Here is a 72,089-nt window from a genome sequence, read left to right as displayed (position 1 = left end):
CATCATCATTACCATTGCGTTAATAATATAATCTGCAGTATGATCATTGCTCTAACAATGTAACAGATAGCTTTAAGATGGCCTTAAGATGTTTATGCATACGGTTATCATATTAACCTTGTATTCCAGATGCAGTTATAACTATTTTATACATATTGCATATCTGTGCTTGTTTTGAGTTGATGTTCGGTTCATTAAGGGTCTTAAGCTTCACTGGCGTGACTGTTCAGGTGATACATGTTGAGGGAAACTAGAACATTGCAATACATGCTTACAAAACACTTATATCAGGTCATTTTTATATTAAGCTTTTAGTAGAGGTTCTTGATTAAAACATTTATTTAGTAGATGACATATACATAGTTTCAGTTCGGTTTTTACATATATGAGAGTGGCTTCTGTCTCGGTCTCTGTCTGGTTAGAGGTCAGGAGCTAGTCGGCGAGGTGAAATAGGGTGCAATTGTGGTTAGCACAATTGCACCCTATTGACATATACATAGCACAATTGCACCCTATTGACATATACATAGCACAATTGACATATACATAGTTTCAGTTTGGTTATTACATATATGAGAGTGGCTTCTGTCTCGGTCTCTGTCTGGTTAGAGGTCAGGAGCTAGTCGGCGAGGTGAAATAGGGTGCAATTGTGGTTAGCACACAGACACACACACACTCAGTTAGAGAGAATCATTTATAGGTGAAAGTTTAATCATGTTTTGCTTGGGGTTGCAAAAAGAGCAGTTTGTCGCAGAACTGCTGAGGTGTCAAGATGACAAGCGAGCATCCGGCAGTAACAGGAAATACCGGCCATGAAGATAGAAGACAATGTTCTTTTTAACTGTGTTAAAAGTCATTGTGGTTTTGATTTGACGTATGTATATATTCTGTCTGTGACGTATGAAGGGGCATCATTAATTCAAACCCTGATGCTATAAAAATCTGTTTATGCTTTGATTAAGTCGAAGATCAATCCCTGTCTGTGTACAGAGTGGTCTTCCCACGTGTGTATTCATTAAAATCAATTGTTTGACCAAGATCTTCTGGACCATGGTTGTTTGTACTCTCCTTCCTCAATATTTGAACCTTAACAATCTTTAGCAGTCTGCAAAGGCTTTGTGTGCATTCCAGAGTGTTCTGGCATTCACACCCACATCCTGGGAGCATGGGAGAGGGCATACCTTGTCTTATTGTTTTATGGTAGGATAAACGTAGCTATGTCAGTTTTAGGCTAAGTGCCTTCTGTTTGGATGAACTGCTGGACTTCCAAACCAGCAGGTTTAGGGAAGTCATTTATGGGGTCACACACTGACCCCCCCCTCCCCCCCCCCCCCCCCCCCACACACACACACACACAAGGTATTCTTTGTCCACATGTATACCTATTAAACATCATATGTTAATGAACCTATGCATATTCATGTAACCACAATAAAAGGAGTGTTATGGGGAACCTGGCTGAGAGTCCGACGGAGGCCAAGTGGGCAGAACGACATCTGGCTCCGGTCCGGTCTCCCTCATGCATGAGTAACACAAAGAACTTTGCCTACTTGTGTCTTGCTTTTGGTTAGACATCAAATATGATATCTTGAAAACTGAGGACTGTTAGCAAAAAGACAGACAGACAGCATGCACATTGTTGCTGTCACATTTAATGTCAAATATTAAAAAATATCATGGAGGTTAATAATTTTTATTTTATTGAATTTTTAGATTTAATGCATTCATTGTGAAATATGAGAAAGCAAACTTGAACAGTCTGTAAGTTAGTTTGGAACTGCTAATAAATTGTCATAAGCAGAAGATTTTAAAGACAAAACAAATCACAAAAACAATTATTTTTACACTTATTGTCAATTAAGATGAGACAAATATACATCAGAATCAAGTACCAATGAGTGAAAATTACTTGCTATAACAGTAATTTTGTTTAATATATTTCCCATGAAACCTTGTCACATAAGTACAATTAAATTTAATGGAATTTAATCAAATGACATTTACTGGATTGTTGTACATTCATTTATACTGAGCATATTTTCCTTAATGATTTTTTATTTGAATAAATAAGCTAGTTTTTATACATTTCAGTTGTATTTCACCCAGATGTACTGCTTCTCATTCATTGAGGGCAAAGAATTGCTTTTTTATGAATAATTGCTTTTATGGTATTGGTATAATATTTGGTAGTAGATGTGGGACACTGTGGTAGTAATATGGTCAGATGCAGGACTAGAAGTGTGAAAGACCAGTACTGGCACTGGGAGGGGCTGCTGCGTTAGTGGAAGACACAGATATTGGACTTCAAGGGATAGCAGTGGTTGTAGGAGAAGATGTACTTGATGTGGGTGAGCAATTGCAGTTAGAGGAGAGGTCTGAGTACAAGTGAGTGGCAGTGGTGTGAAGAGGACATTGTGTTTGAGGAAATGGTTCACTTCCCAGGGTTCTGTGGAGTTCTGTTAAGGTCTGTGTCTGCAGGTATTTAGGGCCATCGGCCACATTCTCGCCCCAGTGTGCACTTGCCAGCCAGCTGTTCTGCCTGTGACTGTAGCAGCAGAATGCTGACCAGAGCACTGAAGGAATATTGATCTTGTTATTGAGACTATTGTTGCTGGGCAGTGCTCCAGTAACTACAAAGCCTTCTATTTTTTCATTGTTGTTAAGGCAATATTCATTCAAAACACATTTGACACAGTTTTCCATTCTATTCCAGCTTCCCTGGTTGAAATGACCTATTTGTGGAACAATGTTAGTCAGTGTAAAAGTCGACCTTTTTTCAATAAGAGTGGATCCGTATGAGTTTGGGAATAAATGTCCTCTGTCAAACCCTTGGTTGTTTTTGAAATCTTCATTTCCAGCCTGGTAGTTGTAGATGATGTTTTTGTTTGATTTTCTCATAATGCCTTTGTCTCGTATGTTTTCAAGCTGTCAAAATGTAAAAAGGATAAAATAGTGATGAATGTATGGTTACTGATAAATAAATTAACTGCGCAGTTAATATTTTTTCATTTAAAGAAAAGAAAAGAGGACTTAAACCTCGGATAATTTCTGGCTGATAATGATTGTTTTCATTTACTGAGCAAACTTGGATTGACACAATTTAAGCTAATTTTAGCCAAACTCATTTAATGTAGGATTAAGGACGTCTTTAGGAAAATACATTGAACAATTCTGAATACCACAATGTAATGGAAAATATCTGTAGATTCCTGATTAGCTACAATTATAGCATGTAAGTAGGACTACACTCTCATAATATTTTATTTTAGTCTAAAATTAATTGTTAGTTTTACTGGTAACTATTATGTGTTATTGCTACTGATACCTGTGGTTCGATCATCCATTTATTCTTGGGCCTCTTGCCTCCAGCTCCCCCTCTGTACTTTGCAGCAGAAAAAACTGGAATCTTGTTCTGGGTGTCGTACAGCGTCACAAATGTTCTGGTGTTATTTAAAGTCTGGCGAATCAGTTTGTATCTGTTTTGGTCCAGGATGATCCCTCCCTCCAAAATTCCTGGGATGTGTGGTGGAGTTTGCTGAAGAAAAAACTCATTACAGTCTTCCACTGATGCCACCACTTTAGTTTCAGTGGGAAAGATGGACAGAAGGAGGAGAGCAGCAAGGGGCAGGAGATGCTTCGGTAATGACATCGCCAAACACTTGATCATCTGTTCAGAGGAAAATAACAAAACAATTCTAAAATATTACTCTTAAAGGGAAACAATTATTTTCCTTTAGCTGCTCCATTTAGGGGTTGCCAGTGCAGATCGTCTTTTTTCATCTCACCCTATCCTCCGTTGCAGCAACTCTCTGTTTGCCCTGGCCTCATTAACATTTTATAAGCCTTTCCAGTCATGCTGCCTCCTTCTCCATCCACTCCACCTTGCCTTCATCGTCTTCTTCATCTTGCTTGTAGACTGTTTACCTTCACTAGCTCTGCTCCTTGTATCTTCACTGTTGCACCCATGTCCCTGTCATTCACAGACACGTATTCTGTTTTATTTCTACTGAATTTCATCCCTCATGCATATCCCGCACCACTCTCACATAGTTCCCTGCCACTCCTGACTTCCTCCACAGTTTTTATCATAACTCTCTGTAAGCTGCAGTGTTAATATGGTTACAAAATACATGGTTATTAACTATTAATCGGAATAAATAAATAAACGAAAACAAAAAAAGATAACAAGTTGGGCCCATAGAGAGTTTATAGAGTGCCTCTTGGCAAATCTAATGTATTTGGAACAACAGTCTTTTCAGATCAGATGGTTTTGCTTACTAAAGCTGAAGAACAAGACAGGCTCAAAATAAATTGTCCCTTGCTATAACGCGCTTCACCTTTCTCGGCTTCGCTGTTTTGCAGAGTTTTTGTGTGCAAATTTGCACGCTTTTTTCTTTTTACAACGCATTGTGTTCCGCGTCCTAATTGGCTGTAGACCATTGTTAATCAATCTCCTCCTTGCTGTGTCTCCTGCACAGTACAGAATGCGTTCAGCTTGTCAAATTTACATAAATCTTCGATCTCTAGCAGTGTGACTCTGACGTGCTGTGCTGTATACTTGTAAGTTTTCTCCCAAACAAACACAACAATGTCGACCAAGCGATTTGCACCGTCAAAGGCACCTGCAGTAGCACCCAAAAGGCAGAGGAAGATGCTAACCATCGCACAAAAAGCTGGACTTCTGGACATGCTAAAGGAAGGTAGAAGTTATGACTTAGCATTTTATGTCAAGCAACTTTGTTACTGTAATAACACATTTTTATAAAATCAAAATCAAAAGAAATAGTATATGGTTGATTAACTAAACTTGTTATTTTAATGTCAATATATATAAAAGATATTTTTCAAAAATATATCAAAATATCTCAATACAAGAAAAAAGAAAAAGTGGTTCCTGGTGGAGAGCATATAAAACTACGTTAGTATAGTCTGACAATAAAAACACAGAGGTGGAAACCTGAATGTGGCATGAGGAGGTACGGGTGTCTTGACAGAAGACAGCACACATTTAGCAGCGATTTCCTTTCTGTTTTTTGCCTGGTTCCAAACATGAGAGTAGGTCTGTAAGTAACCTGCTTAAACATCCATATGTTTTCATTTCTAAACCGCAGCACTTTTATAGATAATTTTATGTAGAATTTTATAGATTTTCTGCTCATGTTCAAATCTTTCTGCAAATTAAATGGTGACCCAAAATCCAAACAAATGAAAACAGATGTAGATCATAAAAATACACTTGGAGAGTTGATTAGGAACAAGACAAAGATGAGAACAAACAGTAAAAAGTAAGAAAACTGAATTTCAAAGCAAAGCAGAAAGTAACTTAGGGAAAAATACTCAAAAGAGACCAGATGAAACAGTGACATCAGAGATGTGGGAACAGACAGAGAAATTACAGAGTGAACTAAGCATGTGAGAAACTCAAAACAGAAACTGTGTCAGAATAAAGAACAAGAGGTCAAATACACTGAAACTATTTTTATGCATGTGTTATGTAATGTACATTTAGGTCATATGTCTGCTTATTAAAGCTGATGGACACGACATATGAAAAATACAGTAAAACTATAGCTCGACATGCTAGAATCAGAATAAAAACATGAACCAAAACTGTAAATGGGACACAACAGAAATCTTTTTTTTACAAACCAGTTACATCACAAGGAGTCAAATTTAAAACCAAAACTTTGAGACCATAACAATAACAAAAAAGAGAGATAGAAAGTGTTGAGGACTCAGGGTCCATGACACAAACTGAGACGATTAACTTTAGAGACATAAATACCCTTAGACCATGCCAGTTCCACGCTTAATTGTAGAAATATATAATGCAAAGTGAAAATGAAAACTGTCTTTCTTTGTAATTTCTTTTTGATTTCATTTTGATTTCCAATCACCCAAACAAAGAAAGTACAAAGATGTTTTTGTAAAAAAAAAAAAAAAAAAAAGTAATTTTTGTATCCATGTGTATCACAGTGGAGGTGCTGAGTAGATTTTATCAGAACTCGACGACAGATTTCCACATGCATCATTTCCCACAGTAAAACTGACCACAGCTCAAGCTGCAGTTCTTTTAAAACAAAACAAGCTCATGAAAAGCAACAACTTTGGAGAAGAGTTATTTTACTGTAAATTAAATAAAAATCTTATCAAAATGTAAAAAAACAAAAATGAAAACACACACGCACACAAATAAACACAAAAATATTACAAGGACTGGTCCGCAAGGCAGACTTTAAACTAAAGGTTATATTGCAAGCATAAACATTATGCTTTTTTGTAAGTGCTACAGTCTTCTGGATGGACTTTTGTTATACCATTAATTGTTATGAACATGACTTAATTAAGTGTACATTCAAAATGTTAAACCTTCAGCTTCTGCATGGCCTATTTAAAGTACTCCAAAACAATTTCCAACAGAAGAAACAAAATAAAAAGAAACAAGGAAACATTATGTTTCTCAGTTCAAGCTAAACCTTTTTTGATTTGACCACTTTTACACCAGTCAAAATGTGTGTAGCCATAAATGGATTATGGTAATATTGTCACATTTCGGGGTCATTTTGATCCAGTATCTTGAGTTTCCTGTGATTTTGGTTTCTGTTTGTATTTTTAGCCCCTCTGTCCTGTGCTTACCCTGGTCCCACGTGTCTTTGTTCCCTCTGTTGTCATGTCCGTGTTGTCGTAGTGTCTACTTGTGGGTCTGAGTCTGTAAAATTCAGTGTACTTACGGTTTTACTTTGATAGTCTTCGGTCTGTGTGCGTGATGTTCTGTTTGCTCTCCCCCATCTAGTCTGTGTGATTAGTGTCAGCCGTGTTTCCCAGGTGTCTGCTCTTTGCCCTGTTCCTCTTCTGTATTTAGTGTCTGCGTGTGTCCCTGCTCGTTGTCACGTTGTCCCTCATACTTGCCTGTGTGCTCTGTTTTCGTCCACAGTTTCTAGCTGTCCCAGTTTCAGTTTTGTTTTGTCTTTTGCCAGCAATAAAGCTGTGGTTTTTGAGTTCTGCCTCTGTGAGTCTGCATATTGGATCCTTTTCCTTCCTGCCTGCACATAGTCATGACAAATATGAATGGTTTATATCCCACATGTGTATAATTACAATGGCTATAATACTTGTAGAACACTAATTATTGTTAAAATTATGTTTGTTTTCCCTTAGACATAATTAAGGTTTATTTTAAAGATTATAAACATTATAAATAATAAAAAAAAAAAAATTTCAGCAAGATGATAACTCAGCTGGTCATCTAGGTTTGCTTACGAGCACACCTCCAAAGTATAATTTTAGCTTAAGCAATTAAAAAGAGACGGCTGGTGTTGTTTGTGTATAAGTTATTTATAGCTGCCTGTTAATGTGGAGCTTGACGAATCCTCAGGCATCAGTTTTTTTCAGTATGTGGGTATAGACCATAAAGGGTGTGATGGAGTGTGTTCAAGTTCTACGTGTTTTTACGCAAAGCCTACACAAGAGAGTCCAAAGCAATTGAGATGCTTCCAGATATATTTACACACAGGATTAGATTTTGGGGAGGGGGCTGGGTTTAAAAATATGCAAGGGACTCACCAGAGAGTGGATGTTCTAGTCCATTCTGATTGAGATTAAATAGATTCCCTTGACCGGTCCCTGTTTCCTGAACCGTTTCCCTGAAGTCTGGCAGGGTGGTGTGGAGAGAGATCGTGAGCCTGAGTGTCTGAAGAGTGGAGTGTGTTTTTCCCTTCCTTCTCTTGCTCCTGCACTTAATATAGCTCAACATGGTGTTTTTGTAAATAAAACTTGTGACTGTTATTCTGAATTTTAGATTTAGCAGTTATACAAAGAACACCAGAAATTTCAGAGTTATTTAGATTTGTTTATTAGTACGTATGAGTCATTACTCACTTTTGTTAATGATTGGGCACACAACACTTGAGGGTAGAGTTATAAAACAGGCTTCATTCTGGTCTTGACAACCCGTGAGAGCTACTCAAAAACAATAAAACAAAACATCAAAATGCACTCTTGTACTTAGTGTCAATCAATCAAAAGTCCTTAAATACAGAAAATAAAACATTTAAAATACACAAACCTCGTGAGCTGACATCCAAGAGGGGCCTTTATGGCCTTCTTTCTCACTTATTTCTTCTTTTTGAACGATATTTTCTCCACGAGCTGCGGCATGCAGACACCATGTGTGCCAGCATAAAGTGGCCGGGTGGAGATCCAACCTGCAAACAACTGAACCCTCTATACTTCACCACCAGAGGGTGCAGAAGAGCAAAATCTGGACATACAGCTCAACAAAACATAAAATGCTAAGTCATAAGTGGTGTGTTACTGTATAAAAGAGCTTCACAGCTGACAAGATGTTTCGTGAGACTTTTTTGACAAAGGTTTAGATTTAAAAAAGAAGGAAAAAAAACTTGGCTAGAAAAGCCACGGGCATTAATGAGGTCAAGCTGCCAGTGAAAAATGTCTACTTTTACTCCCTTTTTTTAGTTGTGTTCTTTCTTTTAGGTTAAGTAAATTCATTTTTAGTTCTTTTTTCAGAGTAAGTTACACATTATTTATACAGCTGGATCCACAGCATGCATAAAAAATATGAACAGACTGATGACTCTTAAAATGGCATAATTAGAAACGGGTTAAGGAAATATTTTTCACATAGAAAGGTTCTTTTTGGGTTTCGTACAATATTACTGAGGAATTTATAGACAGGTGTGTAAATAAGAGCTTTATGTTCACTGAAGTGATTCAAGTTGTAAAATGTGTTGGTTGCAAATTACATGATAGTTTCTGAAGGCTGTGTGTAATGATTCTCTTCAGTATTATTGCATAAAATCCATGCAATCCATATAATGTACTATGACTGTTTTATCAAAACAACTATAATACTTATGCTTATCTCAAGGTACAATGCTTGGCTCTTTTACTCCACGAGCAAAGCACCGAGCGCCCAACCGACCCGATGTTTCCATCAACATGACAACGTGCTTGTTATGGCCCTGGCCATAATCTGTTTTGTTGGCTGTTTCTTTGTCTGTGTCTTTAAGTCTTTGTAGGTCCCTGAGTGGATGAGCTGACGGCTGCTGATTGGTCCCCGGGTCATGTGGTCTCATTCACAGGTGTACACACGGGTGATCACACCCACAAACTACACCCCTTTTGGCTCCTACCTCAAAGCACACTGTGTTCTGTTGATCTTATGTGCTGCACAATAATGTTTAAATGTAAATGCTTTACTAGTCCCTAAGGACCCCAAAGCGCTTCACACTACATTCAGTCATTCACCCATTCACACACACACATTCACACATGTTTAACATTTAGTATTTACTGTCATATTCCCATATATCATTGTGATGTTGTTTATTCTATTACTCTTGTTCTCTTCTGCTTGTTTTCTTTTTTCTTTCTCAACAGGTGATCCAGGTGATCGATATATGCATTTTTTTTTCTTCTTTTTTTTTCTGCTCATTCTGTTGGTTTTTGTTTTTTGCCCTTCTCCCCCGTCCCTCTTCTCAGTTGTTTCTCTTTCCCTCTTTCTTTCTCCCCTTCTTCCCCCAGTCAAGTCTGTCCCGTATTCAGCAAGTGAATATAAAATAAACAATAAAAGGTGAATCAAATGGACCATAAGTCATGTTTGAATTTATGCTTTTCTGAATAGTTTCTGGGATGCTTAGAACTCGAATTGCACTGCTGGAAATTGTTTATTTTGATGCACATGCTGTTTTGTGCCTCAAAAAACAGCATGTTTATGGGGGGTTAGAAATGACTGAAAGATTAATAGGCTCTGTTTTGAGTTTTGTTCAAAAAAGAATGACTTCATATAGGGAAAAATATATATCACATGTACAGGACACCTTAAACTAGTTTTTTAATTAAGCAGCAAGGCAGAACAAAGTCAGGGCTGCATCAAGACACGAGGACTAAACCCCAATTCAACCAGACCCAGAACTGATCCGGAATTAAAACAGGACTACAACAGTTCAAAATCAGGACTACTGAGGACTTAACCAAGACAGAACCAGAATCAGAACTAGATGATAGTAGCACTAAAAATCATCAAAGACCTGCACTACACTTGTTTTTTAATTCTACCAAAGTACACTATTTAGACTGAGAAAAGTTTATATACTTATTTAGCCTTGTTGTGCAAACAAGCCTGCATAATTTAATAAATATGGAATTTGAAAAATAGCAAACCTAAAAAGAAACACTAGGTACGAGATACATGAGTACCTATGATACGGTGATACTTTTGGTAAACAACCATTTGACTAACATGTGTGTCTCACCTGCTCTTGTTCCATCTCTATTCCTCCCTCTCCCTCTTTGTGCTGACAATCAAGCCAAACACCAACATCATCAAATATACAGTTGAAACCAGATATTTACATACTCTTCAGATAAATTTTTTTAATTTAATTTAAACTTTTAATTGTAACAAATCAGACTAAATGTTTATTTTTTTAGATTGATAAGTATAAAAACATATTTGTTAACTTTAAGAGCAAAGAGAGAAACTATCTGTATTTCTTAATTGTTTTTTTGTTTTTTGTTTTTTGTTTTTTTGCCTGTCCCGTTTGGCTCTTTTGCCATCAGAATTATTGTCTAAAGGCGAGGAAAGATGCCCAACGGATTTACTTTACCAAATTGACCATCACAGCCTTGCCGTAATGGTCTATTTGATTCACCTTTTATTGTTTATTTTATTTTATTTTTTTTTTATTTTCACTTGCTAGATACAGGACAGACTTGAATGAGGAAAAGAAAAGGGAGAAAGGAAGAGGGGGAAAAAACACCGGAGAAGAGGGATGGGGACAAAGGGCAAAAAAAAACAAAACAAAAACCAACTAAATAAGCAGACCTAAAAAAAAGAATACATATATCAATCATCTGGATCACCTGTTGAGAAAGAAAACAAGCAGAAGAAAACGAGAGCAATACAATAAAAAACATCATGATGATATATGGAAATATAACAGTAAATACTAAATATTAAACAACAACAACAACAACAATCTTTATTTATAGAGCACATTTAAAAGCCTTGGGCATACCAAAGTGCTTTACATAAAACAATAAAAGGTTCAAACATTGATAACGGATAAAAAAAAATAAAAAATAACGAGTTATGTTCATAGATAAAAGCTACCAATAAGAATGACTACAGCACATGGGTAATAGCAAGATAAAAGCTGTACCACCATAATAAAAGACACCAATAGAAAGATAGGAGGGAATTAATACAAGAGGTCAATAGGTCACAGCAACCAAACAAACAAACAAACAAACAAACAAACCAGCAATTAAAAGGTGGAGAAGGCAAGTTTAAAAAGATATGTTTTAAGCTGTGATTTAAAAGAATGAATAGAATCAGATGCCCGGATGCATTATTGTGCAGCACATAAGATCGACAGCGAACAGTGTGTTTTGAGGTAGGAGCCAAAAAGGGTGTAGTTTGTGTCTGTGAGCACCCGTGCGTACACCTGTGAGCATGGACGCGCTTGTTTTTTTAAAAGGTTCCTTCATGTAATGATCTGCTAGAGGGTGTGGGGGGGCCACAGCCGCATCCTCCAGGGCATGAAGCAGGTATGGAGGAGATCCAGGCTCCAGACACCCAGAGACCCTCAGAACACAAGAGACCAAGGAAGACCAACAGAGGGGCAGCCGCGCCACTGTCCCAGAAGGAGCTGAGGAGAGTCCCAGATGAGGGGTCACTCAGCAGCCGCGGAGCAGAAGCCAGGGGGGTTGCAGTGACGCGCCCGTGAGCTCCGCCAGCCGCCAGCTGTGCCTGAGTGACCGAGCCCCAGGCCGAGAGGCCGAGGGCACCCCACCCCCGAAGTGGCCCAAGCGAGCCCCAGGCTCCAGGCCCCGATAAGCGGCCGCCAAGGAGTGAGCCGGTGTGTACCTGGGCGCCCACCCCCGGACACAAAGAACCACCAACGCACCCTTGGATGGCCTGAGATGTCCCCAGAGAGGTGGCGTCTGATACCCGACCTGACATATAGACACAGACATACAGGCACACACAGATACAAACATCCATTCCCACCCTCATGCTCTCATATGCACTTACTCCACACTCAACCAACATGGAGACAGACATAAAGAGACGCTGTACACACAATCACACTCCCCAAGCGTACTCTAAGAACCGGGTCTAGGTACCCTTGCCCCTGGAGGGGGGAAGTGCACCCAGACCCAGGTGGTGTTACCCTTTTTTCCCTGTGGTGGGGAGAAGCAGACCGCCCCGACTCCGCAGCAGCAGGGAGGCCCCACACTCCAGACCCCAGTCGGATAGCCAACTCCTCCTCCTAGCCCCCCGCTCCAGCAGGTCGCAGAGAACGGGGGTGTGAGAAGACTCCAAAACCTCCCTCCACCCGCTCATATGTATTTCTTAATTGTAAATGGCACCAAATGTATATGTATGTAAATGTATTCAAAATTGAGCCACACTTATGGAGCTCCACAATTCTTTTCCTGGTGTTTTGGTTGACATCTCTTGATTTTCCCATGTCACAGAAACAGGCTCTGTGTTTTGCCTTATATGCATCCACAGCTGTGCCACCAATTTACTCACATGGACTCTACTAACCAATCAGAAGCTTCTTCAGCTCAGAATGGAATCGTCTGCAGTTTTCTTATTAATTAACAATAAACTTAGTGTACATGTACTCCTAAATTTGATGAAAGTGATTAAAATAGAAGCTCTGTCTCTCTTTATTCTGACATTTAACTAATTCAAAAGATATTTCAATATTTATTTATCCAAAACAAAACAAGTTTACTCTAAATTGATGTTTTACAGTAAAAAATGTTCTTGTGTTTTCCATAAAGTGTATGTAAATATCTGGTTTCAACTGTGAATATACTGCTGTGTATTGAAGTTCCTCTTGTTTTGCATAGAAATGTACTGAACAACATACAAAGCATAATATATAAAATACTACCAGAGTTTTTCTTTGAAAGAAGCCCCTTATGTCCATTCTTGTATATCAGTGCATTACTGAAACCGATTTATTTAGCGGTGGAGGGAAACAACTGAAAATATGAAATAAACACACATGTAAGCTAAGACTGAAACAGCATTTTTGTTGTTCGGCTTTTCATTTCACCATTTGTTGATTCCCTTGAAGAGCAAGTAACGTAATATGGGTCAAGTGATCAGTTTGATATCAATCTTTCGTGATACACCGTCATATTTACATTATTTGCACAGTACGAATGATCTACTTTGGTACCTGCTCAAACTTCAGTTCTCCTCTGTCTGCCTGGCTGCATTTCTCCAACAGTGCAGTGGCAGGCAGCAACATTAGGGGGGATTTACACACAGTCGTGCACTATGTGCTTCAAATATTGTGTGTAGTTTTTGTTTTATACAGTTGTCAGCCAGGCATCTAACTATGAAACAAATTACACTCCAAAAGACCCCAGGCTTCTGAAAAAACAACCCGGGCTTAAGCCCAGTAAGCCTCTTGAACTGTGAGTCATATAAAGCTACCATAAAATGTAGAGGTGGAATCCCACCTATATGAAGCTGTATTCTTATGAATTGTTAATCTCCAATTTGTATCTTGCATCTGCATCAGTTAAGAAATTCAGCAAAACGACGACTACAGTATGTTTCAGTGAAGCTTTCAGGCATTCAGAATCACTTCAAAATAATCTGTCGTAATTTTTCTTGCTTAATTATCACTACTGCTCAGATTTTCCAGAGATTACAGTAGGACTGTAAGTACCTTGCTTAAAGGTACGTACCATTCTCATCAGTGATAGTCACTGAGGTTTGATTTAGAAAATCCTGAATTTATAATGTTTATTAGTAACATTTCTGCTCACGTTCAAAACGTTGCACAAAAGGCAAAAACAGACCCAAAATCCAAACTGATACAAAAAGCGTGCAGAACCAGAGCACAATGGGGAGGATTGATTGGACACAAGACACAGGTGAACATAATAAAGATGTTGTGGATTAATAAATATTGGAATCTGAACTGATTTTCTGAGATTTATTGAAAGAACTTTGCACATGCTAATGAAGTATAGATACATTTTTTTTTTTTACATTTTTGCATAAATGTTCCTTGTATAAGACAGGTATAACTACATATGTGTAGTACACAGAGCTTTGATGAATTGAGTAAAATACAAATTTTTCATCACATTGTCATCATTTGCAACCTTTTGATTATTTTTAATCACTCTTATGAGATAAAATGTGTATGTAGTAGAGATAATAGGAATAATGATGAACAATAATAGTAATATAATAGTAAAATAATAATAGAAAATTAATAGCAATAAAAAAAAAATCCATAAAAACTGCTTACACAGCTAGGGTTTACATAAACGTATCATAAAACAATGAAATTAAATCATTCATTCATTCTGTATCAACCTGTTGTTTATACAGATTTGCAAAGGGTTCTTACAGTCAGGTCTCTAACACAGGGGATGACACAGCATCCACACAGTGTTAAGAGAGCTAAAGCTACAATGACACCCGTCATGAGTGACAATAGCAAGGCTTTCCCTTTCCCGAAAATGCTCTCAAACCATTTAAAAATTGATATTTCTGTGCCGGCATTCTCTTTAAGTTCATCAGCCAATTTTTCCAATTTGTTGAGTGCTACTGTAAAAGAGCCATCAGCAGCAGTGTTATTAGGGATGAAGGTACAACACGCATCACCGAAAATCACACACACGCCGCCCTTTTCAGCTAACAACATGTCAAGCGCAATTCTGTTCTGCCATGTCATGAGACTAGTTGCATGCATTTGTTCTCCTAGAGCTTTGAGTGCATGTGTAGTGAAATTAACAAATCTCTGCTGGTTGTAATAGATATAATTTATCCATGCTGTGTTTTTGTTGGTTTCTATCACAGATCCATATGGAATCCATGATGTAAATCCAGCAGCAATTTCATTACGTGCTTTATACTGATCAGGGACCCCTCGAGGGACACCTATGGAGTCTATATACACTTTAGAGTCATCCTCAAAGATGTGAGTGGAACGTTTAAACCTGCTGTGAAGGGGTATTGCCTGCGATTGAACGTGTGGATAAATCATGGTTTCTTGTATTAATTTAACTCTGATGCAAGTGCCTTTCCAATTTTGAGGTAAGACGGATCGCAGCCGTCCGTTTCCACACAGCCACCATACACCAACTGCTATTTGATCTGGATTTTGCAACGAAGTGACAAATGGGCGCTTTGCTACCAACTCAGAGCGTCTGCAGGTCTTGCAGTCTTTTGTAATTTTTACTGTAGTTTCGTAATTAGTCTTATATAACAGCGCACCATCACTGCTGCTATAGTGGTTGCGAACATCCCAGAGGTATTTACAACTGGCATTTACTGTGCCCACATCAGTGGTGCCGTAGGAAGAGATAAAACAATCAGTTACATTTAGCTCGGACGGTATAAATACATTCTGTGGTGGTTCAAAGAGTATTGGAGGCTTAATGAAATCTGTTGATGGAATGAAATGACCACAAAATTTGGACATTTTGGATGATGGTTTAGAATTTGTATAATATATATCACAGAGGAACTTACAGATATAATTGCTATTGTTACTAGAGAAATGAGGATCTGATGCACAGGTTTCTGAGGTGTCAGGAACCGGTGTCACCATAATAAGCGGTCTAGCTGCCATACAGAATGTGCATGAGTAATTTGTTAGTGAAGTGACTGTGAAATTTGCGTACTGTAGCCACAAGTTATTTTTGATAACATCAGGACTAGAGAAGGGGTTGGAACTCTTTGAAAGGGAATGCCTTGAACAAGTTTTACAAGCCTTTCCTGTATCTGCAATGTTTGGAAAGTCATGTGAGTGTTTATCACGTGTAAAAATGACCAGACAGATCAAACAAATAGCCACTGCAATCAGAAAACATGCTGAACCACTCAAGCAACAGCATCCTAATCGCTTAAACAATTGCCTGCATTCCATCCCTTGTTTGTGATCTGTATGTGACTTAGGAGGAAGGCTCACTCTAGTTGACGGAGGGCACGTTTTCATCATTCCAACAAAGCTGTAGGTTGAAAGGGCAGAGTAAATTGTACACATTTGTTGTCTTTCTCAACATCAATGTGGAAATTTTTCAACCCTATGGGTTATTACTGTCATTGAGAAATCCAACTGCCAAGTGGGATTACCTTTGACCTTAACTGCTGTCTGTGTTATCAGTAGTTCCTGGATAGTTCCGATCAGGACACAGTATGCTGGGCTGAGAGTGTAGGTTTGTTTGGGCTGGTTGTGGAAGGACTGTTTTAACCTGCTCTGGAGAGAGGACAGAGGAGATGACAGTTACACAATAGCACAACTTTTCTTCTTCACATTGTTCTGTGGTTCAAAGAGGGTTTCCTGGGGGCCTTATCCCCATATTTGCTGGCTACCCAAACTTAAAAGGGCTGAGACCATGGTAACTTTTACACTAGTTCTCATGTGCATTAACACTAGAGGAAAGGCTCTTAGCTCGCTGAGTCCTCTTTCTGAACAACATTTACTTGGTTTAGTCTCTACAGAAGCATTCTCTCTTTATACTTCCCAGTTCTAGCACAGTGATGTCTGATGTCTATCTAATCACTTTTTTAAAAGATGTGGTGGCAAAAGCTGCTTCAGTATCACTACTGAGCTTGCCTGAAATTCCCTGTCTTCAGATGATTTCTTGCAATAAGGTTTTGCCCACTACAACTGCATCTTGTTTGCTAGAAGGGAAAACTTCCATCAAATGGAATAAACTTCTTTCTTGCTTTTTTTTCTTTCATTTGGACTAGTTTGATTTTACTTAATTTGAACCAGATTTTCTGCCTTGGATTTTAGTTCCAGGTAGTATCCACCTTTATCTCTAGATTATCAGTGATAACCGATATTTATTTGTGAATTCATCTCCAATAGGTTGCCACTTACGTAACCCACAAAGCTGTCATCCTGCATCTGCCCTCAGGTGATGAGCCAAAAACAACTATTTTTAAGAACTGTTTCTTTGAATGGCAGACCCTCTTACCAAACACAGAGCAATTTAAAATATCTTAAAATAAATTATTTGTCTTTAAAAAACTGATAGTGCAATAAAAAAAAGTCAAGTTGGTCTCACCTGCTCTCCACACTGGATTCTTTATCAATTAAGATTATAGTAGTGACTCTAAGCACTCTTTCAGACTCCCTGCACCGGCACAGGTTTTCCTGGATTAAAACAAAAGCAGAGAAGAAGCTCATGTGAGAAATCCCATTTCTCATCACCATAATTGTTGTGGTAAAATAAGCAGAGCTTTTAAGCTGGACTGATTTTCTGTGATTCACTGAAAAAACCTTTTGAACAGGGATCATACAGCATGAACAGTCTTGCCACCATCACTGATACAAAAATAAATTTAAAAAAACTCTTTGATACCCATTTTATGGGTACAGCTTTTGTCTATTCAGCTGTAGGGAGCTCAGTTCTAACCATCATGTAGACACTAGCCTATTAATTAACCCTGAACTGACTTCCTTAAACCCTAATAATGAACTCTATTAACATAGAGTCACACAAACTTTCTTGGTACTAAAAGTTACAATTACATACCACAGAGGTTTGAACTGAAACAAAATTTTGATAAAAACTCAGATACACAAATACGCTGAGGCCATGACAGAATGTGTCCACACATACTGTCACAATATTATGAGTATTATTTTGTTTTTGTTATAATGTAGTTCCAGAAAATATTTAAAAAATAGTCAAAACTACTAAATACATAGTGCATAAGTAAGATTAAAAACTGAGATTCACTGAAACTCCTAAACTCGGATACATAAATACCCTACCACCATAACAGAATGTGTCCACACATGCAGACAGGACTTTCAAACAGAGTATTTTTATATACTAATATAAATTGTACACAAAAACTGACTACAATCACCTAAAATAAATATTGAAAGATTGATAAAGATGAAAAATGAAAAAATTCTTACCACCCCTTGTTTTCTGAAAACCAGCTGAACTGGTGTTGTTACAGATTTATACAGCAGAAGACCCAAGACAGCTAGTGGGGACCTGGACTGACTTCCTTAAATATAAACTGAGCGGAAGGAGGAGGTCTAAGTTTTGTTCAGTGAGTTAGAGCGGAAATTCTTTGTAGACTTGTAATAACATATTTGCTGCATAAAGTTACCACATCCATCTTGGTGTGAGGGCTGGGAGTGGAAATGGGATTAAAAAGCAAACAAAGATACGAAAAGTCCCCTTTCTTTTTCCTTTCTTTTTGGAATAGAAAATATGTAGTCACTGGAAAAAAATGCACAGACACAGCTAGGGCTGGTGGTGGTGGTGACTTTGGCTTCAGTTTAACAGTATTATTGATTAATGTAAATCTTTTTTTTTATTTATTGAACATAAAAATCTTTTTAAGAGATTAACACACAAGTTGTTTTTTGTCTGTGAAGGTTCTCAGTCATCCAGGTCATCGTAGTCAAAGGAGCTCGCAAAGAAAAGCGTCTGGACTTCTTTAAGTTGCTTGAAGACGTTTCACCTCTCATCCGAGAAGCTTCTTCAGTTCTAAGGTCAAATGGTGGAGAGTCCCAGATTTAAACCTAGTGGGAGTGACCCCCACAGAGGGACAAAAGGACCCCCTGATGATCCTCTAATCACCTGAGCCAAGGTATGAAATTGGGTGTGGGACTCAATCAGCCAGAGTTTCGGGGGTGTTCATTGTGAAACCTGGCCCCACCTTGTCATGCGAATTCCTGAGGTCAGATGGCCCAGGATGTGAGTGGGCGTTAAGGCGTCTGGGAAGGGATCTCAAAACTGGATCCCTTCCCAGACGCCTTAACGCCAACTCACATCCTGGGCCATCTGACCTCAGGAATTCGCATGACAAGCTTCTCGGATGAGAGGTGAAACGTCTTCAAGCAACTTAAAGAAGTCCAGACGCTTTTCTTTGCAAGCTCCTTTGACAAGTTGTTTTTTGGTTCACCCAAAATGCCAAAGTAGGTTACTGATTTGTGAAAGCCTTAATATTGAGCCCTCTAACACTTTCTCTGTGTCTCAGTGACTTAGAGCCACTCTTTCCTAAATTAGAACCTGCAGAGCACCCAGGGTGTCCTGTCCAACCTCAGGATGACATGGCAGGAGCTGCTGCTGCTGGTGATCATCCTCCTCTCCCTGTTGCAGAATCCTACCTTTCTCCAACAGCCAGCTGGAACAGGTCTTCATAGGACCTGTGTAGGGACGCTTTAGGTGAACCCACACAGCAGACTGTAGAACAGATGTGGGCCCAACACTGTGGGCAAGTGGAGCTCCCACTTATGCATGATTTTGTACAGGAAACAGACAAAATGTCACTTCAACATGGGAACTAATATTTGACATCAGTCTAAGCAGCTGTATCAAACATTTTATTGTAATACATTTCACAGGACATTATCTATATTTTCCATTCTGTTTGTTGCTGGATTGGTGGAGATGTTCTTTATTTACCTGACTGTCAGTTTCATTTTTTTGGGCACTTATTTTTCTTTTTATAGATGATTTATTTATCAATCAATTGTGTCCTGGTAGACTTGGATCTGACTGAGGTGACGGTGGCTCAGGGGGTAACATGTACACACATTCCTGAAAATATTATTGGACTGAAAATAAATGCTTAAAGATTCTGATAACTTTTACTGGAAACTGAAATCGCTGAATCTTTTCCCTTTTGAATTTCTTGTACTGTATAACTGATGCTGAGCTATGACGCTGAGTGATCTGAGTGAATAGTGAATGGAGAGTTTTTTGTGGCTGGCTTTACGGTGGGAGTGCAGTATTTACTTAATAATAATAATAAACATTATTTATAAAGCACACTAAAAACCAAGGTGCTTGACAAAATAAGATGGGAAAAAGGAGATGGGAGAGGGAAAGAGAAAGAGAAAGGACCTGGCACGTATTGAATATAAAACCATGACAATCATAATACATAAAAGTAGTTAATAGTTAATAAAAGCATAATAAATAGAAATGTGTCAAGACACACCACATATTAGCTAGATGGAAAAGCAATATTTAAAAAATAAGTCTCTAACCATGATTTAAACAATGGCATAGAGTCAGACGCCCGGATAACAACAGGAAGACTGTTCCATGAGACTGGGTCAGCTACGGCAAATGCAGGGTCGCCCCGAGACTTCATCACAGGAGTGATGGAGGAAAATTTCCTGCTACCTGTCAAAAGGCGTGCTGCCGCATTTTGGACAGACTGCAATCTAAGGAGAACGGAGGAGGAAAGGCCAATGTAAAGAGAGTTGCAGTAGTCCAGGGGTGGCCAACTTCAGGTCTCGAGAGCCGGTGTCCTGCAGGTTTTAGATTTGTCCTTGATCCATCACAGCTGATTTAAATGGATAAATTAAGTTCTCCAGTAATGGTAATGGACTAATCATTTGATTCAGATGTGTTGACCCTGGGTGATATCTAAAACCTGCAGGACACTGGCTCTCGAGGCCTGAAGTTGGCCACCCCTGCAGTAGTCCAACCTGGAAGTCACAAATGCATGAATAAGTTTCTCCATGTCTTCATGCAGAATACAACGCTTAGCCTTAGAAATGAGGCACAGCTGATGAAAGCTAGACCTCACTATGGTAGACACTTGCTTGTCAAATTTAAACGAGCTATCCAGAAATATACCCAAATTACTGGCATAATCAGAAGGGGAGCTAGCAAAGGAAGTTACTCTTAAACCAATCTTTAACCTCATGCATGCATTCACGAAGATAATGAAAAGATCTGTATGTCATCAGCAGAGCAATGAAAGGCAATATTATACTTCTCAAAAATTGCTCCAAGAGCGAGCAAATACAGTGAGAAGAGAACAAGGCCTAATACAGATCCCTGAGGCACACCACAGCACAGATACTTTTAGACACAGGTTTTCTGGAAAACCGTAGTTTTAAAAGCCACAGTCTGTGTTGTTTTGGGGAGTGATATCACTGTATCAGAAAAAATATCAAGCAATACATTTAGTCCTTTCAAACATGGGACAAAGATAAAGCTAATCAGCACAAACAAATATAAATACAAGATTTAGTTTATGAATAGCGATTGCATTCTTCAGTTACAGAATTATGTATCAGAGCATTAAATTCATTAAACCTTGAGAATGTTCTCAAGTTGAGTCGGTGAGAACATACAATGATCATTTCGAGCATTTTGAGAGTGTGTAAGACTTGGACCTATGTTGTGAAGTAGTATTTACATCTCATGTAAAGAAAGATGTTTCTGCTTACATAAAAACATGCCATATATACAGTTTTTCTCAAATACTTTGGTGCAATTCTCGCATCTTGTACAGTTCCCACATCATGATCGTCATTTATCACAGTCTTAATGTAGTTCTCAGTAAAGGCATTTTTCATAATTTGGACTCACATGTACAAAAAACATTGAAGCATTAAGGTAGGTTGTTACATTTCAGAACAATAAATATATTTCTTAGTACTAGTTCTGCTTGTTTGTCAGTAGATATTTACATCCTAGGTTAGAGCTCTTTGCACTGTTCACGTTGCCCTTTGTAATAAGCTCACAGAAGCTATTGTGTCGGCAAAGGTGAGTTGATAACGTGACACTCTCCTCTAAAGAAGTCATTCATACAAGATTTTATTCGTTTAGCACAATTGGTTGATGGAATAAACACTGAAAACCTTTAATAAAAGCGCATTAAGATAAAATGAATCTACAGCACAGTAACAAGCATTATCCTGCTACCATAATCTGGCAGTTATAGCTTAAACTTAATCTCAACCTCAAAGTTCAGGTGTTTCTCTACCTGTCAGAACTTATTAAAACTATGCAAACTCCATAGTTTGACTCAAAAAAATTGAGTAAAGCTTACTTAAGAGGACTGTTAGGACAATGTATTCATTGCAAGTATATTACAGTGTAAAATATTATATTGTGTTCAATTAAAAATACTAAAAATACACAATTTTTGTCAGTAAGTTAGCAGTACTTCTATTCAAAAAGCTGATCAACTCAGTTTATTTGAGTTGTCTTAAATTAGAAAAACTACATAAGCTGGAAATTTTGCTTCTCTGTATGGAAGGATAAAACTATTTGGTTTGGAAATGCCATGGCATTACTTTCCACCTCCCTGGCACATACTAAATGGTGGAGTGTCTTTTCTTAACCACATCTCTTTAGGCCTGAACTGACAGTGCCAATACAGCACAATCAGACACAGTAGTAGATGGTGTTTTTAATACTATGTGTTAGTCTAATTTGGGGTCTAAATTGACCTTCTGTGTTGGAAGTTATAAATGCTGTACAACCCTTAAGGATCAAATCAGCTTCTAAATAATTTAATGGTTTCACTTTACCATTACCTTTTTGTAATATCTTGGGTCCCGATCAAAGATCTGTTCTACTACCGTGATTTATTTTTTACTTCTGCTTTTTCATGTTCACATGTGGCCGCAGTGTCATTTGGTATGTTATGAAAGATGTGTTCGAAGGTTTGTTTTAGTTTGATCAGTTTGTCATTGTTTGTAGCCATCAACTGTGTGATGGTTCGTTGAACAATTAAAAATCATCAGGTCTGATGTTTTGATAAGTTTTTTGTTAAAGGGTTTGAGACTCAGCTTTCAGAGCAGGTGACAAGGCGTCCCTGGGAACAGCGAGGGCTAAACTGTCTTGTGCCATTAAAGCAGTGAAGCACAGACATAGCAGAAGAATCCACATCAACTTCCAGGACAGCAGTGACATGCGATGCATGTAGCAGAGTGAGTAGCGGTTTTTGATATGGGCGACAGGGGTGGTTGCTCAGGGCAGCATCACGGGCATCTGCATAAGTAAGTAAAGTTTATTTATTAAGCACTTTTCATAGACAGGCCATCACAAAGCACTGTACACAAATATTAAAATAATCATAGAGTTAAGTCATGGAATAGACAATAAACACAATATAAAAAATTAAAAGTAAATAAAAATGTAAAATTTAAAAAGTGTTGATCAACAGAAAAAATGTTGCTCGTCATCAAGATTAACGCGATTAAACATTAAACAGGCAATTAATCCATCTGGACCACAGAATGACTCAAAGTCCCTGAAATGTCTCTGTCAACACATTTCGGGCAGTTTGTTCAAAGTTTGTCAATTCTGCACTCCAGATGGGTTGATTGCTTTCCAAATTTTAATTGTGGATGATGCCACCCACACTGGACCCACTGCAGTTTACCCCTCCAAACTGAGCACTGGAGCCTGTCAGGGATGTGTGTTCAGCCCACTGCGGTTCAGTCTAACTCACAGCTTTGCAGAAATGCATAGTTCGAACCACATCATCAAATTCACCAATGACATGACCGGGTGGGTCTTACCAGCAAGAACAATTAATCAGCATACAGAGAGGAGGTGAAACAGCGAACGGACTGTTGCAGAGTCAACAACCTGTCTCTGAAAGTGGACAAAACAGAAGACATGATTGTTAACTTCAGGAGAGCACAGACCGATTACTGCCCACTTAATATAAATGGATCCTCTGTGGAGATTGTCAAGATCACCAAATTCCTTGGTGTCCACCAGGGGAGAACATCTTCTGGTCCCTTAACACCAAGTCCATAACCAAGAAGGCCTAGCAGTGTCTCTACTACTCTGTACTGTACCACTGTACATGGTTAAAATGACAATAAAAGCCACTAAGAAAATGCGGCACGGTCGCATTACTATTTTTCAACGAACAGACGGTTGAAGCTGTGTTCAGCTTAGAGAGTGTTATATTAGTTGCATAAAAGTAGTTGTTTATGTAATCCGGGCGCTACAGCTTTAAACAGTTGCACGCGCTCCGGTGGACGGCAATTACTGTCTGGCAGATTATCACATTTTTGCACAACACCTGGAGCTAAGGGGTCAAAACAATCGCATGAGTGCTGCTGTTTGACTGAGGAAGAATAAAGTAGTCGTGGTTAGCCAATCACATGACCACTTAAAGATGTGAGAGTGTGTAAATGTGTGTGTGAATGGGTGGATGACTGAATGTGTAAAGTGCTTTGGGGTCCTTAGGGACTAGTAAAGCGCTATACAAATACAGGCCATTTGTGGAATGTAAGTGTTTATAAAAATGAATGTAACACTTCCACATTTTTTTAAAGGAGCCTTGTGTGATTTAGCTCTTTGTATTTTGTTCTGCACAGACAGAGGCCACTGCCATATTTTTGTGTTTTGTATTTCATTTCATTTCCTTTATTCCTCGTATTGTATTGGCGTATCTGTGTTTAGTCAGTTATTCTGTTACTTCGCCACGTTACCTCTCGTGCTGTCGATGTTCAGTACAAGTCCATATGGCCGCTCTTTGACAAAAGTAAAGGTCAAAGAACCTTTTTTTGTTTATTCAGTTGTCATTGACAATAAAACTGCACATTAAGAACCCCAGTAATTGTGTCCTGTGTGGCTAACCATTTCCCAGGCTACAAAAAAATGATATAGCAACATGACATTTGGTTGTTTTGGGAGAGAGGGAAGTTTTAGGAGTGTAGATGAGAGAGAGAGAGAGAGCAGAAAAAGAGAGAGCGAGTTTTGAGATGTGAGAGATTGTGACGTTTATCGTGTTTGGAGTGTGTAGTTAGTGTGTAGTGGTGTGTGTTAGAACAATGAGGCAATTGCTGAATGAAAGCAGCAGGAGTGATGCTGTCAGGCCTCCGGGGTGTCAGGCTGTGATGTTCTCCTTTATAGTGGACAGAAATATTTGGAGAGGCACAAATAATTTCTGTGGCATCTTATTGAATGCAGAACAGCTGATTGTTCTGTAAATAGTTTGAAATGGTGATAAAAAGGGTAAAAGGTAAATGGCTGCAAATAACTTTGTTGTTTGCAAAACTGGTGCATAGGATTTTAAAATTGACCATTTATATTTGGATTTAAAGTTATGAAATATGATTCATGAAACATGTTTGTGGTTGTTACTGTTAGAGTTTGTATTGTTGATTGTCATTTATGCTTAGAAATATTTAACCATAGATGCTTAGAGGTGTATGGTCAATTGTGCAGTGACAGGATGTGTGCACCCCAGGAATGCACCCCCACGTCCTGGGAGCATGGGAAAGTTCATACCTTGTTTAATTGTTTTATGGTAGGATTAACATAGTTACGTCTGTTCTAGTCTAAGTGCTTTTGTTTATAAATGAACTGCTGGACTTCCTCACGGTGTTATCTAGGATGAGGGGGGGTCTACCCTCTTCCTGACCAAGGATGTTGCTTGTGTGGTTTTATGACCCTTTGATCGGCAGTACCACACACACACACACACACACATCCAACACACACACACACACACACACACACACACACACACACACACACACACACACACACACACATCCACCACACACACACAGGCAAGGTACTCTTTGTTTGTATGTAGACGTCATATGTTAATGAACCTATGCATATTCATGTAACCTCAATAAAAGGGCAGTGGTACGGGAGAACGGACGAGAGCAACTGGGGTCAAGCGAAGGGACGGCGCTTTGTCCGGTTTTCTCCCGTGCACGAGTAACATGAAGGACTTTGCCTACTTGTGTCTTGCTTTGCAGTGTAATTATATTGTCTCCAACGTTCCAGCGGATGGGTTCAAGCTACAAAATATAACTTTATCTACTCAGATTTTATGTTTTTTTGTCTGATTTTAGATCAATTATGTTAATACAGTATGTCAAAATGAAAACATAACTGTAAATTCAGACACGTGAGGTTGTGCTGAAAAGAATGATACCAAACAAGGTAAAGTAAACAGTTTTTAAGGGTGAAATCTGGAGGAAACATCAAAAGTAGTTAAAAATGGCCAATTATCCCCTGGACCCCAGAGGGTTAAACATTTTTTTAAGTAAGGCAATACTGATTTTTCAAGTAATGAATTACTTTTAAAATTTTGTAACTCAGTTACTTTTTTGAAGAAGTAGCTATTATCTATAATTAATTACTTTTTCAAAGTAACTTGCCCAACACTGTTCAATCAAAATGGTGGAGAGTTCCAGATTGAAGCTCTGTGGGAGTAAAGCACTGAGAGGGACAATGGCCCCCTAATGATCCTCTACCTAATCACATGGTGGGACTCTCCACCATTTGACCGTAGAACTGAAGAAGCTTCTCGGATGAGAGGTGAAACGTCTTCAAGCAACTTAAAGAAGTCCAGACGCTTTTCTTTCCAAGCTCCTTAAACTACGGTGACCTGTATGACTGAAAACCTTCACAGACAAAAAGCCACTTCACTTAATGTGACATGTTTTCTTCCAAATTTTCTTTCTAACTCATAAGTAATCACTACAGTAACTGCATGAAATTATCAACAGTACCTCTTTTTCTTGTAGTTTTACAGACAATGTTTGCTACTTGTGGGTGAGTAGCTTTGATATCTTGTATGAAATATTTTGCAGTTACATATTGTCTGAGACATTATAGCTGTGTCCCAAAACGTCTCAGAAGGCCGGAAGTGTGAGGCTGTGAAATGGGACGGTCTAGCTTTCAGATTTGCATCACCGCTGTCTCGGTGGGGTTTAATAAACTCGGCCATCTGCTCCTTGCTATCTAAAATATAACAGGACGCTGGCGTAAATTCTCGACCGTCTCACACTTCTGTTTAATCGGTTTTCTGTTTGACGTGTATTCAGCTGTGTGAAAATCAAGGAGGAACCCACCCGGGGGATTAATAAAGCTTTATTTAATCTAATAATCTAATAACTTTGATCTCAGCCAAACCGATTTACTCCGGAACAAATAAAACACAGAAAAAAGGCAAACAATTACATTTTTTAGTTTTTTTTAGTTTAGTAGTGACTTATATATCATGTTTATCATGTTTAACCTGAGTAGCGAAAGAGCGGGGGTCTGTAAACGATGAAGCCGGGAGTCCGCTGCTCACGCCGGCTCGAGTGACCATTGAACTCCCCGGTTTGCTATCAAGCGGGTGGGTAACAGACGTCTCCGAAAACGTCGGCACACTTTTGCAAATATGCGATGTCTTGATAAACCAAGCAGATATTTATAAATTACACAGCTACTTTCTCGCCTGAAAATATGTTAAAAATTAATTTTGTGACCCAGAAAGATTAATAAGACCAATTTTAAAACTTAGTAGTGGCCGCCATTTTTGGAAACTAGAATTGGCTCGACCCCGCTATGAATTCTGGGATATGGTGGGCCACGAAGGACACACCTGACCCATCCTTCAAATTCGGGGAAATGAAGGACACATTTGTCGGCCGCATTTTATTATTTTTTTGGTGAACTTTATTTATAAACAACAGTATAACATACAAAGCATCATCATTAATCTGAATATGTTATATCCTCCGTTGAGCGTTACAACGAGAAAAGAAAAAAAGCAAAAACAAAACAATAAACACAAAGCCAAAAAGAGTTAACAAAAGAAAGAAAGAACAGTCATTGAAGGATTTGAAATCAAAGGCAAAAATATGAACAAACAAAGGGGCAATTTGTCGGCCACATTTGAAGGAGTCGACGAATTGGGACAGCCTTCGTCGCCTGGCTGTGACCTAATCGGCCTTCAAATGCGGCATTGGGACACAACTTATGTGTTTCTGTCCTTCTGTTTGTTGTTGGATTTGTGGAGCTATAATTCGGCAATAATTTTTCTTGAAAGTTTTTCTTGGCACTGATTCTTTTTACTCATGCCAAGGTAATCTGTATTACTTCTATATTATTTATTCATCAAATGGTAGTATCATGTAAAATGTGGTTCTGACTGGAAAATGCTGTCATGTTGTCATGTGACCTATCACATGTGATTTAAGGTGGCACCACCCTGCATTTCATTGGCTGTATACCAATTCAGCATCTGCAGCCTTAACACTAGGACTCCCAGGCTTCTACATTTCTACCTAGAAAACCCGCCACCAGCCAAATGGCTTTTAGCTAGGCTTTAGCTTCAGCCAAGTGGAAGCTAAATTGGCTAGTCATTCATATGTATATTAGGTTGTTAAAAAGGTATTCATGAGGGAGGGGAGTGGGGGTGTGTGGATGAGGGGGTGCTGGAGCTGCTAAAAGCTGTGAACTTCCTTTTGTGTTTCATCTTGATGCATTCTCAATCATCCAGGGAAATAAATCTCCAAAAGTCACCAACTTGGAGTGTTTCAGTTTGCCGTCTTAGGGAGAAATCAACACACATGGGTGTTTGTCCTTTGTTGCTGAGATTTATTGATAAAAACAGTACAAAAAACCAACCATTTGTATACATTTTTACGAATAATAATAAAAAGTGAGTGAGTACATTTCAACATTTTCAGCAATCACTCACAATCCTGGCACTGCCATGGTATCTGTAGTCTGCATTTACCACATGTGTATCTGTTGCAGTGAACACATCGCACAGTGGCATGATTGTTCTTGCAATTGTGTTTAACCTGACACATGGCTCTTTTTCCAGGGCTCGTTGTGGGGGGTTGTGTGCAAAGCAACTGTTCTTTTCTTGCCTTCTTCGCAGCTACATGAGAGTGAGCCAGCTCCCTTGCAAGCTCCACCAGGAAGTCCACCCGTCTTTCCTTCGTCCCGGTGCATGCTTGATACAGCACATGTGCATTCAGTGCTGCCATGTCAATCATGTTATAAAACACGGCAACTGGCCAGCGCCGTGTTCCTCTGCGGACAGTGTACTCCCGAACCATCTGGTCCATCACATCCACGCCACACTTTGTTTTGTTGTAAAGGGTGACAGTGTTTGGCTTCCTTTTGGTAGTGTTATCAGTCTGAACCACGCTGTGAATTCTGGAGGGAGGGGAGTGGGGGTGTGTGGATGAGGGGGTGGGGGAGCTGCTAAAAGCTGTGAACTTCCTTTTGTGTTTCATCTTGATGCATCAATCATCCAGGGAAATAAATCTCCAAAAGTCACCAACTTGGAGTGTTTCAGTTTGCCGTCTTAGGGAGAAATCAACACACATGGGTGTATTTCCTTTGTTGCTGAGATTTATTGATAAAAACAGTACTTCCTGTGTTTCATCACTCTTGACATGCTTCATAGCATTCAAGAATGGACTATTCAACATGCACAGCAAACGGAGCATGTTCATTGGTTCATGGACCTCCCTGAACTAATGGCATTTATTGCAATTGTCATCTTGCGGGGGGTTTACAGGGTTCCATCTCTAAATGACTGCTGGTCAGCAAACCTGGGAAACCCACAGATAATTGGAACTATGGCACGAAACCGCTTCCAAGACATCATGCAACACCTACGCTTTGATGACAAGTCCACCCGCAGTGATCGAGCAAAGACTGATAAGTTCGCTGCAGTTTCCAGTGTGTGGGGATCATTTGTCACCAACTGCATCACGTGCTACAACCCTGGTCTACATTTCACCGTTGATGAACAGCTTTTCCCATCAAAGACTCGGTGCTGTTTCCTGCAGTATATTGCAAGTAAACCTGACAAGTTTGGGATCAAGTTTTGGGTGGCTTGCGACCTAAAATCCAAGTACATTTGCAATGTCTTCCCATATCTTGGCAAGGACCCCAATCGTCCCACTGGGGAGAGACTTTCTGAAAATGTAGTAATGAGGCTGATGGAACCATTCCTAGACAAGGGCAGAAATGTTACCACGGACAATTTTTTCACATCGCTTTCACTTGCGCAAAAACTTCTTAGACGGAAAACCACCATCCTCGGCACAGTCAACAAGATTCGCAGGGAAATTCCTCAATCCACTAGACAGACAGATCGCAATGAATTCACCACTCAGGTATGTTGCAGGTCTTTTGTGGTTCTATGTTTATGTGTTTCATTGTGTGTAAAAGGGCTATGAAAATAACAATTTATCTTATTTCTTAGGTGTTTTCAACCTCTGCTGCCACGCTGACGGCGTATGCGGCCAAACGGAAGAAGACAGTCTATATTCTTAGCAGCATGCACAGCGTGGTTCAGACTGATAACACTACCAAAAGGAAGCCAAACACTGTCACCCTTTACAACAAAACAAAGTGTGGCGTGGATGTGATGGACCAGATGGTTCGGGAGTACACTGTCCGCAGAGGAACACGGCGCTGGCCAGTTGCCGTGTTTTATAACATGATTGACATGGCAGCACTGAATGCACATGTGCTGTATCAAGCATGCACCGGGACAAAGGAAAGACGGGTGGACTTCCTGGTGGAGCTTGCAAGGGAGTTGGCTCACTCTCATGTAGCTGCGAAGAAGGCAAGAAAAGAACAGTTGCTTTGCACACAACCCTCCACAACGAGCCCTGGAAAAAGAGCCATGTGTCAGGTCAAACACAATTGCAAGAACAATCATGCCACTGTGCGATGTGTTCACTGCAACAGATACACATGTGGTAAATGCAGACTACAGATACCATGGCAGTGCCAGGATTGTGAGTGATTGCTGAAAATGTTGAAATGTACTCACTCACTTTTTATTATTATTTGTAAAAATGTATACAAATGGTTGGTTTTTTGTACTGTTTTTATCAATAAATCTCAGCAACAAAGGACAAACACCCATGTGTGTTGATTTCTCCCTAAGACGGCAAACTGAAACACTCCAAGTTGGTGACTTTTGGAGATTTATTTCCCTGGATGATTGAGAATGCATCAAGATGAAACACAAAAGGAAGTTCACAGCTTTTAGCAGCTCCAGCACCCCCTCATCCACACACCCCCACTCCCCTCCCTCATGAATACCTTTTTAACAACCTAATATACATATGAATGACTAGCCAATTTAGCTTCCACTTGGCTGAAGCTAAAGCCTAGCTAAAAGCCAAATGGCTGCTCTCTGGGAGTTCTATTAAAGTGCACAGCCTTAACGGTCCACAAAGGTCGCGTACTCAAAGACCACTAAGGCTGGAAGTTGGAGACTTGTGAAATGGGACGGTCTAGCCTCCATCATGCTGCCCAGGTTGCCTAGCAACCATGATACTAACAGCTGGAAACGTTTCATACAGCTTTGTTTGACAGAAATGCGGGAGAACATGTTTTGTTCATTTGTTTGTTTGTTTTTATATGAGCTTTGTGTGATTTGATAAGTATCTGAGGCATCCTACTTTGGTAATGTAGATATAATATGGGCCAATAATAAAGTTATTATTATATTTATTATTATTAGTTATTAGCGCAGCTTGAACTGTGTGTCAAATACTGAGCTTCAGTAAACATTCAATTTGCAGTTATTTATATTTCCTATCACCTTAAATATTCACTCAAAGACAAGTATCTGTGACAGTGTATATATAGATGTAATATTATATGTAAGAGACAAATATTGTTCTTTCAGTAGGTTGGCATTACATTACATTTGGCTCAGTGGTTACATATATATATAAAAAGAAAATGTACAAGCTGTGATAACTGTTTCTGATAGAAGGAAGGGTAGACTGATATATTGAATATTCCTTTATTGGGTGAGAAAATCAGACCATGTCATAACTGCTTTAAGTCATACAGAATAGATATCAGAGCCTTAAACAGGCTGACTTCTGCTAAATGGATCAAACTGGGCAGAAAGTATACAAACACATAACATCCTTATAGAATATGATGTAACACTATAGATCAACTTACCTCAGAATATATAAACAATTACAGCAATATGATGCAACAAACACAGCAGTGCTACTAATCCAAAATACTCAAAGCTTCATAGAACTGAAACAAACATTTATTTTTAGGTCCATTCTGCTGCTGATACATAGTTCAGGTTTCTGAACATTAAACTTGTTGTTGCCTTTCATAGTGTGTAACTTGAAGGCCCTGAGTACTTTCTCCCACACTGAAAACACTGGGAGGATAAAATTATTTGAACATTACCTAATAAGACTGATTCAGGACAGACAATTAGCTATGTTAAACTTTCCCAGCAGTCCTTCACAAACAGGGAACAGTCTGTCTATTCTCTCCATCTGTCAGCTGCTGCTGGCTCTTCCTCCTCCTCTTCCTCACACACTGCTGAGTTTGTCTTGGTGGATCATCAGGGATGCAAAGCCTCACAGATGATGTGCAGCAGTGGGTCCCTCAGTCTGTCCTCACTCTGGACACTTGCAGTTGTCACACATGGAAATCAAATGTGTGATAAGCTGCAGGATTCAAACACAAGTGTGACTTATAAACACATGTTCATACTTTTATTCCACAATCAGAAAGAAAGAAACAGAGAGAGAGTGCAGGACAGACAGACAGGTGACAGTCTCAGGTGTATACACTGCTACAAACAGGAGGATTTAGTGTTTGTGTTATTACAAAACAAGAAGAGTTCCCAGATGGTACAGTGGACACATGTGTGACTCCTGTGATTAAAGCATCTTTCTTTCAGCTTAACGAGTGAACCGTCAGCTTGTTCAAACACACGTTAAAGTCCGTTTGGCTCGACACCACCGAACAGAGGCAGCAATATAACATAGCTAACATTAACAGTGCAGTGAATCCTGCTTGTGCCGTGATATTCAGGACTGCAAACCGAGCAGCATCACTGACTTTCAGCCTGTTGTGTTTGTGGATGTATGACTGACTTTAATTATCCACAAAATCATCACATTCTCTGTAAAATTAAGGTCGACTATTGAACAGCGTATATTTTAAAGTAAAGGCTTTAAAACCAAGATGGGTACAAACATCACTAATGTCATATAACTTTGCTGACATGTGGCCAACAATTATGTTTTAATGTTCTTCATTATTAAACATTAGCACATGAATAAGTGACATTCAGTATTTACTTTTGAAAGTTTACTCGTCAGCTGCCCCACTTCAGCCATCCACCATTTTTTTCAGCAAAATTATCCACACCCACCGCCGCGCTATGAAGTCTGGGATATGTTGGAACATGAAGGATACGCCGACCCATCCTTAGAATTCAGGGAAATGAAGGAGGCATTTGAGGGCCGCATTTCAAGCACTCTTTGAAGTCTGAGGTACACCTGTGCACTACTCATGATGTCAGATCAGCATCCTGATGTGGCACACCTGTGAGGTGGGATGGATTATCTCAATATAGCAGATGTGCCCACTACCACACATTTGGACTGATTTGTGACCACTGTTTGGGAGGGATGTTTATATTGCTTATCTGGAATGAATTTTAGGTCTCTACGTCCATCCCATGGGGAATGGGAGCAAAAACAAAAGTGTTGCGTTAATATTTTTGTTCAGTGTATTTTTAAATCTCGTTAGCACTGCAACCACGTAAGCTAGCGCAATAATTTTTCTTGCATATGAAACCGGAGGAGTTGTACTTACATCTTATGCCATCAGCTTGTCCTCGGTCACAGTTTCCTTCCACATAAAGCTTTGCAAAAACTGCATAAAAAGCACTTGCAGCAACAAAAACATAATATTCCAGAAACACGCTTTGCCGATCCGATCAGCTGTTTGTAACACTTCCTACGTCCATCAGCGTGAACTATCACATGTCCGGCATGACCTGCCCGAAACCGGAAGTGACGTCATTTTGCGGAAATGTAGTTTTTTACCATGAGCCTATACTTGTGTTTTTAAAAGTTATGTTTGACTTTAGGACTTTCTGTGTCGATTCTGGGATGCTGAAGACTCATGTTGCACTTTTTTGTAGTTTATTGCACTTTTTTGCAATTTATGTAATTACTATGCACTTAATGCAGACATATTATTAAAATTTGGGCTATAATGGTTGTATTGATGTATAGCAACTTGAAATGCTCCAAAAAATGGCTCCACAGCATGTAAAAATATACTATAAGCTCTGGCGGACTTGGTTCTATGGTAGGTCTTAAAGGGTTAAAACACCATGTAGATGCGATGAATAGGGAATGTGAAGTTTTGCAGTGTGTGAACTGTTCAGTTTTTTTCTACAATAATTGACAATAAACAACAGATGTTGGTCTTATCTGGGACACAGCACTCAATCAAGTTTTCCAGCATGTACTTAAACCACCTCTTAAAACTGGAAAACAGTCAAAGCCAACCAAACTTCTTTTGCCACAAAATAACTGTGAGTATGCCGTTTAACATGTTTGCACATCAAACTGTTGACACACAAAAATGTTTGGACTGGACACTGAAAGTCAATGCTAAACATTTCCAATAACTTTTACTGAAAACTGAAATAAAACTAAATCTTTTCGTTTCTGAATTTTTCGTGAAGTCTAACTGATGCTGAACTGTGATGCTGAGTGATCTCAGTGAACAGTGAGTAGAGTGTTCTTGTGACTGGCTTTGTGGTGGGAGTGGAGCATTTAGTTGACATTACATCATAATTTACAGATAAGATGGGAGGTTGCCCAATATAAAGTGCTCTGCACATTGATACAATAGATGTCAGTCTTCTGCATTTCTAAATCATTCTATTTATATAAATAGGAGCTTAGACTGCAGTATTCCTAAAGGTAATGAAAAGCTGATTCCTTCCAAGTTGTGTGCCAAGAGAGAAGAGGGCAGGAAGAGCTTGAGGAGACAGGAAAAAAAGGAGGCTTTTCAGTAAGACCAGCGTGTCTGTGTATGTGGAGCCGAGTGGCTGGCTGATGTTACTCTTGGCCAGTCTGAGTGTTAGTAATTGCTCAGTGAGAGTGCTACAGGGTTTTCCTGTGTAAACAACAGCTGAAAGGTGTGACCTTTGGTATTCAATCTAACTGTGATGCCACAGTCACTGATTTAATTTATTAACATTATGATTCTCTGCAGTATTACTCAATAAAAATCCAAAAACCTCTAACAAAACACAGTACATGCAAACACATTGCACGTAATGTCAAAGGTCAGTCAAAGGTCAAATTCCATAAAATAATAAATTAAAAAAAATCTTTAATAAGACATAAAAAATGTAACCTTTAACTTGAGTTTTTTGGCCCACATTTCAATTGGGTTGTTAAAAAAGTCTTTTTATATTTTGAAATACTAACTGGGTTTAATTAATACAGTATTTTATATGATTTAATATTCAATCAGCCGTTATTTTACATATACAGCAAGCTGTATAATTTAAATATATTATAAAACCAAATTAACAGTTATTCTTCTTATTTTAATCCAACTCCTGGAAGTGCAGATTTCCTGCTGTATATAAATGACGGTCAAAGGAGCAGCTACAAAGTTGGGCTTCCACAGGTTGCTGACTCTACGTTAAACTGTGAAAGTGTCACGACCGCTGCTGCTGTTGTGTTATCAGTGTGTGTGTGGGCTTAATGTTGTCAAAAGATTTTAATGGATTTTGGAAACCAAAAAAGAGTAAATAAATTCTATTATTAGCGTTTGATGCATATTCATTTCATATTAATTAAATAAAACATAAGATTGAAAGAAATCATCATTTGGTTTTGTTTAATTAATTCAAATCAATTTTATCTATGAAGTGCTAAATCACAGCAACAGTCACTTCAAGGTACTTTTTATAAGGTATTATAAGAAAGAGGCCATACAATATTGCAGAGAAAATCTTCCCAAACCAAACATCCTTTGAACAAGCACTTGGTGACAGTGGGAAAGAAAGTCTTTAAGCCTAATCTTAAAAATTATAGACGGTGTCGGCCTTCAGAGTCCAAACTGGAAGCTGGTACCACAGAATAGGGGCCTGAAAAATAAAGGCTCTACCTCCCATTCTACGTGTAAATACTCTAGGAACCACAATAAGCCACAGCCTGAGAGTGAAATATTCTAATGGGGTGGTATGGTGCTAGAAAGTCATTAAGATCAAATGGGGTCTGATTATGCAAGACCTTGTGTGTGAGGAGAAGGATTTTAAATTAGATTCTAGATGTAACAGGGAGCCAATGAAGAAAAGTCAATATGGGAGAAATATGCTCTCTCTTTCTACTCCATGTAAGTAATCTTGCTGCAGCATTTTGGATCAACTGAAGTTTTTTTCTATGAGCTTTAAGAGCAGCTTGATAATAATGAATCAAAAAGTCCACTCTAGATTTAATGATGGTAGATTTTCAGTATTACTCCGAGATCGAATGTTTCTAATGTTAGCGATATTGAGCAAATAGAAGAGATTGGAGGACATATTCTGGTCAAAAACAACTTGAAGTTTCAACTTGAAGCCCCTCCGTCTGCAAAATCCAAATACTGCTAGACGATCACCGTATGATGGCAAATAAGTCTTCAGCTCCTCATCTGTCATTAGACTTACGACACTGGCATCAATCTAAAGATGGAAAAATAATTTAATTTATTGAAACAACCAGCCTTGAAAATACAATCCTATTTTTAACTTAAGAACAATGAGGAAAAGTTGCATTTCAACCAGTATCTTGTTGGAATTAAGTACCTTCTCATTCTCCAAGGTCTGTATACATTCCTCAGAGACTTCTCTTTGTTTCAAGAATTCAGTCAAGTCTCCCATGCTGTAAGGAAGGATGTAAATTAAAATTACAAAATTAAAATAAAGCCACCATATTATCATCAAAGTATCTGTGCCTACCTACATTCTGAGCTCTGACTATGGTGGAGAAGTGGGAACTGCATTTGCACTGTAACTACAATCAGCATCACAATACAGTCAATCCCACATTTTCTCAGTTGTCTGGTTACAGTTTTATTGGTTTTGTTCCTTATTTATATAGTTGTCAGTCATATTCCCTGTTTTGGGTGATTTGTGATTTTGTTTTATACAGTGCTGTACACTTATTACGCATGCTTTCAGCAAAACGTCTGTTTCATCAGACGTAACAGGTGTCATTAGCGTGTAACAGAAACCTTATAGGTACCTTTGGTTAACCCTCACGTTGCATTCTATTCAACTTTGTATGTAACAATCGCTGTCACACTGTTTTTGTATACCTTTTATCCAGTTATCATTTGTAGGAAGGCATTCAAAACTGAAGAACCTGGCGCCATTTGTTGTTGATACAGTAGCTCACGACACGATCCAGTTTTGAGTGCGCGCCCCTTTGCGCCATATCCTTCCGGGTAACAAGGAAATGACATCAGTCACGTAGATTTCTTATTGGCAGCGCTAACTCAAAATTTCGACTTATTTTCTCAAAATTTTGAGTTAATAACTCAAAATTTCGAGTTAATAAGTCTGAATTTTGAGAAAATAACTCGAAATTTCGAGTTATTAACTCAAAATTTCGAGTTATGGATCTTTTTTTTTTTTTTTTTTTTTTTAGTGGCGGAAACGGGCTTCCATACTAGTAAATAAATCATATAATACAAAAACCAACTATTCATATTTCAACTTTTAACTATTTAAATTTTCAGCTTTTTCCTTTTAAACAAATCAGAATCAGAATCGTGTTTATTGGCCAAGTATATGTGCATATGTGCAGACACATACAGGGAATTTGGTTCCGGTAGATGGTGGCTCTCAAGCACAGCAATGTAAATCTCACACACACACACACACACACACACACACACACACACACACAAGTGTCTATATATACACATTACACATACATACACAAAGCTGTGTAAACCAACTATAAATAACGAATCTAAACTTATATACATAAAATACAGAAATGAATGAGGTGGAATGAATACTACAAAATGTACATAAGGTGCAGTTGCAGTCTGGCAGTGGGAGCAGTGTGACAGGTCAACTGTTAAGAAGGGAGATGGCGAGGGGAAAGAAACTGTTCCTATGTCAGGTGGTCCTGGTCTGCAGGCTTCTGTACCGTCTGCCAGAGGGCAGCAGATCAAAAAGTCTGTGTCCAGGGTGTGAGGGGTCTGCGATGATTTTCCCTGCCCGTTTCCTGGTTCTTGAGAGGTACAGATCCTGGATGGAGGGCAAGGGGGCACTGATGATCCTTTCTGCTGCCCGTACAGTCCGCTGCAGTCTGCTCCTGTCCTGTTTAGTGGCTGCTCCATACCAGACTGTGATGGAGGAGCACAGGACAGACTCAATGACCGCAGTGTAGAACTGGATCAGCAGCTCCTGTGGAAGACTGTACTTCCCCAGTTGTCTCAGGAAGTACATCCTCTGCTGGGTCTTTTTGGGGATGGAGTTGATGTTGGTCTCCCACTTCAGGTCCTGGGAGATGGTTGTACCCAGGAACTTGAAGGTCTTCACAGTTGACACAGGGCTGTCTGACATGGTGAGGGGGAGCAGAGTTGAGGGATGTCTCCTGAAGTCCACTGTCATCTCTACAGTCTTATGAGTGTTCAGCTCCAGATTGTGCTGACTGCACCAGAGTGCCAGCCGCTCAACTTCCTGCCGGTATGCAGACTCATCACCATCTTGAATGAGGCCAATGACAGTGGTGTCATCTGCAAACTTTAGGAGTTTGACAGCCGAGTTCTTGGAGGTGCAGTCGTTAGTGTAGAGGGAGAACAGTAGTGGTGAGAGGACACATCCTTGAGGGGCACCAATACTGAGGGACCGAGTTTCAGAGGTGATCTCCCCCAGCCTCACTTGTTGCTTTCTATCTGTCAGGAAGCTGGTGATCCACTGACAGGTAGCTGGTGACACGCTGAGCTGGGAGAGTTTGGAGGAAAGAAGTTCAGGCACAATGGTGTTAAAAGCCAAACTAAAGTCCACAAACAGGACCCTGGCAAATTTAAAGTGAAACAACACAAAACACTGCAAACCACAATACAATTAAATATAAATTAAAATATGAAAACAAAAAGAAGATGCATATTCTCTGTCATATGGGCCCACATGAATAAACTTTCTGAATCCTTTATCATCTGCAACTGAAAATAGTTGTGGAAGATTACTATACGTTTCTAAAGTGATGTTGTTGTCCCGGGCTCTCTTTCTCTCCTGCTGTTCCTGTGCTACTGCGAATGTAACTGCTGCCCCTCCCCCCTCTTCCCAGCGCAAAGCACAAGGCTCGCGTGCAGAGTGAAGCGGAAAAAAAGTGCCAGAGAGAGACAGGGTGAAAGAAAAAAAAAAACACGGCTCGCGTCGTTCTCGTCAAAGAACCGGCTCTAAGAGCCATTTCGTTCACGACCAGCACATTTTTGGGGATTGCATGGGCACTGATTGGTTTTCTATTGCCCATTTGAGGGGATTAAAGGCTCCCTCCATTTGCGAGGTGGGCCTGCTGCTTGCCACACAGGGAGGAGAGGAGCGGGGATTCTCTGGCTGGCTGGAGTGGCATCTAATAACCTGTTTGCCAAAATAAGACAAAATTAAAACAAGCTAACAAGCTAGGGCAGTCAACGACATCATTGTGATTAATGCGATTAAAAATTTCAGTGCAAAAATTTTAATCTATCTGGAGCGCAGAATGACTCAAAATCCCTGAAATGTCTCTGTCAATGCATTTCAGGCAATTTGTCCAAAGTTTGTCCATTCTGTGCTCCAAATGGGTTGATTGCATTAAAAATTTTAATCGCGTTAATCGTGATGATGGAGTTAACACATTAATGTTGGCAGCACACTGTTATCCAATTTTGGCACATATTGTACACCATGTATGAGTTTGTTTTTTTAAAAAATATTGAACAGCTTTAATTATTTACATGAAGTGTGATTTTATCGTAGTGGAAGCAAAACAGGAAAAGTAAGATGGAATTCATGAAGATGTTTATGTGAACTGAAATGTGAAGCGTAGTTTCGATCTTCTTTTGCTGCTGATTCAGTCAGTATTGGAGAGATACACACACACACACACACACACACACACACACACACACACACACACACACACACACACACACACACACACACACACACACAGTGTTTTAACCTTTTGTGACCATATGGGTCACAAAAGGACAAGCACCACCCATTGTAAAAAATGGGTAGTGCATGTATTCTCAGAATAAAAGGCTGCAAGGAAGGCTGTTTATTTGAAGTTGACTAGGACACAGGTGAGGAGCATTCAGCTCCAAGAGCCTGGTTCTGAACAGCGTCCCTTGCTAGCAAGTAAAAAAACGGTTCTGTCGTTGTCTTGCTTTCTTCATGACTGATGAGTCTCTAAACTAGTAGGTCTGCTGAAGCGTAGATCCAACAGTGCCCTTCCATTTCACAAGAAGCTTTCTGAAAACAGTTCTGAAAAGTGGAAGACGACAGGAAACATGATATGGTGTATTTTTATTTTGATGAAGCGAAACCACATTGACAGCAAAAATTAGGTACGGAGAAACAGCTTGCTTTAACATGAACAAATGACCATAAACATTAAGCAATACCTTTAGTAGCAGACATTTTGTTAACAATAATAATAAAAGAAATGAACTTCGTGCTATTCCACTTTATATGAATACATTAAGAATCAACTAAAAGAGAACTGCTAGTTAGTACATTTATTGTAAACACATTTAAGTATTATTAAAAGAAAAGCATCCTTTTGTTGCACTAAGATTCAACACACCTAACTATAAGTCAAAACAAAACTAGAAAGATGGTTGTAAATGTTCAGTATGTAAAAGTATGCCATTTTTGAATATGGTGTAAAAATGTAAAAGATGCTGAAACTAGAAAAATGTTTCCTAATCTGCTGCATAATTATTCACAAGAAATCCAACAACAATTGAACACATCCCTTATGACTGGGCTTTCTTTTTTTTGGCTTTCATCCTTCTGGTCGAAAGTGAGTTTCCTTTACATATACCCTTGAAGTAATATCTACTAATGAACTAATGCAGCAATGATATATAAGCATATATGAATTCACTCTCACTGGTTTCTGTGACGCTTTCAGAACTGATTAGAGATGTGTTTACATTACTTCCCAATTCTATTTTTTTTCCCCCTAGAGACAATTGTTTATTCTCATGTTTAAGTTTTCCTTAGATTTGAAGGTTATAATTTTCATGGTTTTCATGGTATCTCATGTACACCTTTTGTGTGTATGAGTTTCTGGGTTAAATAAATGTTAAGTAATATTAAAACCGTTTATTGGCAGACACTTGTGCATTTTCTTTTAGAAGTAAAAAAAATACAAACGGGTGCAAATCAAGGCTAAATATGCAAAAAAGAAAAATATGTATTTTAGCAATATAGCAAAAAGTTACAAGCCACAATTTCTCTGAATATCCTTTTATTGGATTTTTGAAGATGACATTGAAATGAAAGTAAATGAATATAAAAATAATAATTATGTTCAATTATTTTAAAGGCTAATGTTTATTGGCCTTTGATTCTGTTGTATATTTCTTTCATATTAATTGATTTAAAAAGATTAATTGTAATAGTTTTTTGATTTCAGTTTAATAAACATTCCAGCAAAAAGTTAGCTGCTATTCTGATACTGGTAAAACATTTGGTAATAGGCAAGGATATTCTGGTAATGGTCAATAAACTGTGTAAGAGAGCGACATGGGCTTGAGGAATTTGAAAAAGAAAACAAAGAATTTGGTTGGGGGTTTGAGGTTGGAGATGGAACTGAAAGAGAATCCAAACTCCAAATGAGGATGGAAGCTGAAGTGGTGTTCAAGTTAGAAACACTTGTTGTTGGATGAGAAGCATTTATAGCTTGAAAATTAGCCTCTGAGGTAGAGCCAGTGTTGGGAGGTGTGGTGCTGGAAGGGCCAGAGGTGGTAGAGCATTTTTTGCTGGGAGCCTCTGAGGTAGTGCCAGTGTTGTAATGTGTGGTGCTGAGAGGGCCAGAGGTGGTGCCAGTGTTATAGTGAGTAGTGCTGGGAGCACCAGAAGTGGTGGAGAGCATGGTGCTAGGAGCGCCAGAAGTGGTTCCAGTGGTAGAGTGAGTAGTTTTGACAGAGTCAGAGGTGGTGCCACTGGTAGGGTGAGTAGTGCTGGGAGGGATAGTGGTGTTGGAGTGCGTGGTGCTGGGAGCCTCTGAGGTAGTGCCAGTGTTGGGAGGTGTGGTGCTTGGAGGGCTAGAGTTGGTAAAGCGCGTTCTGAAAGGGCTAGATGTGGATAGTGAGTCAGATGATGTAGTCAGTGGAACTGATGTGGTAGTTAAGGGTCCAGATGTGGTAGAAGTTATGCCAAATGTTGTAGTAATAGGAAGGGATGTGGTAGTGACAGGGTCCGATGTTGTAGTGAAGGGTTCAGATGTGGTAGAAGTTGGTCTAGATCTTGTAGTAGGAGGAAGAGATGTGGTAGTGAAGCTTCCAGATGTTTCAGTATGAGAAAGAGATGTAGTTGTGACAGGGTCCAATGTTGTAGTGAAGGGGCCAGGTGTGGTAGAAGTTGGTGTGTTACTATCATTGGATGATAAGCTAAAAGGAAATGTTGCATTATAAGTAGTAACAGAGGCACTGAAAGAAACATTCTGTGGATAAGATGCATTTCCATCTGCATTTACGCCTAACTGATATCCAGCTATTCCTACTGGTAATCCACTTCCAGTTCTGCCTACAACTCCGTCTACTGCTGGTGCACTTCCAGCACCACCTACTCCAACTCCAAATACACTTAGAGAACCTCCTACTCCTAATGCACTTGGACCTCCCCCTATTGCTGAAGCACTTGCAGCCATGATTGCAGCCAGCACACTTCCAGCTCCACCAAGTGCAAATGGAGTTCCACTCAGTATTTTTTTTAAAGCGGCTTTAAAGTCCTGAACTGAGTTTCCCTCTGGACTGACTTCATTTGGTATATTAGTTCGTTCCTTTTTGTGTTTGTCCTCATCTTGTTTCTTTTTTGTTGTGGTAGCCGTGGTTGTAGTAGAAATTGTTGTTGTAGCACTAATGGGATGTGTTGTTAAAACTCTTGAAGTCTGGGCTTTGGTAGTAGGACGAGTAGTGGTAAGGAAAGGGGTTGTTAGTCTTAAAGTAGTTAGTGTGTCTGCAGATGTAGGTATGGATGTGGTACTAGGGTGGACCGTGAAAGAGGGGGAAGTGGCAGATGTGGTAGTAGGTGGGAAAGATGTTGTAGTAACAGGAAGAAATGTTGTTGTGAAGGGTCCGGATGTTGTAGTAAGAGGAAGTGATGTAGTTCTGACAGGGTCCAATGTGGTAGTGAAATGGCCAGATGTGCTAGGTGGTCCAGATGTTGTAGTAAGAGGAAGCGATGTTGATGTCATAAGGTCCGATGTGGTAGTGAAGTGGCCAGATGTAGTAGAAGTTGGTCCAGATGTTGTAGGAGGACGAGATGTGGCAGTGAAGAGACTAGATGTGGTAGAAAGAGGAAATGTAGTAGTGCTGGAAGGGCCAGAGGTGATAGAGGGTGTGGTGCTGGGAGCCTCTGAGGTAGTGCCAGTGTTGGGAGGTGTGGTGCTGGAAGGGCCAGAGATTGTGCTAGTGGTATATTGAGTTGTGCTAGGAGCACCAGAATTGGTGGAGGGCATGGTGCTGGGAGGGCCAGAGGTGGGTCCAGTGGCCGAGTGAGTAGTGCTGGGAGCGCCAGACGAGGTGTCAGTGGTAGAGTTAGTAGCGCTGGGAGCGGTAGAGCTGGTGGAGGTCGTGGTGCTGATAGGGACAGTCTTGGTGCCGGTGGTATAGTACGTAGTGCTGGGTGCACCAGAAGTGGTAGAGGGCAAGGTGCTAGGAGGGCCAGAGGTGGTGGAGGGCGTGGTGCCCGGAGCCTCTGAGGTAGAGCCAGTGTTGGGAGGTGTGGTGCTGGAAGGGCCAGAGGTGGTAGAGCATTTTTTGCTGGGAGCCTCTGAGGTAGTGCCAGTGTTGTAATGTGTGGTGCTGAGAGGGCCAGAGGTGGTGCCAGTGTTATAGTGAGTAGTGCTGGGAGCACCAGAAGTGGTGGAGAGCATGGTGCTAGGAGCGCCAGAAGTGGTTCCAGTGGTAGAGTGAGTAGTTTTGACAGAGTCAGAGGTGGTGCCACTGGTAGGGTGAGTAGTGCTGGGAGGGATAGTGGTGTTGGAGTGCGTGGTGCTGGGAGCCTCTGAGGTAGTGCCAGTGTTGGGAGGTGTGGTGCTTGGAGGGCTAGAGTTGGTAAAGCGCGTTCTGAAAGGGCTAGATGTGGATAGTGAGTCAGATGATGTAGTCAGTGGAACTGATGTGGTAGTTAAGGGTCCAGATGTGGTAGAAGTTATGCCAAATGTTGTAGTAATAGGAAGGGATGTGGTAGTGACAGGGTCCGATGTTGTAGTGAAGGGTTCAGATGTGGTAGAAGTTGGTCTAGATCTTGTAGTAGGAGGAAGAGATGTGGTAGTGAAGCTTCCAGATGTTTCAGTATGAGAAAGAGATGTAGTTGTGACAGGGTCCAATGTTGTAGTGAAGGGGCCAGGTGTGGTAGAAGTTGGTGTTGTAGTAATAGGAAGGGATGTGGTAGTGACAGGGCCCGATGTGGTCGTGAAGGGGCCAGATGTGGTAGAAGTTGGGCTAGGTGTTGTAGTAATAGGAAGGGATGTAGTAGTGAGAGGGTCCGATGTGGTAGTGAAGCGGCCAGATGTGTATAGTGAGTCAGATGTTGTAGCAAGAGGAAGCGATGTGGTTGAAGATGGGACAGATGTTGTAGTAACAGGAAGCGATGTAGATGTCATAAGGTCCGATGTGGTAGTGAAGTGGCCAGATGTGGTAGAAGTTGGTCCAGATGTTGTTGTAGGAGGACGAGATGTGGCAGTGAAGAGACTAGATGTGGTAGAAAGAGGAAATGTAGTAGTGCTGGAAGGGCCAGAGGTGATAGAGGGTGTGGTGCTGGGAGCCTCTGAGGTAGTGCCAGTGTTGGAAGGTGTGGTGCTGGGAGGGCCAAAGGTGGTAAAGCGTGTGGTGCTAGCAGACTCTGAGGTAGTGCCAATGTTGGAATGTGTGGTGCTCAGAGGGCCAGAGGTGGTGCCAGTGTTATAGTGAGTTTTGCTGGGAGAAACAGAAGTGGTGGAGAGTATGGTGCTGGGAGCGCCAGAGGTGGTTCCAGTGGCAGAGTGAGTAGTGCTCGGAGCGCCAGAGGGGGTGTCAGTGGTAGAGTTAGTAGCGCTGTTAGCGGTTGAGGTGGTGGAGGGCCTAGTGTTGATAGGGCGAGTGTTGGTGCCAGTGGTATAGTGAGTTGTGCTGGGTGTACCAGAAGTGGTAGAGAGCATGGTGCTGGGAGGGCCAGAGGTGGTGTCAGTGGTAGGATGAGTAGTGCTGGGAAGGCCAGAGGGGTTGGAGGACCTGGTGCTTGGGGGGCCAGTGTTGGTGCCAGTGGTATAGTGAGTAGTGCTGGGAGCACCAGAATTGGTGACAGGCATGGTGCTTGGGGGGTCAGAGGTGGTTCCAGAAGAAGAGACAGATACCATAGGAATAGAGCTAGATGTACACTTATCAGTGGTGATAGGAACAAATGTTGCAGTAGAATAAAAGGATGTGGTACTGCTAGGGCGTGGTGAATTAGATGTTGTAGTAGAAAAAGAAACTGAAGGGGTACCTGTGGAAGTAGGAGGGGCAGATGTACTCAACATGGTTGGTGGGCAGTTGCAGGTAGGGTTAAGATCTGAATACAAGTGAGTGACAGTTGTGTCAAGAGGACATTGTGTTCCAGGAAAAGCTTCAGTTCCCAGGGTTCTGTGGAGTTCTGTTAATTTCTGTGTCTGCAGGTATTCAGGGCCTTCTGCCACATTCTCCCCCCAGTGTGCACTTGCCAGCCAGCTGTTCTGACTTTTACTGAAGCAGCAGAAAGCTGACCAGAGCACTGAAGGAATATTGTGTCAGGTCCGACGGTGCCCCGACCGGCGACCTGTGTGTGTGTGTGTGTGTGTTTGTTCTCCCGCTCTGTTTTTGTCTCCGTTGTAGTTGTTACGCGGTTGCGTAGCAACGGGAGATGTCCGACCCGGAAGTTCCGCCACTCTGAGTGGTCCCACCTGCAACTGATTCCTCGCCAGCTGCTGCCAGTCATCCACCATTGTGACAGAACTATTTAATGATGTGGCTGAGTGACAGACAGCGCTGGAGTATTCCACCAAGCCGGGTAGTGACTCGAATTCAGCGAGTGTTAGACAAACGTTTGATAGCGGAGGGAGGCTAACCGCATCTGTTTGCCTTTTTCCAGGCTACGAGTGAGACGGAGATACGAGAGGAGAGACGTCACTGTTTACGAAAGTTGTATGGACACACGAGGGGAGCACGGAAGGGACTTAGCACTATGGATTACTTTGGATTTGCTTCACTGTAAATAAAGACACTGTTCAATCTTAACGAGCGATCCGCGTCTGGGTTCTCTTACTCATCACTCCCGTAACAGAATACTCCAGCCACTTACATGGACCCAGCGGACGCCGCTCCGATTCTGCGAGAACTCTCGATTCAAGGTGAGATGTTGGAACGCCATGAAAGAATGATGAAACATGTTGTTGAAGAACAAACTGTGTTACGGCAGCTGGTTGCTGAATTAAAAGGGATTTTGCTAACTCCCCCTGGGGCTGCAGCTAATGCTCCGTCGCCCGGGCCGTCTCTCAGCACAGCCGCGGCTACTCCTCTGCCTCCTTCCCCTCCCACACCGCAGCGCGAGCACCCGCTGCCGGCCCCGGAGAAGTTTAGTGGGGATCTGGATAAGAGCCGCGGGTTCTTAACACAATGTTCGTTCATTTTTAGAGAACAGCCTCGGTCTTATTTCTCAGATGGAGCCAAGGTGGGGTTAATGGTGGAATCAATGACTGGACGCGCTTTACAATGGGCCCAGGCCGTGGTAAGCATGCAACCTGCTATCTCTTATGAAGATTTTTTGTGCAAATTTCGTTGTGTTTTTGACAAAGGCTCCAGCGCCGACAGCGCAGCACATCGCATGTTTTCCCTGAAACAAGGATGGAGGAGTGTAGCGGACTTCTCGATTGACTTCTGGATTTTGGCCGAAGAGACCGGCTGGCAAGAAAATGCACTACGAGGGGCTTTCATAAACGGCCTGAACGAAAATCTAAAACGTGAGTTGGCCTCAAGAGAACTGCCTAAGTCGCTCAGTGCTTTGGTGAATGTGTGCATTCAGTTGGATGAGCATAGGCGTGAGTTTGGACGGCGACCAGCGGGCGGCAGCAAAACCTCGGCAGGGCCCTCTCTCGAGTGGAGACGGGAGTGGGAGGAACAGCCGTTGGAGGAGGAGCAGCCCATGCAGATCGGTCGAGCCAGCTTTAGGTCTGTGGCCCGACGGAGAAGACCTCAGGGGGGTGAGTGTTTCACTTGCGGAAAGAGAGGACACTTTTCTGATAAATGCCCAGAGTCGGGAAAAGACGCTGCTCGTCAGTAGCCGTGGGCATACTGACGGGCGTTACCGCAAACATCTTGCCCCACCTCAGCTGTCCTGCCAAATTGATTTTCCAGTCCTGTATTCACCCATGTAGTGCTTTAATCGATTCGGGGGCCGAACAAAGTTTTATTGACGAAGCCCTGGCCCAGACGTTGGGCATACCTGTTGAACCCTTACCTGAGGTCCTCCAGGTGGCGGCGCTGAATGGTGCCCCCTTGGCCAGTATAACACATCGCACTACTGATTTGACTCTTTCTCTTTCCGGAAACCATGTTGAACGAATCAGCCTGTTTCTGTTCAAGGCTCCTCACACTCCGCTAGTTTTGGGCTACCCCTGGCTCGAACGCCATAACCCGCAGATCGATTGGGAGAACAGCAGGATAACTGGGTGGAGTCCTAAGTGTCATGAACAGTGTTTACGTTCTGCTACAGTTAGCCAGACGTCCACTAGCCCATCTTCACCTGACGCTCCTCCCGATTTGACTGCAGTTCCAGCTGAATATCATGACCTAGCCCAGGTGTTCAGTAAAGAAAAGGCCCAGTCTCTTCCCCCCCATCGTCCGTACGATTGTGGGATAGACTTGCTACCCGGCGCTCCCTTGCCCACAAGCCGTCTATACAGTATTTCGAAATCAGAGCGAGAGGTAATGGAGGGCTACATCACCGACTCGCTGGCGGCCGGGATAATTCGGCAGTCCACCTCTCCTCTCGCGGCAGGTTTCTTCTTCGTTGAGAAGAAAGACAAAACGCTCCGCCCCTGCATTGACTTTCGAGGTCTTAACAAGATAACCATTAAGAACAAATACCCGCTTCCTTTACTCACCTCTGCTTTTGAACTCCTTCAGGGGGCTGCCATCTTTTCTAAACTGGACCTCCGCAGTGCTTATCATCTGGTGAGAATCCGCCCGGGGGATGAGTGGAAGACGGCGTTCAACACGCATCGTGGGCATTTTGAATATTTGGTGATGCCTTTCGGGCTCACGAATGCTCCGGCGGTCTTCCAAGCCATGATAAATGATGTTTTACGGGACTTCATTAATCATTGTGTTTTCGTTTATCTAGACGACATCCTTGTGTTTTCTCGGAACCCAGCTGACCATGTCAAGCACGTGAGAATGGTGTTGCAGCGCCTGTTGGAGAACCGGCTGTTTGTAAAGGCAGAGAAGTGTGAGTTTCACGTGCAGACAGTCTCCTTTTTGGGGTTCGTCATCGAGGAGGGACGGCTGCGGGCAGATCCGGCCAAAGTGAGGGCAGTGGTGGAATGGCCTGAACCCAAGAACCGTAAGCAGCTGCAGAAGTTTCTGGGATTTGCCAACTTCTATCGACGGTTTATCCGCAATTTCAGTCAGGTCGCCTTGCCTCTCACCGACCTAACCTCTCCTAAGCAGCCATTCCAGTGGTCTCCCGGCGCTGAACGGGCTTTTGTGAGACTCAAGCACCTCTTTTCCTCAGCTCCGGTGTTGGTACAGGCAGACATCAGTCAACCTTTTTTTGTGGAGGTGGATGCTTCAGACGCAGGTGTGGGGGCGATACTATCCCAACGAGTGAATGCAAAATTACACCCATGTGCCTTTTTCTCCCGTCGCTTATCTCCTGCAGAGTGCAATTACGACGTTGGAGACCGGGAGCTCCTCGCCATTAAGTTGGCGCTTGAAGAGTGGCGACATTGGCTCGAAGGCAGCGAGCATCCGGTGGTTATCTGGACAGACCACAAGAACTTGACCTACCTCCAAGCGGCCAAAAGACTGAATGCCCGGCAGGCCAGGTGGGCTCTGTTTTTCTCTCGGTTTAACTTGACCATCTCTTACAGACCTGGCTCCCGCAATCTTAAAGCAGATGCTTTATCGCGCCAATTTTCCCCGGATCTCGACCCAGACGAGAAGGAGAGACCCATTCTGCCATCCTCGTGCTTCATGGGGGCTCTGACCTGGGACATAGAGCGGGTTGTTAAGGCTGCCCAGCGGTCGGAACCTGATCCGGGCACTGGGCCCGATGGGAGGATGTTTGTTCCCACGGCGGTCCGAAGTAAGGTCCTTCACTGGGTCCATACGGCCAAGTTTGCCTGCCACCCGGGTAAAAACCGCACCATCGCCTTTCTGCAACGTTTGTTTTGGTGGCCGACTCTAGGGAAGGACGCTCAGGAGTATGTGGCCGCTTGCCCCGTTTGTGCCCGGAACAAGGTCTCCTGTTCACCCCCTGCTGGCCTCCTTCGTCCATTGCCTGTGCCCAGCCGCCCGTGGTCTCATATTGCACTGGACTTTGTTACCGGTCTTCCCCCCTCCTCGGGTCACACAGTCATCTTGACCGTGATCGATCGCTTCTCGAAGGCTGTTCATTTCGTTGCTCTGCCGAAACTCCCTTCGGCCCTGGATACTGCCAAGATTCTCACGCAGCAGGTGTTCCGTCTCCATGGGGTTCCCCAAGATATCGTGTCCGATCGGGGTCCCCAATTCACGTCGCGAGTGTGGAAGGAGTTTTGTAAGGAACTGGGGGCCCAGGCCAGCTTGTCGTCCGGCTTCCACCCTCAAACCAACGGGCAAGCGGAACGGGCTAATCAAGAGCTCGAAGCGATGCTGCGTTGTGTGGTCTCTTCGAACCAGTCATCATGGAGCGATCAACTGGCGTGGGTCGAATATGCCCATAATGCTAGCACGTCGGCGGCTACTGGGGTTTCCCCGTTTGAGGCCTCCCTGGGGTATCAGCCCCCGCTTCTCTCTGTGTCGGAGGGGGAATTGTCAGTTCCTTCAGTCCAGCACCACCTGCGGCGCTGCCGGCGGGCATGGCGCGCCACCCGGGCCGCCCTCTTGAGGACCGCTGAGCAGAACAAGAGACTTGCAGATCGCCGCCGTGCTCCGGCCCCTGCATACCAGGTCGGGCAACAGGTATGGCTGTCTGCGAAATATGTTCCTCTGAGGGTCGAGTCTAGGAAGCTGGCTCCACGCTTTATCGGGCCCTTCCCCATCCTGGCCGTGTTGAATCCTGTGACTGTACGTTTGTCTCTTCCCCGTTCCATGAGAATTCACAATGTCTTTCATGTGTCCCAGGTGAGGCCTGTCCGGACCAGCCCTTTGTGCCCGCCCTCCGGGCCCCCGCCACCCGCCCGGATTATCGACGGCTCGCCGGCGTATTCCGTATCGCGGATATTGGATGCCCGGCGCCGCGGTAGGGGCTTTCAGTTTTTGGTGGACTGGGAGGGGTACGGTCCGGAAGAGCGTTCTTGGGTGCCGCGGTCCGCGGTTCTCGATGCTGCCATGGTGAGAGACTTCCGCCGCAGGCACCCTGATAAGTTTGCTGGGTCGCCGGGAGGCTCCCATTAGAGGGGGGGTACTGTCAGGTCCGACGGTGCCCCGACCGGCGACCTGTGTGTGTGTGTGTGTGTGTTTGTTCTCCCGCTCTGTTTTTGTCTCCGTTGTAGTTGTTACGCGGTTGCGTAGCAACGGGAGATGTCCGACCCGGAAGTTCCGCCACTCTGAGTGGTCCCACCTGCAACTGATTCCTCGCCAGCTGCTGCCAGTCATCCACCATTGTGACAGAACTATTTAATGATGTGGCTGAGTGACAGACAGCGCTGGAGTATTCCACCAAGCCGGGTAGTGACTCGAATTCAGCGAGTGTTAGACAAACGTTTGATAGCGGAGGGAGGCTAACCGCATCTGTTTGCCTTTTTCCAGGCTACGAGTGAGACGGAGATACGAGAGGAGAGACGTCACTGTTTACGAAAGTTGTATGGACACACGAGGGGAGCACGGAAGGGACTTAGCACTATGGATTACTTTGGATTTGCTTCACTGTAAATAAAGACACTGTTCAATCTTAACGAGCGATCCGCGTCTGGGTTCTCTTACTCATCACTCCCGTAACATATTGATCCTGTTGTTGAGACTACTGTTGCTGGGCAGTGCTCCTATTATTATAAAGCCTTCTATTTTCTCATTGTTATTAATGCAGAATTTATTCAGAACACATTTGACACAGTTTTCCATTCTGTTCCATCTTCCTGTGTTGAATTTGTGTTGTTGTGGAACAATGTTAGTCAGAGTAAAAGTCGACATTTTTTCAATCTGATCAGATCCATAAGAGCTTGGAAATAAATGTCCTCTGTCAAAACTTTGGTTGTTTCTGTAGTCTTGGTCACGAGCCTGGTTGTTGCAGTTGATGTTCTCGTTCTTGTTTTTCTCCTTGTTTTCCCTTTTAGGCTTTTTTTGGCTTTTCATATTGCCATTGTGTCCTGATTGTTCAAGCTGTCAAAATCAAAAGGGTAGATTAGTGATGTATGCATTGTTGCTCCAAAGTAGAATAAATATATTCTGCAAATCCCTGTCACTTAATTATATCATCCTTGGGGTCAATTAGACCCCATTTAATGTTAATCATTCAAATAATAATACTTAACTGTTTTTTTTAGTTCACATGTCTTTTCCTATTTTGATGAGGACAAATGATAAAGCATAAATTTTTCATTATGATATTTTTTTCAATTAGTTGTACACATTTTGCATACATTGGTGGTTCTCTTGGGTCAATTTGACTCCAAGTTTTTTTTTAGTTATGTAAAGCACGTCTGTCTATGTGTGTTACCTATAATCCTTACCGTGTGTTCACACCGAACGCGATGGGCGCGTGAAAAAATGCCAAAACGCCCCTAACTTGACGCCTGCACATTCGCAACCTCTACGCGTGTCCAAGAAAAATCCCTCGCCTCCCAAAATATCGTATTTTAACGCGCGTGAACTGGAAATGTGTCAGCTGCCGTTAAACCCCGAAGAAGAAGAAGAAGAAGCAGCAGCTGTGTCCCAGAATTCATAGCGCGGCCCAGCGCAGTTTCCAACAATGGCGGCAGCTAGTTAGTTTTAATGTTACTCTTATTATTCTTTCTGGGTCACAAAATAAACGTTTAACATATTTTCAGGCGAGAATGTAGCTGTGTAAACCTCAAATATCTGCTCAGTTTATCAGGACACCACATATTTTCAAAAGCGCTCCGACGTTTTCGGAGATGTCTGTTACCCACTAGCTCGATAGCTAGCCGGGGGCTAGGTCACTAGCGCAGTGAGAACACCGGACACGGGCAAATCGTTTTCAAACTCACCGCCGTCTTTCGCTACTCAGGTTAAACATGATATATGAGTCACTTAGATAACTTAAAATGTTGTTGTTTGGCTTTTTTTTTAGTATTTTATTTCCTGAGTAAATCAGTCTGTCTGAGATTAAAGTTATAGTTTTTACACAGCTGAATAAACGTCAAGCAGACAGCTGATTATCAGAAGTGTGAGATGCTCCAGAATTTACTCCGGTGTCCTGTTATATTTTAGATAGCAAGGAGTTTATTAAACTTCACCGAAACAATCTGCAAATTTCATTAAAATTTAATAAACTATCATCTTGTCTTTATTTTTAGTTAGCACAGACCTGAAACACTTAAAGCTGTAAGCTAATGATAGTTATATAAGAGCAGATGCTGCTGGTGCAATAAGCTGTAGTTTTACGTCCAATGGATGATGATCTGATTAGTCGACTAATCGCAAAAATAATCGGTGACTAGTGACTATCAAAATAATCGTTTGTGGCAGCCCTACTGTCTAGTGGACGACTTCATGGCTGTGCCTTCACCTGGAGACTGGCGGTCCATCACAGAGGGATTCCAGGAGCGCTGGAACTTCCCTCTGTGCTGTGCAGCACATATATCATATAGGAGACACACACATTGATATACACTAAATATTTATTTCATTTCTTTTTTGTGGTGTCCAAATTTATGCACCTGCCTGATTTTGTTTAACACTTTTTGTAAATCCAGTAAACTTCTTTTCACTTCTCAAATATCACTGTGTGTGTCTCCTGTATGATATATTAAACTGACATTTTTTATTGTAACAACCAACGATTTATACAGGAAAATGATGTCTATTAACAAGGTTGCCCAAACTTTTGCATCCCACTGTATTAGTATATTTTGTCATTAGTATAATATGAAATAAATTCTATATGTGTCAAGTCGTGTGCCAACATTTGCTGTGTAGTAGAACTGAGACAGTCATTATAAAAATTTATTTGAAATAATATTAGAATTCTCAAACAGAAAAACATTAAACATAAATATATAAAATATAAGTATTTACAGAGAGACAGGAATAAAAACGACCAGCTGCTCTCCAGAGCAGGAACAAGGCTGAGGAGGAAATGCACAATTGGAGACTGGTGTGGACTCTTCAGGGACACCAGGATGGCCAGCTCCAGCGCCGATGGACCGTCCTGGGACCCGTCCCTCATCTGCCTCGGAGCCGTCCTCCCCTGTGGGCCTGTAAAACAGCACAAAACACAAAGAAATGAGAAGGCTGCTACTAGATTTTAATTTCAACATTGAAAAAAACAAAACAGGATATAATCAGGGGTTCTCAGAATAACTAGCCCCTGGCCACGCACTTTATACACTTTTTTCCACACACACACACACACACACGAACATTGGTCACAGTTCTCACAATTGATTCTCAAAGTGCAAACCTTTGTAGATTGCAAAACGTAAAAGTATTATTATGCCGCGTTTGTCTTCATCTGCCTGCCACTTTCGTGAGCCATTTTCCCTCGCGGTGCAGGTGTCTATTTCCGAATGAGGCTCATAGTTATGGGTGTTTTTGTGCTGTTTTTTCTATTGGACGTGATGGTTATCAAACCCAAACATGATAAATTTGACAAGCGCAGGAGACACGACACGGAGGAGATTTGTCAATCAGGCTGCAGAATGCAATGCTGTACGGTGCAGAAAAAAGGAAATCAAAAAAAAGAGGCAGTGACGGATGAACAGCGGGACCACTGTGTGCTGTTTATTAATAAACAATAAAATATATTCTTAAATGACAACATGCCTAAAAGCAGAACGGTATTTGTACGTCAGTGGGAAAATAGCGGTGGCTTGCTAGCTTTTGTGCGGCTTCCCCGGGTCAGTGAAAACTTTAGAGAAAACTTAAGAGAAATGAATGAACTTACCAGGTTGCCCGATCTCTTTACATATCTTCCTCCAAGCTCGGTCCTTTATATTCCTGTCTCGGTCCAGAAAGCAGCTGGTGTCGTACGGCTCCGGGTTGTTTGCTAAGGCATTGATTAGCCTTCCTTCCCTCTATTGAAGAATAAAGGGCTTTGGCTGGATCTGCCCCTTTGAACTAGGTAAAAGCCACGTCACCAGGCTCCTGATTGGTTGTCGCGGCGCGATTTTACGCTGGAGTTCAGATTTTTCCAACTCGAGCGGGGGACGCGAAACGCGTGTATGCACAAAATGCAACACATAAACTCACGCGCGTGGATTTTTTCGCGAGTCAAACGCCTGAAACGCCCTACACTCACGCGCGTTTCTGGCGTTTTCGCGTTTTCGCGACGCAAATCTGCTTCCGAATTTTCGCGGGAGCCGCAATCGCGGGTCAGCGCACCTTTCCATTGACTTTACATGTAAACCTGATGCTCCGCCTGCCTCTAGCGCGTTCGGTGTGAACACACCGTTACACCTGCAGTTGCAAAGTTTGTCCTTTGAAGTTGATACATGAAAGATGGGTGGGGAGTACATTCCCATGAGAACTTTGATACTTCTCGCAGTGTGGCTTGTGAATTGCTCAAATCCAAGTATTGTGTGTGTATGCGTGTGTGACTGAGTTAACATATCTTTGTGGGGACTAAAAATTGGAAATTTACTATGCTTGTGGGGACCAACAGCCCCACAAGTTTCAAGGCATTTTTCCATCTCAAAAAGGTTTAGGTTTAGGGCAAGGGTTAGGATTAGGTATTCAGTTTTGATAGTTAGCATTGGAGAAAGTCAATTAGATGCCCCCACAAAGATATTATGAAAACACGGTGTGTGTGTGTGTGTGTGTGTGTGTGTGTGTGTGTGTGTGTGTGTGTGTGTGTGTGTGTGTGTGTGTGTGTGTGTGTGTCGAATTAGAACTGATATTTCTTGTGCGGTGGTGGGCAGAAAGTTCCCACAAGGACATTGACAGTTCATGCAAAATACTTATAAAAGCTTCCATGACAGTCTTCGATCTAAATCATTACTCTTGGTGCTCTATGTACTTAGCAATCCGTATCTAAAAAAGAAATATCCTCTGGAAAATGCTTTACTGTCATTGAGGCTTTGGTACTACTCAGTAATTGAAATGTGAAAAAATTTGAATGCAAACCTTTCAAGATATATTTATTCTAAATGAAAAGTTTGGACTGATGGTGGTGCTAGACTTTCTTTATCGAGGTACTATTTATGTATTCAATGCATAATACTGGAGGCCAAGGGTAAGTAATATTACGGTTAGTAATATCTGAGGAGAATAATAGGGTTAAACACAACAGATCACTTTAAGTTGTGAGTTGGAGTCATTTCTATGCAGTTATATAGAAATATACTGAACAATGCCCTGCATAGTAAAACATGACTTTGTAATGGAAAACATTATAGTAATTATAAATCGGATAACTGAATGTAAAAATTCTTTAGTGCTGTAGGTGGCAATGTGAGCAGATGATTTGATGTCCACATGGCGGGATATTTAGATTCACTGTAATAAATAAATGTTATTACAAGTACATAGCAGAAAAATAGCATTATTTAGATGACTTTTTTGTAAAAAACAACCTGTGGTTCAATCTTCCAATCGGGCATAGGTCTCTTTCCTCCATCTCCTCTGTACTTGGCAGCAGAAAAAAGTGGAATCTTGTTCAAGGTGTCGTAGAGCGTCATAAATGTTCTTTTGTCATTCAAAGTCTGGCAAATTGGTTTGTATCTGTTCTGGTCCTGGATTTCCCCTTTCTCCAGAATTCCTGGGATGTTTGGTGGAGTTTGGTGAAGAAAAAAGTCAAGGCATTCTGCTATTGATGCCACCACTTCAGGTTCAGTGGGAACAATGTACAGGAGGACGACAGCAGCAAGGGGCAGGAGGTGCTGTACCTTCACTGATGGGCCCTATGCCAGGTAAAAGGAGAAAAAAGAAAAAGTAAAAAACAAATTGTAAAGTGTTTTACTAATAGACTGATATAGATAGATGCATATAGATATGGTGGATGTTCATATTTAATATTAACACATAATGAGATCAGTGTCTGTACAAGTAATCCCTGTTGAACACATTGGTGCTGTAACTCAGAGAAATAATTAACATTGTGAAGACATTTAAAAATAAAAAGTCCACTGACTGTTTTGGTATTGACATGATATTAGTTAAAAGTATTATAGAATATATAGTGCAACCTTTCGCATACATTTGTAATCTGTCCTTTCAAACTGGTGTGTTTCCCTCACAAATGAAAATAACAAAAGTTATTCCAATCCATAAAAACGGAGAGAGATGTCAGTTTACCAATTATAGGCCAATATCACTACTCCCACAGTTCTCAAAAATTTTAGAAAAGTTATTTGTTAATAGACTTGATAAATATATTGAGAAGCATAATCTCCTAACCAATATGGCTTTAGAGTGAAAAGGTCCACTTCGATGGCAGTGATGGAACTTGTTGAAGGGATATCTAATGCAATAGATAATAAGGAATGTACTTTTGGTGTTTTTATAGACTTAAAAAAGGCGTTTGATACAATTGATCATTCTATATTAATGAATAAACTAGAGAGATATGGCATAAGAGGGTTAGCATACAAGTGGATGAAAAGTTACCTGGATGAAAGATATCAATATGTCGAATTCAATAATGTAAAATCTAAGCAGTTGAAGGTAACTTGTGGTGTTCCTCAGGGCTCTGTGCTGGGCCCTAAATTATTTATATTATATATAAATGACATATGTAGCATTTCCAAACTGTTAAAATGTGTATTGTTTGCTGATGATACCACTCTGTACTGCTCAGGTAAAAACCTAGAACAGCTTCTGACTACAGCGGAAAAGGAGTTAAATATATTAAAAAACTGGTTTGATGTAAATAAGTTATCATTAAATATAAAGAAAACAAAATTGATTATTTTTGGCACTAGACAAATGAAAAATGTATCTAAAATAAGGGTTAATGGAATTGAAATTGAAAGAGTGTACGAAAATAAATTTCTTGGAGTGATAATTGATGATAAGCTGAGTTGGAAGTCTCATATAAACCATGTGAAAACAAAAATGTCAAAAACCATTGCTATTCTCTATAAAACAATGCATGTCCTGAACAAAAACTCATTATACACACTTTATTGTACTCTGTTGCTTCCATATATGACTTACTGTCTGGAGATATGGGGTAATGCATATAAAACGAACACTCTTCCTATTTTCAAGTTACAAAAAAGAGCTATAAGAATTATAAACCAATCAAACTATATAGAACCAACTAACATTTTGTTTATTAATCTGACTACCCTGAAATTTTATGATTTAGTTGAATATAAAATGGCACAGATAATGTATAAAGCACAAAATAACTTGCTTTGCCCCAGTACTCAGAAGCTGTTCAAAGTCAGAGAGAGTCAATATGACTTAAGGGGAACAGATTTCTTTAAAAAAACAAGATAAGGACAAATATAAAGCAGAGATGTGTTTCTGTTAGAGGAGTTAACCTGTGGAATAGTTATGACAGTGATTTAAAAAGGTGTAGTTCATTTTCCTTGTTTAAAAACATGTTCAAAAATAGAGTATTAGAAAAATACATAAATCAAGAATGAAAAGAGCAAAAGAAAAAAACCAAAAAACAAAAAAAAAACCCTCTTGATTCTTTTGCTTTGATGTAGTTACTTATCTAAGGTGGAAAGTTTTTTTTTTCTTGTTTGTTTGTTTGTTTGTTTGTTTGGTTTTTGCTTTGTTTTATTATTTGCTTCAAGCCCTGAGTACAGGAGCTGCGTGCAAAAAGATATTTTGTGAAAAGGGTTGGCGTAATAAGCAAATGCTTCAGCTTCAGCCAATACCTTTTGATTAGCCTTGTCTCATGCTTTCTTGCTTTGTGGTAGATCTTTGTTCTGTTTTCACTGAGATATTTGAATGCTAATCAATAAAAAATCAAAATCAAAAAATCAATACAGTGTGATGAGCCTGTGATTTACGAACAAAGTGACAGCCTCTCATAAGTAAAAAAGAGTCTGCAGCAAAGCCCAGTACAAGATACAATTTTGGGGAACTGTAAATTGTGCAGAGCTGATAGTAGAGTGTAAGAAGCAGAAAACTGAGCTGGGGACATGAAGCAGGAAGTCTGGAAGTTGTCCACCAGAAAATCATATTTATGCACCAGTTGCCCCTTTTCTGCATCAATTTATGGTAGAATTATCTTTATTTATCCAAAGAAAACGGTCAAAAACAACATAATCATTCAGTAAGGCCATTCTTTTTTGTTTGAATATAATTATTTAAAAATTCTACCCTTGACTGTCATCACTACAGAGTCATCACACATAAATACATTTCTAGTAATTTAAGTGACCTTCTGTCCTCTTTATTTGCATATTTCACACATGAGAGTCAGACTGTAAAGAGATGGCTGTTTTGATTTTGCCTGAAAATTGTGTATATGCAGAGTGCATGTAGCACCTATTCACATGAGTAGAAAAAGAAAAAAAGAAAATTAAAACGCTAAAACCAGTGGACTTCTTTGAACAGATTTCTGCATGTGTGCAAAACCTACACTTTGAAAACATGTCACATATACATGCAGTCTGGTATGAATTTTAGGACAATTAGGTTTAACACAAAAGATTCAGTGCTGGGTTTCAAACTGATCCATATTCACAGACAGTGAAAAAGATCGACTCAAAGATTGTTGCCTTTCCACTGAGACTGGGGGACTTGTCATAACATGCTTTATCCCTGAAATTTACACCACAACAACTGCATGAGTCATTTAAGTCTAGATCATAAAAATTATTTCTCTCCAAATAAACCAATTGAAAACCTCTTCTATTCTTTTATTTAACCAAATAAAAGCAATCTCTTTCTTATGCTAAAAAAAATCTATTACAAGCAGAAGTGTTGCTTCTATTGTATTCATATTTATTTTAGAATTTACTATAAAGTTTCATTTATTATAACATATTTTATAAATATCAGTTATAAAATGTTGTAAAACCCTTTTTTAAACAAGTTAAACAGCCATTGTAAATGTAAAACTGAAATGGAAAGCTGTGAAACTTGTAAACTTGCATCACTTAAATTACTATAACAAAATTCTTACCATCTCTTCTCTCTTGAAAACTGGATGAACTAGTGTCCATACAGAAGGAGTAATAGTCAGTGAGGAACAAGATGGTCTTCCAGGAATATAAACTTAACCTAAACAGGAAGTTTTGTAGCCAGTGTGTCAAAGTGGATTTGTGCACTACAATTTCTCAGAACCCAACTGCAGTTTTACAGGCAGCATTACTCACATCCAGTTAAACTGCAGCCTTTATTTGATATTGTTTTAAAATAAATTAGTTGTTAATGTGTTTTTTGCTGTAGGTTTGGATGTGGTACTAGGGTGGCCAGTGACAGAGCTGGAAGTGGCAAAAGTGGTAGAAGATGGACCAGATGTTCTAGTAAGAGGAAATAATGTAGCTTTGAAATGGTCAGATGTGGTTGAAGGTGGGCCAGATGCAGTGTTGGGGAGTAATGGAATACATGTACTGGCATAACGTATTTAAAATGCAAAATACGAGTAACTATATTCCGTTACAGTTACTGTTCAAAAAGATGGTATTTAGAATACAGTTACTTTGTTGAAATAAAGGGATTCCATGGCAGTCTTTTCCTGTTTCATATGTGGGCTATGCCCTCTCTATTTTTTGTAATTCCATACTGGTGCAAAACCAAACAAAACACGCATTAAGAGGCTCTAATGCCTGTCACTCAATCTCGTGGCCCATGTCACTTGCAGCCCACATAATTATGAGAAGAAATATTCTTTAAAATTATTATTCAAAATATTATTTAATATGAAGGCAATAGGCAGAGTGTTACAGGCATAGCCCTAAGGAATGTAGCCTCATGGGCAGTGTAGTCCAGTTGTAAGCAATTATTAAGACTGTACGCCGTGTTCGTGTTTTCCTCTGAAACAATAAGTTCCGTTGCAGCAGCCTTTCAACGCCTCTCTCTGTCTCTCGCTAGCAAAGTTGACCCAGACAACAAAGTAAAGCTAGTTTTTGGCTACGAGCCCGACACGGAGCCCGACACGGAGCCCGACGTATTAGCCAGAGGTCCCTTTACTACTGTTCGGAGCCGCGGACCTGTGTTATATACATGTGGAATAGTTTTCTATACGAGGTCGCTGCAAAAAGTGCAGCCTTACCTAATGTTAACCTACTGTTACATTTATATTAAGATTTAAAGATCTAGTGGTATTGGTATGGCGAGTAACCTTCAGTAATAGTAATAAATCACACAGCAATATTACATTTATGTAGTTGTAAAAAGCATGAGAACATATTAAATCATCCAAAGTATTCAGAATACATTACTCTCATTGAGTAACGTAACGGAATACATTACAAATACATTTTGGGGCATGTATTCTGTAATCTGTGGTTGTGAAAAGGCCCGGAGTGGTAGTTAAGGGGCCAGATGTGGTAGAAGGTGGGGAGATGTTGTAGTAAGAGGAGCAGATGTAGATGTGAAATGCCCAGATGAGGTGGAAGGGACAGATGCAGTAATGAAAGGCCCAGATGAAGTACTAAATGATGAAATTGTGCTAAAATTATGCTAAAAATCCATTACAAGCAGAAGTATTGCTTCTATTGCATTGATATTGTTTTAAAAATTTACTATAAAAATTTTATTTGTTATAAAGTATTTTATAAATATCGGTTATAAAATGTTGTAAACCCCCTTTTTAAACAAGTTAAACAGCCATTGTAGAAGTAAACATGAAAGGTGTGCAATTTATGATTTTTGTAAACTTGCATCACTTAAATTACTATTACAAAGTTCTTACCATCTCTTCTCTCTTGAAAACTCTCTTGATTTTTTTTCTTTGTCAGCTTACGTTAAGCTTTACAAAGTGCTTAATGATAGAGTTAAGGCATGCTATGTGTGTTAGAAGTCTTTTGTAATTGCAAAAACAAACATGAACATTGCTCTATTTTGTAATTTCTACAAATTTATCACCACTCAAATTCCAAATAAAAAAATAAAGACAAAAGAAATTCTTACTTACTTCCTCCGTCTCCTGAAAACCAGCTACATTGGTGTCCTCATAGGTCCATAGAATAGTACAAACAAGACAGTCAGTAAGGTACAAGACTGTTGTCTTCAAATATAAACTGATCCCAGTGAGGAGGTTTAATTTTTGCATCCAATAGACCATCAATCTTGACTTGCGCAACACATTTCTCAATAGCCAACTCAAAATGATACATGGTTTCACATGCATCATTTCCATTTTCCATTTCATTTGACCTCTTTTTACAATACAAAATTTATTTAATAAAATGCAATAATGTTATTTTATGAATGAAAGTATAATTTCATGATAACCATAACATATTGATAAGGTATCATTTAATGAAACTTCAGCTAAAAGTTGTTACTTAAAAAAATATTTTTTAATAAACATCAAACTATACAAAAGAAAGAGAAAGAGAGAGAGGGAGGGGACTGGAGTACAGTTAGCAAAGTAAAATTTATAGGCTCCTGATATGATGACCTTCATGCCTAGTGAAAATGTATATAATGCAGCTCAAGGTTGTAGTATATTAATTATGGGCTTAAGCTGCAGACTTCAGGATGCACTTAAACTTTGACTGTGGGATCTGAAGGATCGAGATGATCCTTAAGCATTCAGTGTTTATGAGCAGCATTTAAAACGTGAAGAAACTATGGATAGAAATTTAAAAATGAAACCTCAGTAGTTCTAACTGTGAATACAGTAAATATTTTAATGAAGTTAGCAAATTCTCTGTTAGATGTGATCTTTTGAAACTTATGTATTAAACACTTGTCTAAAATTGATGTGTCTGTTGGATCCACTGCATTTTGGAGTCTTTAAATCAATTCAACCATAAGCTTTTATGTAAAAATACTTCATTTGCTTTATCTGACTTCCAATCACCACAGACAATGTATATGGTTAATATATATTGTAGGAACAACATCCGAGATCTCTTTCCATAAAATTATGTATATTTATACTATATAGTATATATATGCACTCTGTGTTTTTCTGTCCATATTGGACACATACATTGCAGCTCTTTGTGTTGCTACTGGTTCTAGAACAGAATTTAAATCAGGGAACATCTCATGCTGAAGGTTAGAGTCTTTACTTGAGTCTGCCCCAGAACAGTTGCTGTGTGTCATTCTTCTTCACTCTCTCCTTACCATCCTGTCTGTACTACAGTATCCAATGAAGGCAAAATAGTTCTAAAAACATCCTATCATTTTTCAGATCATCTTTCTTCTGAAATCAGAGGTTCTCTGGCAGATTTTTTTTTTTTTGTTTCGCTATCTTGACTGATAAGGAGCCACACAAAGAAAGCTACTGATTGTTGCACCCCACCCTCAGTTTGCAGCTGGGAGTGTGACAAAGTGTAGAGCAGTTTCTGTAAGACGAAGGGTGAAATGTGCAGGAATGTGGGAGCAAAGAGATGAAGGCATTTGAAGTGAAACAATATTGCGTGAGAAAAGTAGCAGCAGGAGTCATTGAAAATGTATTGATTTAATTTTTCAAAGAAATTTGAGGTTTAAATAGTGATGAATTGTACAATTTTTCTTCTAATTAACATTTTAAACAGGTTCAGCAGACCTGAGGACTACACAAGGGTTAATGTCTGAATTTCTGAAAAGCAGATTTCAAAGAAACCTCTTATTCCTCTTTCACACTGAGAGTTTTAAAGTTACAGTTGCATTCTAACAGGAATGGGTGTGGATAGAGATGAGTGAGAATGAGTTTGGCTCAGTGAGATGAGTAGCCACCTTGAGACCAGGAAGGCCAGGTTTGAAACCTGCTCACAGCAAAACAACAAAAACAACAAAAACAACAAAAAAAAAAGTGGTGTATTTACTTGAATTATTCAAACCTCACATTTATGATATGATTAAAATGGGTATAATAAATAAGGAAAAATAAAGTTTCCTTTTATACATGACAGTCATATAGTCTGGTTTAGAGACTGTGTGCCAGACTGTTCTGCTTTTATCTCATTTGTTTCTGAGAAGTAAGGTTGTTCCCCTCAAATATAAGCTGACCCCCAAGGAGGAAGTTTTATTTTTGTGGATAACAGTGTGTCGAAATAGATTTCCTCGATGCATTTTCTGCAGTTTTAAATGCTTTGTTCCCCAAATTAAAGGCTGACTGCTGCTTTTATTTTGAAACCTCCTGTAATAAAAAGTATTTAGGTAATAATGAAACAAAGTGTAACATCTCAAGGAGTCCTTGAGATAGTGAAACTAAAACATGAATTTCTGAAAAGGAGCTTTCATAGAAATTGTCACGGCCCGAGGCCAGTAGGAAAACGGACTCCAAGGCAGACAACACTGAGGCGCAGGGACTGAGGGTGACAAAGCTTTATTTACAGTGATGCAATTAATGTAAACAGCAAATGACAGTGAGAGGTGCTCAAAGTGCTTACCATAACTCAGAATTGCTCAACATAAACAAGGAATAACTCAAAAACACTCACAAGAAACCGAGGACTAGCGGCAACCTAAACAAGCTTCACACGCTAGAAACTCCACTCTGGGACATGAATTTAAATATAACGTTAACTTAGAGGCACACTATGTTTCAATACTCCGCTTGGAGACAAACAGTTTTAACTCAGAAATTCACAATTTCTGATTTACTTTGAAACTCATGGCTGACTTGGCATTTCTATGAAACAAAACTAGAAGGTGCACTAGAAGGGTCTGTGGGGCCAGGGCCGTGCAGAGAGGTTTAAAGGGGCGGGTGCTCAAAGTTAAAAAGGGGCACATTGAACCAGGCTGAATAACAACAACACACATTCATCAAGAATCTAATATGGGCAACAAGGCAAAGCAAACATCGCCGATGTTTTACCTGATGGGTACATGGTAAATGGCCTGCATTTGTACAGCGCTTTTCTAGTCCCTAAGGACCCCAAAGCACTTTACACATTCAGTCATCCACCCATTCACACACTTGTGATGGCAAGCTACATTGTAGCCACAGCCACCCTGGGGCGCACTGACAGAGGTGAGACACTGGCGCCACCGGGCCCTCTGACCACCACCAGTAGGCAAACACGGGGTTAGTATCTTGCCCAAGGATATTTGGCATGCAGCCAGGAGGCAGCCTGGGATCGAACCACCGACCTTCTGATTAGTGGCTGACCTGCTCTGCCACCTGAGCTACAGCCACAGTACAATGTTGCTGTTGAGGGGTTTCTGCTGCTCCTGCTGCTGATAGTGCTGGAGGGCAGGGCTGTGTTGATCTGAGACTGTAGACATTAAAAAGTCCATAGGAGAGATGGTAGCTGATTAAACAAGTATCATGAGATAATAACAAAATGCAAAGATTGGTGACAGCGCTTGGAACCATAAGGCAATAAAAAACTGTGAGAAATAAATTAGGCTCTGCCTGTGAATCACTCTTTGCTTCTCTTCTTCCTTCCATCCCATCATTTCATATATATCTCTCCACTTGCTGTCTATGTGAGAACAAGGCACAACTTGCTATTGCAATAAACTATAATTTAATTATCCACACCTAACAACTCTTGCACTTAATCTAAATGATGACAGAAAAATGTTATAGCCCTGCCTTTAGTAGCCTCACACAGCTCCTACTGTTTCCTCCTCATGTCCTTACCAGCCATGTCTGGACAATGTTATATCATGAGTAATATTTTTTTTAAAAATCCATCTAAATAAAACACACACATGCACGCACACACAGTGACATTTTAGACCTTCTTCAGAATACTGTATATACTATGGGCATCATGGTGCTGATCCAGAATCCTTACATTATTATTTATTACTAGAGCTACAATAATAAAGCAAAGAGGAGGGGGAAGTAATAAATATGAAATAATGTATTTATGATGATTCCATTTGTTTCACTATCCACTCTGTGCAGGGCAAAGCTTATTACATTTTTAAACTGTAGAGATACAATAATTTTACTGTTGTAAAATCCAAATTTTGTCTTATTTAAAATATAAATCTAATATAATCTGCTTCTTAATGTATGTTTTTTAAAATACAGCGTGTGTTTTTTAAAATATTATTATAATGCATAATTATGTGGACATGTATATTAGATCGTTTTTTAGTGAAATATAATCCCTCCAGAAAGGCAGGAAAAGCCCGGAAACTTACTTTAAAACTAAATATGTTCCCTAAAACGGTGACAGAGCTACAGACCCATGACAGCCTTACACAGGTAGCCAGCAGCTATGACCAGTCTGTGTCTCTGAGTTAACTTGTGTTTCTCTTAAAGCTCCGGACCGCTAAAAATGCGCGTGCTCTTTGTGAGCTCGTTCCCGGCTCGTAACCAGCGCGTTCTGCCGTCAAGGGCGATCATTGGTTAATAGTGATCATGTGACTGATGCAAGCCAGCTCCTTTTATTTAGCAAAACTGTGATTAGTTAAATATTATTGTTGATGGGGCACAGACAAGACTCCGCACAAACACACACATTAAAAAAATAATAATAATAATTTTTTTTTTTTAAAAAGTTGCCTCAACAAAAGGGCACTTTGGGCACCCATCAGGAAAGGGTGTAGCTGTCCATACCTCAACGTTACAAAAGCACAACTACTGTCGACACCCCAACCACACCTCACCTCACAGTAAATGATCATTTCCATTTTAAGCATTTCCAAATAATCATTTTCCATACTGCCACTATAAATATACACAGTATACTGCCATCATTACAATATACATGTTTTACACACTCCTTTTGTTGTTGACATTTACAGGCTGTGTGCAAAAGGCCACACTCTTCAAATTCATGCCAACTAATATTTTTACGTCCAGTAGGTGTCCTACTAGAGCAAATGAAGCTTCAAGAAGCTTTGCGCTGGGTAGTGATGTGAGGTTCTGCATCGAGGCTTCGAAGCTTGTGTCGAGTAATTGAGGGGGCGTTTCCGCGATGCGCGTATCGAGGCTTGCTTCATTTATGGGAGGAGCTGAAAATGATGACGTTTGGAGGTTTATGAGACTGAGGAGAGAAAGTCAGGAGAGAATGGAGCCAGCTAAGAAGAGGAGGATGTCCTCCCCTGTGTGGGAGCATTTTGATCTTATTCCTCCCAACAAGGTATGTAAATTTCTACAGAAGATGTATTTTCATAATACTGATGGTGCAATACAATTTATGTTGAGCTGTCTTGACTTTTGTACAAGGTGAAGTGTTTGCTATGTGCCAGGGAGCTGGGATATAACAACAACACCTCATCCATGCTTAGGCACTACAGAGCTTTGCATGAGAATAAGGGGAACACCGATTGTGGAGCAAGACCAGGTGAGCCATCAAATGCCATGATAATATAGCACGCAGTAATGTTACTAAATGATATAATAATAATAATAATAATAATAATAATGGAATGGATTTATATAGCACTTTTCTAGGCACCCAAAGCGCTTTACAATGCCACTATTCATTCACTCTCACATTCACACACTGGTGGAATATAGCAATATTATACAACTGTAATAAGTTACGCGTGTGATATTTATATTTGTGCTTTGTCTTTATTGTCTTTCCTCAGGAGAACAATCTCAAATAGATGAAGACCTGGTTAGCATGGTGATTGAGAACTCCCAGCCATTTAGCATTGTGGAGGACAAAGAATTTAAAAGATTTGTTAAATCATTAAATCCTAGCTATGTTCTCCCCACTAAAAAGGTCATAAAAGCAGTGAGAATTTAGTTTTTACAGAATAAAATGTGAACAGGCAGGACTGAGGCTCAAAGCCTCAGTGTGTAGCTGTCCATACCTCAACGTTACAAAAGCACAACTACTGTCCACACCCCAACCACACCTCACCTCACAGTAAATGATCATTTCCAAATGATCATTTCCAAATAATCATTTTCCATACTGCCAGTATAAATATACACAGTATACTGCCATCACTACAATATACATGTTTTACACACTCCTTTTGTTGTTGACATTTACAGGCTGTGTGCAAAAGGCCACACTCTTCAAATTCATGCCAACTAATATTTTTACATCCAGTAGGTGTCCTACTAGAGCAAATGAAGCTTCAAGAAGCTTTGCGCTGGGATGAACCAATTGGATGAAAAGCTTCAGTGCTTCATGAAGCTTCATCTGCCCATCACTATCCAGAGGTCCTCTGAGAGTGGAGAAAGCACAAACGTCAGAAAACACATGAAACTACTATGAACTGACAAAACTGTGGAAACCCTGACTGACAAAGGTTTGCAGATGATCTGGCAAGGTGTGAGTCTGAGCGCTGGTCTTAAGAAGCCGGCAATTCCAATTACGCTCAGGTGTAGCCTGTCAGCATGATGTGGTGGCTCCGCCCAGGGGTGGAAATGCCGGCCCTGTAGGAAGTTCCAGCACTCACCCGGACCATGGCAGAAATCTCTTTTTCTTCTTTTATACAGTCAGTTTTTAAGGTCAGAGTTCTTCAAAAAGGCAACACGTTTGGTACTGTGATGTGGTTTGTGTAATGTTCAGAGAGACTCTGATAAGAAAACATCTGCCTGAAATATTTAAAGTATCCAGAAGAAGAACTGATAAATAAAGCTGGCTCAGTTTACCCTTTGGCAGAGGTGGGACCAAGTCATTGTTTTGCAAGTCTCAAGTAAGTCTCAAGTCTTTATCCTCAAGTCTCAAGTCAAGTCTCAAGTAATGTCAGGCAAGTCAGAGTCGAGTCTCAAGTCACTGGTGTAAAAGTCCAAGTAAAGTCACAAGTCTGAAATTTTGAATTTCAAGTCCTTTCGAGTCTTTAAAAAAAACAAACGAAAAAAGAATGTTGCAGTTATGCTAAATGTAAATATTAGACCATGTAATTTTTAAATCTGTGTTTTTCTCAACACATGACAAAATAGTGAACTTAGAAAATATACACAAATTGTGAAATTGCACCTCTTTAAAATGCAGCTCAATTAAACCTAGCTCCAAGAATAATTTTCACCGACAGTTCTGAGATAAGCTGCATGTTATTCTTGGATGCGGTTGTAGGACCGGCTTTAAAATCGCATGACAAAAATATTATACATAAATAAATGATATTTTTTTTAAAATATCATTTAAAAAAAACTGCATCACCAACGTAGCCTGGAAAACATTTGCTAGTTTAGATGAAGTCAGCTATCTCATCGTAGCATATTTATATGCATATTTATAATCATACGGTTCTTGGAGTGAGTGCATACACTCATGAAGTTTAGTAACTTCAGGTCACTGCAACAAGCCCAGGTACAGTTTACCGACGGATGGGTGCAGGACCTTGAAATGCACCGTGTAGAAAGTAAAGACCATCGTACGTATCATAAGTTTACCAGTCTCACAAATCGTCGTCATAAATACACATTCCTTAACCGTTTATTAATAGGACCTTTGAGCTCAACGGTAATTAATTAGTAGTGGAAATAATTTCTGGTACCCATCACAGAAATGTAGCAGTGACAACAATACTGTATGCTGTAATCGTACTGGGCAATTAGTGATACAAAAAACCTGTTTTATCCTGTGAATAAAAGTATATGTTTTTGTCAATGTACCATGGTAATAACAGAAGCGAAACGCAATATTGTGTCAGGACAATTCACTATTTATGCACAATAAACAAAGGAGCATAGCGCGACAATTTCTGTTCAGCGCCAGACTTGCTTGTAACCTATATCACTAATTATGTTAAGAAAAATGACGCATTAACTACTACAGCAGACTGACCTTTGTGGAAATGCTTGGAGCAGACTAACCTGTGAGCTGCAGTGTTCTGGGACGTTATATTTGGTCTTTGAATGGTTGCAATCCAGTCGCCTCTTTGTTACTTCGGAAACATGGCTCGAACAATTTCTCCTCAGCGACGTAATCCGATAACAACCAATCTCTTTACCCGTCGGCTTCCCGTGGCTGCCATGCGACCGGCTATTGCAGTTAATAATACAACGGCTTCTTGTCATTTTTGTGTTTCTTTTTATCGCTGTATAACTGATTTTAATTGAAACCCTGCGTGCGCTAGTACCGCTTGCCACGAGTTCCCAGAATCCTTTGCGGTTCTACCCGTAAATGACGTCACATTTTCAATCTCTATATAATATGCATGTTAAATTTTATATTTGGGGTAAAATATCAAGTCTTTTCAAGTAAACCGGTTCAAGTCCAATTCAAGTCCCAAGTCATTGGTGTAAAAGTCCAAGTCAAGTCACAAGTCTTAGAACATTTTTTCAAGTCAAGTCTAAAGTCATAAAATTAATGACTCGAGTCTGACTCGAGTCCAAGTCATGTGACTCGAGTCCACACCTCTGCCCTTTGGGTCCTAATCCTGCCTGCCACACAGCCCTACCTGACAGATAATGCTTCTGATGCAATAACCAAAAAAACAAAAACCCAAAAAAGCTACATGAAAAATAATTTGCTGTATTTTTTATTTAAAATACATTAAAACCATAAGGACCTTGCAGTGTACATCCCCTTGAATGATGTATAAACAATGTGTGTAAATTGCACATATTTTGTATAATGCTCCGATCCCACATCAAATGTACAAAACATAAATCAATGCTACAGTATATATATATATGCATGAAAAGCAAGTTCCTCATCTGTAAAAACCAAGCTTAAATACTAAATGTAGCTGTAACAAGCTCCAACATGAAGTAAAGAGAACTTTGTAATGTAGAAATAAAGAAAAAAGAAAGGGAAAGGGAAAGGGAAAGCTACAGAAAAAAACAGAAAGAAACAGCTACAGAAACTATGAAATATGATCATTAGAAGATCAAGAAAGATAAACATTGGCAAACACAATAACAACCAGGAGACAGAACTTAGCAAAAAAAAAAACTTATATGAACCCCTAAACAAATAAATTATCATTTAATAAATCATATCTGTAACTTGTACCTCATTATCACCTCAGGTATACATCGTAGATAATTATTTATGCTTTAAAAATGTGCATTTATTATTACAGAATAACAAAGAATTTTAGCATCATGCTTATTTTTTCATGCATGATTAGCAATTTATGAAAATGTTGGCTTCCCCTCCAAGAGTGCTAACGAGGCCCCAGACTGGAAGGTTAATGCGAGATGGCCAGTGTGATGCGGCGACCAAGTCCTGACCTCATGGAACAGCAACAGTAAGAGACAACGCGTGTGATTGGCTGCATTTGTGAGTAGGGTCTCTACTGTTGTTTACTGGGTGCAGCTGGATTGGGAGAGGGTCGCCATGGCCATGAGGCAGGGCCGCTTCTGGGACCATTGTTCTGGCCCCTATTTGTTATTTTACAGGACACCAACGCAAGGGGAGCTGTGGCGGTGGTCGCATGATGGATTCAGGTGCGGAACGCAAGCCGGGCTGGGAAGTGATGGGCCAGCGGAAGGACAAGAAGATGGGAGGCTCTTTCTTGTCTGCCGAAGACGAGGCTGGCGTGGACTCTGCTCTAAAGAAGGAATTCCTGGCCTGCTGATGGACCCATAACTGGAACATGTGACATAATTATAGCAGGGGGGGTTTTAGTGAATGTAGACAATGGTAGTTTTACGGGTTTTAGAATTGTTTTATTTAGTTTTAGTAGATTGACAACATTTTATTACGTACATTTTAAGGGTATTTTTATTTGTGCTCCCTGGCCTATAGTAATAAACTGTTTCTGACCAGAGCTGCTTCCTCTCTGTGCCCTGGGTATCTGACTCGCTTGCTCCCCCTTGTATTTTAAAGAATCTTCCAAAACAGAGCTACCTAGACTGCTTTTATGTCTGTTTGTTACAGGTACAATTGCTACCTTCTTAAGTACTACACCCCCCGGTGTCTGCAGCGAGGGGGGTTGTAAAAGTAGTGTTGGAACACACTGGTACCGCAACCTTGTGAGTATTATTTAAACTGTGCTGCAGAAAGTAGAGTGTTTTTAAAAATAACAAAAAAGAAATTAGCAATGGAAGAGAGACATCAAAACTGATAAGAGTGTGCGTCCTTCCACAGAGAAATTGAGAAGAAAGTCAGCGTGTCAGTGAGTCTCCTTCACTATAAAAAGGCTCTGAGAAAATTCAGAAAATGCTAACTTGGAGGGCACCCGTCTTCTTCATGTTAACACTTTGAGATGTACTGTCACACTAATGTGGTTTGTTTGACGATGGTGACACAGCAGTCTGTTTTCACAGTAAGTTACTTTATTTTAGTCTGCATGTTCTGCTTTTCGTGGTTCTCAGAAACATGACTGAAATGTGAGGCCTTCATTCAGTTTCTGTTCCTGTCATCTTGTTGTTTCATTTTGTTTTTGTCTCTTTGTATGGTGATCTCAAACAGACAAGAAACGGAATTAGAAATAATTAGGACTTCAACAACTGACTGAGTAATGCGAATATTTTTAAAAATCCTTGACCCATTTTTTTTACTTCAATGCTTCATTTAATGCACGACTTTCTAGAGTCACTATGGAGACAGTATCATCCACAGCAGCAGCACTTGTAGCTGTAATCACAAGTGTCGATCTGCAGGACCTATGACCTCTATACAGAAGTCTGACTGATAGGATTTCACCTGATAATCGTAGATCCCCTGTCGGTCATGGCACTTACTTTTGAGCTCTGAGGCAGGCCCTAAGGGAAGGTTATAATTAAAAATGTTAGAGTAGCCTCTAAGAGCTATTTGCACTAATAAAGACGAATAAACTTTACTGTGGATGATGTCTGTATTCACTTGTCTACTACAATTTCTGGTGAGTTATTCGTTTAACTTTTTCATGATTTTCAGCTTTTCCAATCACTTACAATTTAACTTTTACTTCTCACATGATACTTCCAGGTAGTTTAACTGGAAAAAAAACTTATTTGTGAACCATCATTTTCCTCTTTAGCTCAGAGAAAAATTTTCTCTTCCAAGAGCCTGATGAGGAATCTCATCATTCTCATTTACTCTAACCTTTCTGACACGGGTGAATGTACTAGAAGTTTGGACAGATGCACCAGTAGCAATGCTAGTTGTAGTACTCAGAGGACCAGATGTTGATTTGCCAAATGTGGTGAAAAGTGGAGCAGATGAAGGGAAAGATGTAGCATTGGTAGGGATCAGTGAATTAGATGTTGAAGAAGACAAAGGTGTTGAATCTGAAGGAATAGCGGTGGTTGTAGGAGAATGAAATATATTCTTCTTACTGTTCTCAGA

General features: G+C 40.4%; 2 protein-coding genes and 4 long non-coding RNA genes across 6 annotated transcripts; 2 read left to right on the top strand and 4 right to left on the bottom strand.

The window, feature by feature from the left end:
- Positions 1-1,708: 1,708 nt before the first annotated feature.
- LOC145425474 (endonuclease domain-containing 1 protein-like) lies at positions 1,709-3,939 on the bottom strand. The gene is made up of 2 exons (XM_080298534.1): positions 3,326-3,939; positions 1,709-2,925 (listed from the first exon to the last, which is right to left on the bottom strand). Exons 1-2 carry the CDS (start codon positions 3,665-3,667, stop codon positions 2,305-2,307), a joined length of 963 nt encoding a protein of 320 aa, XP_080154660.1. The 5' UTR covers positions 3,668-3,939; the 3' UTR covers positions 1,709-2,304.
- A 10,038-nt stretch (positions 3,940-13,977) lies between these two features.
- Positions 13,978-18,068, bottom strand: LOC113012730 (uncharacterized). The gene is made up of 4 exons (XR_013906174.1): positions 17,949-18,068; positions 17,086-17,174; positions 16,145-16,268; positions 13,978-16,020 (listed from the first exon to the last, which is right to left on the bottom strand). It is a non-coding gene; the product is annotated as an uncharacterized LOC113012730 (long non-coding RNA).
- Positions 18,069-45,362: 27,294 nt separating this feature from the next.
- On the top strand, positions 45,363-45,846 carry LOC145425479 (uncharacterized). Its single transcript, XR_013906179.1, has 2 exons — positions 45,363-45,619; positions 45,701-45,846. It is a non-coding gene; the product is annotated as an uncharacterized LOC145425479 (long non-coding RNA).
- Positions 45,847-49,918: 4,072 nt separating this feature from the next.
- LOC145425480 (uncharacterized) lies at positions 49,919-50,705 on the top strand. Its single transcript, XR_013906180.1, has 2 exons — positions 49,919-50,478; positions 50,560-50,705. It is a non-coding gene; the product is annotated as an uncharacterized LOC145425480 (long non-coding RNA).
- Positions 50,706-50,736: 31 nt separating this feature from the next.
- On the bottom strand, positions 50,737-67,329 carry LOC113013828 (endonuclease domain-containing 1 protein-like). Its single transcript, XM_080295708.1, has 3 exons — positions 67,321-67,329; positions 55,503-55,829; positions 50,737-51,129 (listed from the first exon to the last, which is right to left on the bottom strand). The coding sequence occupies exons 1-3, from the start codon at positions 67,327-67,329 to the stop codon at positions 50,737-50,739; spliced, it is 729 nt and encodes a 242-aa protein (XP_080151834.1).
- On the bottom strand, positions 52,922-54,379 carry LOC145425477 (uncharacterized). Its single transcript, XR_013906175.1, has 2 exons — positions 53,876-54,379; positions 52,922-53,187 (listed from the first exon to the last, which is right to left on the bottom strand). It is a non-coding gene; the product is annotated as an uncharacterized LOC145425477 (long non-coding RNA).
- Positions 67,330-72,089: the final 4,760 nt, after the last annotated feature.

The sequence above is a fragment of the Astatotilapia calliptera genome, chromosome 3 (assembly GCF_964374335.1).
Source record: "Astatotilapia calliptera chromosome 3, fAstCal68.1, whole genome shotgun sequence".
In the NCBI taxonomy this organism is placed as follows: Eukaryota; Metazoa; Chordata; class Actinopteri; order Cichliformes; family Cichlidae; genus Astatotilapia; species Astatotilapia calliptera.
The sequence above is the reverse complement of the archived record's forward strand: the minus strand, read 5'-3'. Positions and strand labels throughout refer to the sequence as shown.

What these genes read in the sequence shown, in the direction of transcription:
- LOC145425474 (XM_080298534.1), bottom strand. Translation starts at nt 3,667, where the DNA reads ATGATCAAGTGTTTGGCGATGTCATTACCGAAGCATCTCCTGCCCCTT. An exon ending in AATGGATGATCGAACCACAG is followed by an intron (nt 2,926 to 3,325) that starts GTATCAGTAGCA and finishes ACATTTTGACAG; the next exon opens with CTTGAAAACATACGAGACAA.
- LOC113013828 (XM_080295708.1), bottom strand. An exon ending in ATTGGAAGATTGAACCACAG is followed by an intron (nt 51,130 to 55,502) that starts GTTGTTTTTTAC and finishes TGATTTTGACAG; the next exon opens with CTTGAACAATCAGGACACAA.